Source organism: Equus caballus, chromosome 19 (assembly GCF_041296265.1).
Source record: "Equus caballus isolate H_3958 breed thoroughbred chromosome 19, TB-T2T, whole genome shotgun sequence".
Taxonomy (NCBI): Eukaryota; Metazoa; Chordata; class Mammalia; order Perissodactyla; family Equidae; genus Equus; species Equus caballus.
In genome coordinates, this window is record NC_091702.1 from 68718751 (window position 1) to 68790839 (window position 72089).

General features: G+C 37.2%; 2 long non-coding RNA genes across 2 annotated transcripts in view; both read left to right on the plus strand.

The window, feature by feature from the left end:
- Positions 1-3624, plus strand: part of LOC138919011 (uncharacterized) — a 4558-nt gene extending 934 nt beyond the window's left edge. Inside the window, exon 2 of the long non-coding RNA XR_011428899.1 lies at positions 2628-3624. This is a non-coding gene — a long non-coding RNA (uncharacterized lncRNA). The remainder of the gene's footprint in view (positions 1-2627) is intronic.
- A 20554-nt stretch (positions 3625-24178) lies between these two features.
- Positions 24179-45018, plus strand: LOC111769126 (uncharacterized). The gene is made up of 3 exons (XR_002801912.2): positions 24179-24506; positions 38574-40288; positions 44023-45018. It is a non-coding gene; the product is annotated as an uncharacterized lncRNA (long non-coding RNA).
- Positions 45019-72089: the final 27071 nt, after the last annotated feature.

A 72089-nucleotide genomic window follows, 5' to 3' on the forward strand; every position in this document is an offset into this window, starting at 1 on the left:
TAGGTACAGAGTTTATCTATTCATTAGTACACATTCTCTAAAATTTCTAGAGAAGTTTTGTAGCAAAAAAAAATGCTCTATCCACGTAACTGTGTGTTCGAAAATTGAAGTAGGAAAACAGGGTAAGTGTAGTTCAAAGGTCAATGATCAGGGAAGCAGATTTTTATTAAAATGTGAATGAATCATCTGTGCTATTAAACTGCTATATAATGAATTGGATTTGAAAGCAATTAGAAAGCTATGTACACCAATATGGGGATAATTCACATTTTAATATTGATGGCAAACATTTTTGCAGTAAAATGTGTATGAAAATGGAGAAAAGCCTATTAAAGATGTACGTAAAAGAAAAAGTTAATGATATTTGGAAAATAGCATGTCAGTTATGATTTTATTAGAAATATTTTCCTTCTAAACTTGAAAATTGGAATGGAAAATCAGATTACAAGACAAACTATTGCTTTCTGGCATTTTAAGTTATTTTGATGGTTTTAAAAAAAAGGAACTGTGTTAGACATATATATAATAATTTAACTAATGAATGAGAGAACCAAAGAATATGCACAATAAAGAATTGAAAAACCAACATAAGTTATAAATAACTTCTCTGGACATTATTAAAAAAATACTTCTCCAGAGCTAATGGCTATACTGGTTCAAATAATATACAAAGAATAATTACAATATGTCTTATTTTTCTGGATACGTTAATTAAAAAGGTAAGTTACTGTGAGCATGAAAACATAGATTCATTAAAAGATGGCAAGTTCCTGAGGAATAGATGAATATCTCATGGTAAAAACGAGATTGTTCAGATTTTTTTCTCCTCCCTAAAATAGTTTTGTACCTCCTTTCACAATTTTATGTTTAAATGTGATAGTATTAATTACAATAGTATTTATTCATCTACGTAGCTGCAAGCCCATGGTTCCCAGAGTATTGCGAGAATATTTTAAAGCAAAACTCTTATGTGACTGTTTAAAATGTATTTTGTGGAATCTAAATATAGTAGAGACTTGATATTAACACATAATCCAGTTTAAAAACACATAAATAATGCTGTTTTAGAGTCAAAATTTTACTTCATTACATGTTTTCATTGAAGTCATCATTCCATTCCACTTTCTCCACAGAATTTTATCCTAATCTGTTTTTATGCTTGAAATTCTTTTATGGATAACCCTCTCATTTCCCTGTGACAACCTTCACCTAAATCTCATAGAGTTGTATATTTTCTTCTTCTTTGTTGAGCTGGTTTTAGAATTATTTTGCACACAGTTTATCACAATAAATTAAATGAAATACACATTTTTAGGAATAATTAAGAGCTACAAAAATAAATTTTGATTGGAGATTCACTTCTAAGTAACTTATATGGGGTTTAAAGTTTTATGTTAAAATGTATTCAAATCAGGGGCTGGCCCCGTGGCCGAGTGGTTAAGTTCGCACGTTCCGCTGCAGGCGGCCCCGTGTTTCGTTGGTTCGAATCCTGGGCATGGACATGGCACAGCTCATCAAACCACGCTGAGGCAGCGTCCCACATGCCACAACTAGAGGGACCCACAACAAAGAATATACAACTATGTACCGGGGGGCTTTGGGGAGAAAAAGGAAAAAATGAAATCTTTGAAAAAAAGAAAAAAAAACATATTCAAATCAAACATATGGCTATAAAAGGAACTTTCTGTGTTTTTAAACTTAAGAACGTCATTCAGTGCTTTGAATGCCTTCTAGCCATACGCCAAGAAACACATCGTGACCTGTCATGAAAATTGCTCATGACAGTCTGTCACGGGACAGCTCAATCACACTGTTCCTTAATTGCATTGATAGCAACAAAATAAAATGAAATGAAAATGAAAAGGAGATTACCTGATCTGCTGATAGAGCTGTTATCTCATCATTAGAGTCATTCATTTTCTACTATTTTCTGTTTTTCACTCTGATCAGTGTCCTGGATCTTTTGTTTCTTTGTTTTCATTAATGTTAGCTTTTTTTTTCTTTAACGGTTTTGTTGAGATGTAAGTTACATGTCACAAAGTTCACCTATTTAAATCATACAATTCAATGGCCGTTAGTGGAATTACCGAGTTGAGCAGCCACCACCATGACCTGATTTTAGAACATTTTTATCACCTGAGTAATGAAAAAAATCACTTGCCATTCACAGGCCATCCTCGCACAATGCAGCGTAGTAAACTTCACTGTCGTGTAAGAAAACGTCTAACTGGGCTGTGATTCGTGCAGGCAGGGAGGAGAAACCGCCTATTTTCCAGGCCCTTCCCAGGCAGATATTGTCAAGAATAGAGTACACATAGGAATTAAAGAGATGGAAAAGGACTCCATACAACGCTTCATGAGCTGGTACCTTCTGGAAAGTCTTTATACGCACCCAGGAGTATGCTTGCACAGAAGGATGCCATGATGTAGTAAGGCATTAGTTATCTTTTGAAACCTATTCATCTATTGAGGAATAGATAATAAAGTCAGCATATAAAATTTCAGTAGGAAAATTTATAGATAGAAACCCATAAATTACAATAAACAGAATTTTGTTATGGGCATATAAACCAGTAGCCTGAATCTTTTGTTGAAATTATTATTATTTTTTGTTTGTTTGTTTTAAGGAAGATTAGCCCAGAGCTAACATGTTCTGCCAATCCTCCTCTTTTCACTGAAGAAGACTGGCCCTGAGCTAACATCCATGCCCATCTTCCTGCACTTTCTACGTGGGACGCCTACCACAGTATGGCTTTTGCCAAGCGGTGCCCTGTCTTCACCCGGGATCCGAACAGGCGAACCCCAGGCCGCTGAGAAGTGGAACGTGCACACTAACCCGCTGCATCACCGGCTGGCCCATGAAATTATTTATAAATACTTTGCGATAAAGCATGGCTGTCCTTTGCTGGATGGTTTGGCTTGTTTGCAGACTGCGAGAACATTTTCTTGCAATATCTTGCCACTGATAGATCTTTGGTTTTTTGAGGAAGATTAGCCCTGAGCTAACTACTGAGAATCCTCCTCTTTTGGCTGAGGAAGACTGGCCCTGAGGTAACATCCGTGCCCATCTTCCTCTACTTTATACGTGGGATGCCTACCACAGCATGGCTTTTGCAAAGCGGTGCTATGTCCGCGCCTAGGATCTGAACTGGTGAACCCCAGGCCGCCAAGAAGCAGAATTGGGAACTTAACCGCTGCGTCATCCGGCCGGCCCCTGATAGATGTTTAAAGTTCATGCATTCAGTCATTTTTCAGGGTGTTTCACCCTCTGTAAAGCTTAGTGTTACTCTTGGGTCAGCATAAGCACCTGACACTCTGGCTTGATATCTTGTGACTGTATCTATGCCACATGCTGATGGCAACTCATTGAGTGTTAGTTGACCTCTCAGGGCCACCATGGCCCGAAGAACTGCACCTGGTCATTTTGATGCATTAGAGGAAATAGTTAGCACGTTTATGTGCAATATATTTCCAAAATGTACGTTAGCATCAAATTTATTATTGCTACGTGACGTTTGCACAGACTCATCTGAGAAGAAAGCAAATCCATAATTCTTACCCCATGCCTACTTTAGAATTGTTTAGTCAATGAAATGATAGTAAAAGAACCTATTTAATTTGTTATTGTTGGCTTTCTATCTTTCACTCCAACATATGCTCTCTCTTTCCAACATCATGTAGTGTGGCTTCCCAAAAGGATAGTCTCAAAAAGCAATAGTTTTCTGTGGAGTTTCATAACGTCCACACATATGATCATTTCAGTAAATTTGGTGAAATATTTAATATCCATAATCAATATTGGAAAATCCCTTTATGTGAGTCTAATTCAATCTCCTTCCCAATGCTAGATTTAAAAATACATATATATCCCTAATTATTGGCATTCACCCTCTGTCGAAAGACATATATTATCAGAGAATACACTAATTTAAGAAGCAGCACTTTCCAATTTTTGGATAAATATTATTGTTACAAAAACCTTTCTTATTTTAGCTTAAAAACTACATTTGAGTAACTTCATTCTCTAGTCCTGTGTCCAACTCATAGGTGAATGTAGGTAACTCCTTGGAAGCTAAACTTTTACAGATGAAATAAAAAAAGCAAAATGAAAACAATAAAACTAAGACTTGCATTATCTCAAGTCACTAAGATTATTGAAATCAAATCATATGTTTAATCACAGCACTGTAATACCTATACAGACAAAATTTAATTTTAACCTATTTATGCACTTAGAAAGCATTTATCGGATGCCAATTTGTGCTGTCTTCTTTTTCTGTGAAATAGCTAGTGTAATAGGACCCTTGATAATGTTGTAAAAAGGTAGTGAAAAAGTAAAAGAGTATGGGAGAAAATAGAGAAATAAATAAACAGAAGGAAACACATCTTTTCTGTCTTTTTTCCCCACATCCCAGCTACATAGGTCATAAGCTACCTTAGACCAGCGAGATTTTCCTGTGGAAAATTAAAATGTTGAAATGACTACAAATCCAAATGTATGCAGTATAGGCTCAGTGGAAAATGTATGCTATTATGAAGAAATAAAGAAGAAACGTAATGAATTCATGATTTTATAAATGATCTTAAAATACTCTGAAGGAATAAGCATTGAAAATTAGAATGGTAATAACAGAAATAAGTCAGTAAGTTTTTAAGAATAAAATAAGGAATTAGGCAACAAAGAAAAAAAATTCTTTGCCACGATGACTAAACAGACAAAATGATGACCAACCAAAAAACACTCTAAATCAACAGAAGTGGAAGTTAAGATGTGAACCCAGTTCTTGTCCCCCTGAGGGGAGTAACGTGGCGGTGGAACACGGCGGTCACCTCAGTGCCTTGAAGGCGAGCTGCCTCCATCTCCTGTTAGGGTAGTGAGCCCCCTCGGGGGCAGAAGAGTGGGTCCTGGAAGACGATCATACTTGCTACTTCAGAAACAGATTATTTATAATTTCATGAGATGTATTTATAAATGAGAATGTGAGTATAGCTAAAACAAGAAGCCCAGGAAAGCACCATGTTAAATAGATCATAATTCAATGTGTAATAATTTATCAGAAATCCAGTAATGTTATACTTTAATAACAATTTGAAGGCTATTTTAGTTCCAAAGCTTCTAGCCAATGGAATATAAAATAGAGTTTAATAGAAATCCTAACTACAAAATTCTATTTTCATAAGTATTAAGGAATGTCTCCAAGGATTATAGCAAAATAACTTTGAGAAGAGACAAATACTGATTTTATAAAATAAACATTGAAAATCAGAAAATTTAAATTTACAAAAAAAGCATAAAAGTGAAAATATAGCAAAAATATATCTGCATTTTATGTGGCAGTTAGTAAATTACTCAGGCATGTGAATATACAAAGATTCTAACAGGTGAGTGGTGGAATACTGTGTTTGTAAAATGACCCACATGAAGACAGAGATATCACTCTATTCTGCCGTCTGCTCACATCTTCGGAGCAAACATGGCAGCAGACAAACATTCCACACTGTTGCTGAATAGATGGTCGGGTGCATCACTGAGGGGGCAGATTCTGAGACTAGCTCCCTCCAAATCTTTGACAACATTGGATCAGGGAAAGACGTTGCTGATTCTTTCAGGGTAAGGCCAGTATGCTGGTGAGTTTCTCCACTTGTGAGACTGTGTCTATTGCTTAGAAAATTACTCAAACATGATTTTCAAACTTGACAGTAACCCACCAGTAGGAAATACGTGCACATAAATAAATAACTAAAGTTTCATGAATAAAATAGACTTAACATAGACGTACACCCTGATATTTTATGTTCTGTTACATTCAAACATATTTGATTGCAAGTTGCAAAATCTGTTGTAGGCCCGGTGATGAGAAGAAGCCCACTTTAGAGCAATCCCCGGATATTGCAGTTGAGATCAAGAGAATCCATAACTTACCCTAGTTTATTCAGATCAGTAATATCAAAACTCAAGTTTTTTGAGGGGCTGGCCGCGTGGCCGAGTGGTTAAGTTCGCGCACTCCGCAGCAGGCGGCCCAGTGTTTCGTTGGTTCCAATCCTGGGCGCGGACATGGCACTGCTCATCAGACCACACTGAGGCAGCGTCCCACATGCCACAACTAGAAGGACCCACAACGAAGAATACGCAGCTATGTACCGGGGGGCTTTGGGGAGAAAATGGAAAAAATAAAATCTTTAAAAAAAAAAAAACAAGTTTTTTGAGACCTAGCAGAGCACCTTCCATAACTATATGCAAAGTCAATATTTATATTCAGGCTTCAAATAAGCAAATAAAGCTATAAATAAAAAATAAGAATCACCTTTGTTCCAAGCTCTTAAAACTTGAATACTTCATAAGTAACGGTAAATGTGTTTGCTCGATTTATTTACTAAACATAATGTGTTATTATGACTAAAGGAATATATTTCAAAATCCCTTTATATTTGTTCACATTTTGAGCAAGGCTGATAAATATTGTTCTACAAGGCAAAGGAGCTGAATTATAAGCAGGTTTTTAAAAAGGGAATTTACCTAACTTCTCTCTTTTCTTTCATCTTTTTCCCTGTCTTTCTCTCTCAAAAACATTAATTCACCACCTCTCCTTTACGCATCCATCCATATAGCCACACAAGCTTGGATCGAAAATGCCAAAAAAATTTCTGTAATATACCAATCAAAGATTTCTATTAAGAACTTCTGAGGAATTCAGAATTCTATATTGTCTCATAATATGAACTGATTATGTGTAGTTCCTCAACGTGAGAAACAAATTTTTAGATCACGTATTTGGATTAACAACTTCGTTTAATAAGACATTTTCAAAAAAGGTTATCCATGTACTTCATCTACTTATTTACGCCCACCTCCTTTTAAAACGAAATTAGGCCAGTAGGCATTTTCTTAGTATTTTAAAAGTTATCTTTCCCTCAAAAGGTTTCTATTATAATATTTGATAAAGATAGTTATAAATAAAGCATATAATATAATAAATTTATATTAATACACCTAACTATGTATAGGAAAGTATCATAATGACACTTTTCATGCAATGAAGTGTATTAAATCTATTTACTTAAAATTAAAAATATGGGAGATTCAGGGGCCAGCCCCATGGCGCAGCGGTTAAGTTCACCTGTTCCGCTTTGGTGGCCCGGGGTTCACCAGTTCGGATCCGGGTTCGGACTTACACACCGCTTGTCAAGCCGTGGTGTGGCAGGCGTCCCACATATAAAGTAGAGGAAGATGGGCACGGATGTTAGCTCAGGGTCAGTCTTCCTTAGCAAAAAGAGGAGCATTGGCAGCAGATGTTAGCTCAGGGCTAATCTTTCTCAAGAAAAAAAATATATATATATATATATATGGGAGATTCAATTAAACTTTCAGTTTCATTATACAAGTCTGTAACATAATAACTAGGCTATCAATATATGTTTTTCTGCTGTTCAGAGGATTCATTTACTCTCAATGTGCCTTAAGTTAGGTTTTAAATTCCAGGCCAGTTTCTAAGTCCTAAGTGCAGCTCTGTTACAAAAAATTTTAAAGTAGGAAATGAGACAATTTTACTATTGCATTAGTAACATGAAAGGAAATCTATTTAAAAGAAAATGAAGAATGGAAATTAATTACACTATTATCTGACATACACTATTATAAAACTATATAAGTAATTGTATCCATTATTTTACCATATTCTAAATAATATCAATTGCACAATATCTGTAATTTAGACATTTTAAAATATTATAAAATCATTTTAACAAAAGTCTAAGTTATTTAATATGCCTGTTTATCAGTGTAAAGTGTTTCTTTTTCTTTATATTATTTTTTAGAAGGAGAAAACCACTAAGTTGGTTTCAAATAATTTGTTTATATTCCTACAACTGTGCTTTCAGTAAACACTCTTTAGTAGTCTTCGTCAATTAACAGTAATGCCTAGGAGGCACAAAATTTATACAGATACTAATTAGACATGCATCTCAAAATGTTTGGCATTCAGATTTGCTGTAGCTCTCAAAAAACTTGTTGAAAATAAATCGAAATTCATAACTTGAAAATTAATGTGTCATGAGAATATTTTGTCTTTTTGGAAAAGAAAGATATTTATTCTCTCTCTCTGTCTCTCATGAATAATTTTAACAAAAGAAGTTTTTCATGGAAATATTTGTTTATTTAGGAAATGAAAGAAGCCTGTTTATAGATACCCATCTTTCCTCTTACTTTTATCATATGAAAGGAAAACTAAGAAATGGATTCAGAGCACACCTACATACAGGGATTAATTTTGGCAAAGGTGTGGTTTAAAACGCTACTTTCTCCTTGCTGCTTATTATACAAAAGCACATAGAGTCATATATAGGCAGTTTTATGCATGTCACAAAGCAGACTAGAACCTTAGAATTGACAGGGTACATTCTTATTATGTGAGGGTACTTTCTGTCTCCACGAAGAAGCGTTCTTTCTGGGCTTCATTGATGAGAAATCTCCTGAGATTAAATACTTGACGCCTGGTGTGTGATTGTGACCCATTCTGCTCTACATCATCTGTTTAATAAGATAGCAAACTGCAAAGAATTGAGAAATTGATTTTACCAAGTTCTAACTTAATGAAAAACAACCCGGTTTCAATCACACTGGAAGGTGAGAGATCGAATTGCTTATGACCTAGATATGGAACTCATGCAACTTCCTGTCTTTAGAGATAAGATGAAACTGGAGAGAGTGGTCTAACAAAACAAAACAAAACAAAACAGCGTGCTGACAGGGAAGACATCATTGAAACTTCCAATAGGGAAATTACATAAGACTCACATTATGTTGATTTTCTATGTCAGCAAAACAAAAGACAGTAAGCTTATTTGCATCTTTCTTTGATAAACAAGGAAAGATTCCTGGGTACCCCCAATTTTTCCTTTTTAAATCTCTCTTTCTCTAAGAAGCATGCAGAAACCTTGACTTATTAAAACCTGGTCAATGAAGAAGTTAATGACAAACAGACTCAAGGTTTTTGTCTCTCCTCAGTGGATGAAAGGAAGCTGCTTCCTCACACTGAGTCCAGGTCTGTTTCTCCTGAGGAAACATAATTTCTTCCTTTTATGATTCTGCCTAAGAAGTTTAAAACACTTTTATTTGCTCTATTTATATACAAATAGACTTTTAGTCACTAGTTATTCGCAAATAGGTGGATAGTAGTAGTTGGTTACGTAGCTAGAGTCAGCCATACTTCTTAGGGCTCACCGCATGCAAATTCTGAGACAAGTTCTTTGTTATTTGATGAAAACTCAAGGCCCTTGTCTTTCGGGTTCTGCAGATCCTTGATGAAAGGTTATCCGCCTGGGGGCAAAGGACTTCTCATGCTAAATTCCTAACCTGAGATTATATTCTTATTAAGAGCAGTGGTAGAATTTAACCTCCTTTAAACTCTTTTCTACCTATAATAATTACATTCTTTTCCTAGTTCTAGTTAGTTAAATATTTGAAAGAAAAATATCACCTTGTAAAAGAGATTGAAAGGGAGTTACTGGTATATTTTTAATATTGCGTTGTCTAGAAAGCCAGAGATTCTTTGATAATTATAGATATGCAAAAGCATTAGCATGAGAAAATATAAGTGCTTCAGTGATATACATATTGAGTTTTTTGTTTTGTTTTGTTTTTTAAACTTTGAGATTCAAAGAAGTAATTCCTGTTTGGAGGGGATTGTGTTTACTTTCCTTAGATGTCAATCAGAATTAGCAGTTGTAACAGTATAACACTGAAAAACCATGAATAAGTACACTTGGAGTAAAACCTGGACCATAACATAGACAACTGATTTGCTTTACAAAAGAAGTTAGTTAAATAACACATTTATTTACCACGCTTTTACTGAGTACCTTCTCTGTGTTAGGAAGTTGGATGGGAGCTGACAAATTGGAAACAAAATTAAGAAGAGAAAAATATACATTAGGAAAAGAATATTACAAATGATATCAAAGCTTCTTCCAAGGAGCTATGTCCATAGGTCATTAAACTTCTTATTTATTCTAATGAGCCTGTTACTGTCGCTCTAAGGACAGAAATAAGGCTATGTGTAGTTTGAGGTTTTCTTCAATACATTCCTTAACTTCAAAATCAATTGAAAAAGAGGTTTGGGGGCCAGTCCAGTGGCATAGCGGTTAGGTTCCCACACTCTGCTTCAGTAGCACAGGGTTCCACAGTCCAGATCCTGGGTGTGGACCCATGCACCACTCATCCAGCCATGCTGTGGCAGGCGTCCCACATACGAAATAGAGGAAAATGGACACTGATGTTAGCTCAGGGCCTATTTTCCTCAGCAAAAAAGAGGAGGATTGGCAGTGGATGTTGGTTCAGGGCTAACCTTCCTCAACAAAAAAAGAAAAAGAAAAGGAAATTTGGTTGGCATGTCTTTGGGATACAGAATCCAATATATCCAAGCAATTATTTTAGAGCTAATTGCTCCTTTATTTTTTCCCTAGTAAATGTGCAAAGGCACAAAAGTACTGAGACCAGGTTATGACCAAGAGGTAGTGGTTTTCAAATTAAAGCAGTATTTCTAGGATTTTGAAATCATAAATTAGAATTTTACTTTATAATTACATTTTGCCTATTATTAAACTTTTAACTAAAAGAAAAAAAAAACTACACAAAATACACCATGAAATGAAGGCTAACACTTTGTTAAACATTACAACACTGTCATTTTTGTGTAGAATTCAGAATAAAGTTTATCTGCATGTACTTTGTGTGTTATATAAATACGTCATTGATTTGAAAGATTGTTGCTCCGCACTGGCATTTGTCTACTTGCTTGTTTTAATTTAAGCCTAGCCACTTGCATTAAATCACGCAAATGACCCATTTCTACATGCCACATACTGAATTGCCTACTGGGTGAAGCAAGCAGATGTGCTGTTGAGAAACGGATGTTACAAAACAACAACCAAACTTCAGATATTGTAAGCAGTTTGGGGGTTGATTTTAAGAGACTGATTGTTATATAAATTATTAATAACGTAGAATGGTTTAAAATTCAGCAGGTTTAAAATTACATCTCTCTTATTCACGATTAAACTCTTAAGAAAACCATATTCTTCGCTATAATCTCAGCTATCAGAACCAGGGCAAGTAAAGAGGATTCTGTGACTTCTTGATAAGCCTAAAAACCAGTTACCATCTAAAAACACTTGTCTGTGCAGTTAATAACTGTTTACATCAGAATGTCATCAATATAAAATACAGAACTGGATTGGTTGCTGGCTTGACTATAGTTTCAACATAATTGCTAACTCCCGATGTAAAATCTATGTTCATCTTAGTAGCCTCATTTTTATTATTCATTTACTTTATTAATTTAAATTTATAAAAATAAATTAAATGTATAAAAAATTTAAGTAACATAATTATAAATATTAATAAAATATACCACAGTGTCCATTTGTTTTAGTCATTAATAGTAACAAAACTTAAATTACTATTTGAGACTTTAAATTTACTTTGAATATTAGGATTCTTCTATCTACAGATATTTATTTTATCTCTGTGTGAGATAAAATAAAAATTTACTGATTTCTTTATGAGCACATATAGTTTATTCAAAGTAGAATCAATGAAAAATGCAGTGCTGCCAGTGTCTCTAAATAAGTAAACCAATATAATGTGGGGTACACATTATGTTAAGGAAAGTAATGTATAATAGAATATTAAAACATTTTGGAATTAATTGGAATAAAAATGTTTTCTATATCTGTATATACATCTCTACTCCTTTAAATAATACCATGAATGAATCAAAATTCAGCAGGTTTAAAAATATATATTTTTTTTCTGAGGAAGATTCGTCCTGATCTAACATCTGCGCTCTATTTTGTACGTGGATCACCATCACAGCGTGGCTGACGAGTGCTGTGGGTCCGTGCTGGGGACCGAGCCCAGGCTGCTGAAGCAGAGGACGCCAAACTTAAACACTAGGAAACCTGGGGTGGCTCAAAAAAATTTTTTGATGCATACACAGTTCTGGATAAGGTTAATTTCTCTTAAAAAAAAAAAAGCCAGTATGCCAAGAATTAAAAAGTAAGAATTTTTCCAGATTCTATTTTAGTGCCCAGTATCACTACTCTAAATAAATGCTAGTCTTAACTAGTAACACAAATCATGGGTGGTCACACTACTTTCCAATCATGTTTTCAGTTTAGATACTAATTTAGAGTGGAATCTAGCTCATTAAAAATATAACAGAATTAACTAACTTGTCACATCGTGACCAAAAGTGTCCCATAGGGCTGTGACTAGTGACCCTCGAATACAGTTAAGGGTGGGCTAGTGGTTTATTTTTTTGACAGGAATAACCGACTCTGTGTGTGTAGAACAAGGGTTTTTAGCATTTTTCTTATCACAGAAGTATTACAAGATGACCATAGAGCTTTTTGAGAATACACCTATAATTACCACCCAGCCTTTGTCTTTGTATGCATATGTGTGAATATAGTAATAACTTTACTCCAGCCTTAACAAGTCACCTTTTATTTGGTTAACAATATGGTTAATAAGTATGTATTCTTATGTTATTTAATGTGCTTCTAAAACCATATGGTTTCACTGAATTGCATCTTATCATGTGTCGTAATATAACTTACTTTAAAAGTATAATTTTGGGGCTCGTTTTCATGATTCTTACAAACAATGTGATGAACACAAGGGAATACTTGAGCACAGTCATGGATATTGCTTAAGAATAGACTTTTAGAAGCAGCGTGCTGAAAGGAAGGATGTAAGGCATTTAAATGTTACTCATGCACGTGTCCACACATATTACATTTTATGAGCCACGTATGAGGTCAGCCTTTTCTCTAAACCCTGGAAAAAACTAGCTAATGGCCCCCTTTTTGAATAATTTCAGTTTGCTAAATTAACAAATTATCTTCATTTAAAATGTGTTTTCACTTTTCTTATGAGTTTATTCATTGCTTTATATGTAAGGTTGTTAAACATTTATGTTTCATATAAAATAATTTTTTAAAATTTTTCTAACTATGCTATCTCAACTATATTTTAGTTTGGTCATTTCTAAATTAAAATGCATTCTAAGTAGTAATTAATAACATTCTTAGAATTGACTTCCTCACAATGAAAATATAAATATTGGCTACGTTTTCTTCTAGGAATTGTTTGGTTTCATTTTTTAATATTTATAATTTTAATTCCCCTAGGATTTATTTTTATGTATAAGATAAGCATCAACCATATTTTTCCCAAATGGGTAGGCTTTTCTCAAATCAACATTTCATTGAAGCATATGCATTTTGTTAAATAATTTATCATGGTCTCGATTAATGAATACTTAGGAATTTTTCTGAACTTATCAATTATTGATTCTTTATTATTTTGAACCTCAGAATTACTTTGTTAATCAGGAGTTAGATTTAAAGTGTCTGAAATTTATTTATCAATTTGGGCTTAATAAGTAGTATCCAAGAATATTAAGTGTACTCCTATCTGCATATTATTGTTTTTATTCTTTTTTTCCAATATTTATGAAATGTCAGTGTACTCAATGTGATTCCATCATTATGGCACTTGCAATGTAGGAGACAATAAAAAAATACTTATGATGTTATGAAAGACAAAATTACCTATAGAAGTGAAAATGAAGCTGCTGAGATCACAAAATGTGTGTGGCAGGGTGCATTTTAGTTGGATGGGTGTCCTTGAAAAGACTTTCTAAGGATGCAAAATTTAGGGAAAACTTGAATGTGCACTGGAGCTGGCATGCAAAGAAAACAGTCGAGGTTACAGAATCCAAGGCAAAGAGAACAGCCTATGCCGAAGCCTGAAAACAGCTTGCTGAAAGAAAGGAAAGGCGGCCAGTGAATCTGAAGTTTAGCGGGGAGAGGGGTCAGGTACAAACTGATGTTGGAGATGCTTAAAGAAACTAGATAATAAAGGATCTATAAAACTATGGTAAAGTGTTTATGTTTTGTTTTTCATAACATTTGTAGGGGAGAAACAATTTCCCCCTCTTCCCTTATAGGTTCTTTGGCTGGTCTAGTAATTAAATTGACTTAAAACAGATTAACAGGAGAAAAATAAATTTAATTTTTTCTATACAGGAGCTCATAAAAATATGAAATTCAAAGAAATGACCAAAGCAGACAGCTTTTATATCTTTTAGACAAGGAAACAATAAATTTTTGAGGAATTGGCAAAACAAAGGGGTTTGGGCTTGGGGTAGCTAATTAGAGAAGAAGTAACAAGCTTTGTTTATACAGTTTTCTCAGCCCTGAATTCCCTCTCTCTGATGATTAAGATGCTTTCTACTTTCCTGATATAGGGAAAGTACATTCACAAGGGATATTTATTTCCTGTTTTCAGAGGGACCAAGGAGGGTCATGGTATCCTTCTTGCATTGGTTATTTCTCAAGTACCTTTAATTCAAAATATTCCATATGCCAAAGGGGCATATTAGGGTGGTATATTCTGTTTCCCTTCACATTCAGTTGAGATTTATAGCTGAATTTCTTGCATGTTTTGGATGACCCTTTGAAAAGGAACATTCTTCCACTGAATAACTTGCAGTGTTAACGCTAGTGTACAGGATCCTTACTGACTTTGGAGAATTAATTGTGAATGCGTCACCTCTTTGAATTTATTACATTATTAATAGCTTTGAAAATGACAATATGCTATCAATATGCATCTTTATTTTGTTCTTCACTTTAATGGCAATGTCTGTCATGTTTGATTATCATATTGATGTTGAGTATTGGTTTAAGACACATAGCCTTTACCATGTTAAGGATATAGATATTTTTTTCTTCCCTAATCAGAGTTTAGTGATGAATTTTACTAGAGTTTTTAATTTCTCAACTGATGAATTTTACAAAATGCATTTTTAGCATCTATTGAAATAATCATGTCTCCTTCTTTTGATTTATTGATGTCCTTAGTACATTTCAAGTAGTGAAAAATTATTCTTTTCCTGAAATAAAAAGTATGTAGTCATGTTTTATTATTCTTCAACTCATGAATTTAAATTTCATTTAAATTTAAATTTCTTAGGTGTATTTCCCTATAGAGTTTGTTCCATTTATGCTGACCTCTCAGCTTGAAATTCACCCCTTTATCTGTCATCTCCTCATCCTATTCTTCTTAGCCTCTTATTCACACTTTAATTCCTCACAACTTTCTTTATATTCTGGGAACACCTCTCCTCTGCCTCTCTCATTCACTAATACCAGTTGAAGAGAGGCAACTCTCTCATCTTCAACATCTCAATTACAGCTCTCAATTCTATTTGAGTTCTAGCTCCTTACCTTATTGATTTTGATTTTTCCTTCATAACGTGATATTTTTGTGCCAGCTACACTTTCTTGTGACTGTCCACTTCTGTTTCACAAAGGGCATATCTTATTACACTCTCCTGGAGATATAAAAGAGTTACCTGCCTTGTATCCAGGAAGTAGTCAAGATTGTTTTTTTCTTTAGCAAATAAATTGGACAACAACAACAGTGCATTATTCTTAGGTGTATGTTTTCTGATGCTTTTTTCTCTCTAGCTTTTCAGAATACATTTTCTGACTTTCAACTTGTTTGGTTGTTTTCTCCTTGCTTACCCTTGTTTCAAAGGAGATGTTTCCAGACTGGACTGTGATTAGTGACTTCATCAGAGCTGTCTCCTTAACCACAGACTTTCCATTTGTGCATGGATAAATTTCATTCCCAGAGTTGATGCTGAATCTCAAGATGGCGTGAGCAGCTCTCAAAATCCCCAGTTGTTAACCATTTTAGACCTAGTACAAAGCTTCTCTTCTAGACAGCATCTTCTCATAGCTTAGTAGACTGACTGCTAATGTTATGGAGTAAATGGGATATGAAAACCCCAAACTGCCAATATGAAAAGCTATTCAAAAATTCTACTGCCACTACCCCATTTATACGGGAATAACCATTCCAGAGCACTGCAATTTTGTCAGGCAGTCCTTCATCTTGTCCAGCTTTTGTCTTGTTTTCTTTTGCAAGAATGTTATTATTCTTTTCTTTGATGGTATTTTGCAAGGTACAGAGGGACTATAGTCGCCCAGCTTTCTTGATGATACAGTTCATGTGTTCCATGTTAGTAAATAGTTTCTTTTGCTGCTGATGCAATGAGCTTTCCATTATATGCATAGGATTACCATAAATTTAACCTTCAGGGGGTTTTTCTCAATGTGGCTCCATCTGTCTTATCGTAGCAGGTATTCTCCTAGATTCTAATGTAGTGTTCTACATCAATCTTCACTTTGGTTATAAACTTTCTCTTTTTATTTGTATCAGTGTAACTGAGCAAAAAAGGGCCCGTTCTGCTCACTGCATTCTGGCGCCAATCAGTTACAAAGAAGCTGGTGGCTGAGAAAGGAAAATTTCTACAATTATCCAGCATAATTGAAAGATGGCAGATTAGTGTCCTAAAGAACCATCTAAAAATCAGACAGAATCATGAGGCAGTTATGTAGGGGAAACGGGCAGGGATGGAGGGGGTTTAGGGATGTCAACTATGCAGTGTGACAAAATTTATCTCTTTTGTCTGTCATTCATGATGGGTACCAAAGCAAAATTTTTCTTTCTGGAGGTCATGATGGTCCTGGGGAACTCAGAGAACAAAGTAGTCTTATCATAGCTGGGAGATATATGTAAGCAAGACTCATAGAACTAGCAGATCATGGATTTTGTAAAAGTGAGAGATGCTTGATCATCTAGGCTATGTGCAGGCTAGAATGTATTCACAGAGACTAGTGGATCAGGGGCATAGTTACAATATTGCTTCCTTTCCCTGAGATGGCTTCCCTCATGCTAACTTAAGATCTAGCTGTTACCATTTCCCCACTGTCAGTTGTAACTTCATAATCATATGATGTACTCAGGAATAAGGCCATTGACGACTTCTGGCTACTTCCTGCCAATGACTGGGGTGGCAAAGGGGAAGAATCTGGAAGCTTAAAACCGACAGCGTGGATCTGAGCAAGCCTTTTAAATTGTCTCACCCTTTCTTAGAACCGAGGGTTAATTCTGACCTTCATTAAGGCTGTTTGGTTTCCTGGTTGTTTTGATGGGGACCAACAACATCTTCAGAAACCCCTGCAACAATATTTTCTACATTTCCAACAAAGGCAGAAAGGAAAGTGGTGGCACATGCCAGGACAGTGGTTCCAATGGGCATAGATAGTGAAGGTGAGAGAGAAGAGAAAAAGCAAGTCATGCCACCTGTGAATCATGTACATGTATGTTCATATTTGTTGACCAACTGGAAAATTTTATTTCCCTCATTGTCTGCTGTGGTCTGTACTTTATGATATACTTGACTAATTTGTTTTAGGGTCTGCATTAATTCTTCGTTAAAAAAAGCTAACTGCTCTTCTGGCCAAATAGTTTCTAGGACCTGTACTGCAGAGTCAGGTCCAAGTTCTACCTCTCATGTCAATTAGGATTTTATATCAGTGTTGTCCAATTTTAGTTTGCTGGGCTTCAGGAACAAGGGTGGTTTTAGTTTTCAATGATTCTAAATGAAAAGGATAGAAAAAGTTGAAAATGTTAATTTGGAAATCCATACCAGATAGTGAGGAAACTAGAAGCATTCAGGATCCAGTCCAGTTTACAGATAGAAAACAACAAACCTCAAAGACAAATAACAGAACAAAAATCCAACATTCACAAGTCTGTATTATGGTTTCTATTGAAATATAATTTTTCTCTCTAAATTCAATCTCATTTTTATCAAAGATAGCCAAATTAAGACTTATTGCCTTGCAAAATAAGTCTAGTTTGAATAAACTTGGCCCAATTATTCACATAAGTACAACAAGAATAGCAATTTATCATATAGGATCTTTGTAACTTTTTATAAGGAATCTCAGATTGAACCCTATAGGCCTCTTGAGGCCAGGCCAACTACTTGTTGTTAGTCTCTACTGGCAATATCTACAGATTTGGGTGAATTCCTCTCTTCTCAAGGTCCCCCAAATATCCTTGATGTTCCCTGCACCTGCCAGAGAATTGACATTCATTACTTACCTGGTAAGGTTGCTGGCAATCCTGTAAACAAGGTACCAGGCCAGTATTTCCAATTGGCTTTATTTCGTAAAGTCAATCTTTATTCCTCACAAGTTGTCTGGTCATATCTGAGTCTGCATGTTTCTCTCAATTATTGCATACCAGTCAAAGCCCTGGCAATACAAGCAGTGTTCCCAATTGTGTCCTGTTATAAGGAGAACAGATTCTTATTGAACTTATGCAAATAACTATATTGCCATAAACATAAGAACACTCACTCATCAAGAGTTTTTCTGAGGAAGATTAGCCCTGAGCTAACATCTACCACCAATCCTCCTTCTTTTTGCTGAGGAAGACTGGCCCTGAGGTAACAACCATACTCTATTTTATATGTAGGATCTCCCTCTATTTTATATGTAGGATGCCTGCCATGGCATGGCTTGATAAGTGGTGCATGTGTACATACGCAGGATCAGAACTGGCAAACCCTGGGCCACCAAAGTGGAACGTGTGAACTTAACTGCTGTGCCACTGGGCCAGCCCCAAGAGTTTTTAAATTCTGGAGAGATCAGATAGGAAGGAAAAGACAAATGTTTTGATTTTCCTTTCTAATTTCTATAACTCATAGTTCCTTAAGAGAAAACAGAAAAAGGTTTCCTTAAAACTGGAAAAATAAAACATTAAAAATCAATGATATTTCAAACAAAAAGTCATAAAAATTATAATCATCCTTATCAGTTTATTTAGTTTCATGTAACCAACTCTTGATCTTCTGTTAGCAGTTGTATGAGGCCATCCATTTATCATCTACAGTTCTGTAATTTTTTTACACAGCTCAGTTTCACAACCTGAAAGTTTATAAGAAATCTGCATTCTAGAGCAAGTGTCAGAGTCCTTTCCATGAATCTCTCTGAAGAGGAAATATATTTGCAAAAAGAGAGTAAAACATCACCTGGCTGCAAATAACAAAATGATCAAAATGGCAATTGACAAAGACACCTGGCGATTTCTGTGACATACAACACTTTGAGATAATGACTAGAATTATGACTGACAACCAGAACAGATTGTAATTTTGGAATGTCATATAATTTTTTAAATACTTATATTAATAATATTTACCCACACAATATAACATATGAAGTCTTATTATCATTTATTTGACAATACTTCCCATGTAATTTAACATACCAAATAAGTCTAATTAGTTTAACACCCTCCTGTTTATAGAAAGAGAGAACGATTCTTTGAGAAGTCCCAGGGCTGATCAGAAATTTTCAAGGTTTCCTTCTTAAGTGAAAAGAAAGACTTTATCCAGGTTCTGAACCTTAGGACAAGTTTGTTAAAAATATCAAAAAGTTTTAAAACACTTGGTCAAATAGGAAACAATGCTTAGTTATCCATTCAATCAAGGTGACAACAGAAGATGTCAAAGGCAAACTGAGAGTTAAAAGAGTCAAAAAACCTTAATAGAGAAACCTCAGTCTTTCTGAACATAGGAAATTATTTTAACAAAACATAAATCTTCTATCTTTAGGTAGACTTACTTAAAAATAAAGAAAAGCCTCTTGTAACCTCTTCATCAAGAGCAGACCAAAAGTTTAAGAAAATTACCTTTTGAAGACAGAAAGTCAAATTCCAACTTTCTACCATTTTACTTTTGATGTTGAAATTCATTCATTTTAATCTCAGCAAACTTGACCATTCACAAAACTCCTCGGGCTTTTATTTCCACAAACCTTCTGTCTCTTACTTTTTACATTCAGAATTTGTCCCATGCCTTCCTTTCTTTCCTAGTACTTTAGGACAAATTTATCTTTCTTAACACAACAAACAAAAATATCTCTATTCTTTATACCTTTTTTACTGAAAACATACTTCTACTTTCCCTGTATACAGACTTTCCAGAAATAGGTGCTTTCTCATAGAAAATTTCTCAGCATGCAAAAAACATGTTTATCAATAAATCTAAGCATCTTTCAGTTTCTTTGAGATAAGAGACCAGAGGCAGACAAATTTATGCTTAGTAATCAATTGCTAATATTTTATCTGATTCCCAAGAATTGTTTAGATTTCTCACAAAACGTCATGTGACATTAAAGCAGTTAGTGGGGCTGGCCCCGTGGCCGAGTGGTTAAGTTTGCGCGCTCCGCTGCAGGCGGCCCAGTGTTTCATTAGTTCGAATCCTGGGCGCGGACATGGCACTGCTCATCAGACCATGCTGAGGCAGCATCCCACATGCCACAACTAGAAGAACCCACAACGAAGAATACACAACTATGTACCGGGGGGCTTTGGGGAGAAAAAGGAAAAAATAAAATCTTTAAAAAAATAAATAAATAAAAAAAAAATAAAGCAGTTAGCAATCATCTTAAGTTTTTTTAGTATATGCATCATAACACATAATTGTTGTTAAAAAGTTCCCGCAAAACTTACCCTTTTCACATATATTCAGTTTACTTGTTCCCAATAATTATATTTAGATTGCCTACAAAAACCTCACAAGACATCAGACAAAATCAGCTATTATTTTATTTTTTGCTGAGAAACTTTGTAACAGAGATAGCATGCTTGAGTCATATCCAATGCTGACAACTCTGAAAACATATTTATTTTAATCAAAGAAACAAACAAACAAGCTTTCATTTACCAAAGATCATTTGATGTCATGTTAACCTGAAAGGCATCTGGGCTAGTTTCTATTACATTTAGAAATAAGTTATAAAAGTGTTTACTCCAAGCCAATTAAACAGAGCTCCTTTAGAAATTATATCTTCTGGAGGCAGAAAAATACTATAGAGACAGATAGACACAAACAGAGATCTTCAAAATTTTAACCAGGTCTCAGGAACAGAACTCAGAGGAATGGTTGGATCCAAACTATTTTCCTGGCAGGTGGACCTGCTCAGAGGGCCAAAAATATTTCCTAAAGATTCTTTTTGTTGTTGTCATAAGGATCATTTTTACAGCTCTTTTTGAAACAAGTTTGTCTTTTAGAAGTTTCTGCATATTAATCAAAGACTGCATCCCATCATGAGAGGTTTTGAATCCTCTCTTATCAGGGTGACCCTATAAGGTGGCCTCGTCTGAACCAGAGTTTCCCCAGAATGACCATTATAATTCCAAATTATCTTAAAAGTTTACTTACTTGCAGTTGCTTAACTTTAGATCAGGAATTTCAGGGCAGTTGAAGTGGGGAAGTTCAGCAAGAGAGGAGATTTGGTGTTGTTTCACCAGCATGTTTAGTTATTTTCTTTATAGGGCAGTGGATTATTCCTGATTTCATTTGGAAGCTTCAAAAGATTAAAATAGGCTTCCCATTGGTTGTTTAATTTTAGAGCTCACTTTTTCCAATTGCATATGTAAATACACCAGTTTGAGTAAACCAAAATTGTCCCATTTTGGCCATTTTCTCTCTAGAGTCTAAATAATGTTGTGGCCATGTGGTGTTATGAAAGAAAACTATCTTCTTCCTGGGCATGGGTTCACAGCTGAAGTCAGCCCATTTAGCCAAGAGGTATCCCAGAGGGCTTTTCTTGGGGTCAGATGGAGTCCCCCCCATTTCAGAATTACAAACATATAGACATTCGGACACAGATGGGTTTCCAAACAGAACAGACAAGTGCACCCAACAGATTCCAGGTAGTCCTACACTATGTCTCTTGTTAGTTGATGCCCAGACTCAGGTGGGTCTATCCCTCTGGGATTTCTCCTACAAGAGACAGGGAGTGCAAGACAGGCCTGACTGAAGTGGCTTACCCCACTCCAGATTGAGCTCATTGACTCACCAGAAGCAAAAACAAACAAACAAATCTAGAACCTGTTTCATTTCTTCAGCCACAGGGAAGCCTTGGAGGCAGTCACCAAGTAAGAGAACTCAGGGAACCGTGCCCGGGAGAAAGAAAGCCCCAGCAGCTACTGGGAGAGTCTCAAGACTTCTCCTGGAGTTGAACAGTCACCAGCAGAGGCGCGTCCCATCGGGGTCACCAGAAATTTATAACTGAGCAAAATGGGGTTCCTCCTGCTTGCCACAATCCGGTGCCTATCAATTGCACATGAGCTGGTGGTTGAGAAAGGAGAATTTATATGATTATCCAGCATGATAGAAAGATGGCAGACTAGTGTCCCGAAGAACCATCTTCGAATCAAGCAGAACCGTGAGGCAGTTATATAGGGGAGATAGGCACGGAAGGAGGGGCATTAGGGATGTCAACTATCTGGTGTGACGAACTTCAGGGCACCACATCATCTCTTTTTTCTGCCATTTGTGATGGGCACCAATGCAGAAATTTTCCTTTTGGAGATCACGATGTTCCTCAGAACTCAGAGAACAAAGTTGTCTTATCACAGTTGAGAGATATACGTAAGTGAGAGTCATAGAAACAGCAGATCATGTATTTAGCAAAAGCCATAGGTGCTTAATCATCTAGGCAACATGCAGGCCAGAACGTATCCACAGAGACTAGTGAGTCAGGTCATAGTTACAAGATTCTGCCTGAACCTAAGATGGCTTCCCTCACCGTAACTCAAGATCTAGCTGCTACAGAAGCAGAGGCATTAGAGGAAAGTCGGAAATGGTCGTGTTAGTACTACTGGCTCAAATCCAGGAGCTTTTTTCCTCAGTAATTAAACTTTCTGATAATTGTTAGTCTATTTTTCTATAGGATAAAGATTACAATTTATATTAATGAACATATATAAAACTCTGCTTGAGTGAGAATTGCTAAAGAATATTATCTCAAAAGATAAGCAGTAAGTGTTTCACTAACAGAACAATTAAGACAAGACCAAATTAGATATTCCAAGTTCTACAGTGGACCCCGGTGTGTGTAACTGAGGGTATTTAGGTAAATTGGGAGAATTTAGATTAGTGAGACTGCATATTATGTCATCAGATGAAACTAGTGAATAGTTCTTATTGTCATTTAGGGTTTGCTAAACACTGTGTGAATTCTAGTATGAAAAAAGACAAGGGTTTAAATTCCTTAGATAGTGCATAACTCGCAAAAATAGCAGTAATCATGAAATCTAACCATACTCTGCAGCTAGTTTTACACAACCCCTCTCGTTCAACATTGTAAGAGAGGTGTCGCTCCCAAAACATTTCTTCAAACTGCATTAATATGCTTTAAGTGCTAAACAGAATTTTTGCTATCAAACTGATCAATACTTGCCAATGGGAATATTTCTCCTGTTTTTTATTTTTCTCTTGTTTTTTCATTCTGCTTGTTTTTTCAGTGGAATTGGCTTTCTTTTCCTGTGTTTACTAACTATCCTCCTCCTTTATTTTATGAATTGCTTGCTATTATTTGGTCATTTTTCTAGTACTATGATGTGTAAAAACTGTTTTTATATTGAAAAGAAACAAACAAACGAAAAGCCTATCTATTCCTTGTCAAATCTGTTGTGCATACTGTTTCTTTTTTGTCTTTGACTCTGGTTATGGTATTTTATTCATATGGAAATTTTTATGCAGACGAATTAAAAAATCTTTTTCTCTGTGTTTCCGGGTTTTGCTTTCATGCTTAGAAAACCTTCCCTTATTCTAAGATAATAAACCACATCTTATATTTTTTTCAGTTATGACATCATTTTATTTTTATAACATTTAAATGTTGCTCCATCTGAACAGCAAGGCTAGTGAAGATGAAAAAGAAGGCTGTGCTGATTTTATTATCTAGAGTGGGCAATTTGAATTTTTGTACCATACTTCTGATATCTTTCATTGGTTTGTTTTCAGTATTTTTATTTGTTCACATGAAAATATTTATTTGAATTTTACTGTCTAAGATAAAACTCTGCAGTAAATGTAAAAATTGTTTGCCTGATTGTTATATTCCATTCAGCACTAAAGAATTATAGTGAAATTACAAAGCGCACCAACCCAGGAATTAGTAAACACACAGGTTCTAGTCCTACACCTGCTGTTTGCTAATTGTTGGCCCTTTGACCAGTCTTTCTTCTCCCCAACTTAGAGTCCCTGCTAGAAATGAGCAAGATCCAGACAGGACAATGGCTCTTTAAATCCATACTGTTTTATTGTACCTTAAAAAGCATCAATTAGTAGAAAACTGGCTTCTTGCCCAGCTTTATTGTTGGAGTGCAACCTCCCAGGGAAATTGACCTTGTCTTGCCACGTCTGATAACAGGAACCCATTTGTTTCAAACTCAGGACAAAATCAGCCACTCAGTCCTGGCATTATTGGTTTTTTGTCTGTTCTCATGAAGGACTTGCTTTCTGCCTCTGGTTTCTGGCATTCACATTGCATTAAGTTGCCAACTTCACTTTTAATAATATCTCCATTGCATGCTGAACTTGCCCAGGATTCTGGAAGCTCCTGAGAGACTGGAGGACATCTGGGTCTCACATGTTAGTCTGCTCTCACCCAAGACAACCGTGTTCCGCTTCTGCCCGCTGACCAAGCAGCGTCCTTTTGGAAAATTACTTTATGCTCTTCATTTCTCCAAACTTTCCTTGGATTTGTGTATCTATTCAAAGGTAAAACTGGGGACTGGATTAGATAATTTTCAAGCTTCCTTTGGTTCTGACAGAGTATGATTTTATAAAACTATATTTGAATCAGTGGCTCTAATCTTTTTTAAACATTCATAGACTTTTTCCCTAATGCAATTATGATTTCATTTTCTCTTTAAGGAACCTAGTTCATCTTGGGCATTCTTCTCTTAAAGAACCAAAAATGATGATTTTTAATCACAGGTCTTGCGTTCTAAATTGCACTGTCTTTATTTGTAATTTTACCCGATCCATGTAACTAAATTAAATCTGCAGGAATTCATCGAGTGAAAAAGCTCATTGCTGGCATCCTCGGGTATAAAACATAACTGAAAGGCACTGTTTAACTTTAAGGAGGTTATAATATGTTTAATACTCCAAAATTATATTATTCTCATTCTTTTATTTTATATATTGTTTCCAATTTTTTCTTCTATTTTATTCTATAGCGGTCCACCTATTCGTTTATCATTTTGCTGAAGATTTGCCTCACTCTATCTCTCTTTTTATAATAATCCAGTTAAGTATAAACTTCCTGTAGCTCAAAAGGAAGAGACATAATTACTTTGAAATGACCTAACTGACCTAATTCCAGGTGTCTTGTTCTTCTGTATCAAATTCCTCTGACACTGCTCATATTTGTTTTGTGACTTATGTTAGGACCCTAGCAAATAAGAAGCTAAAGAAATAGAAGAGGAAGAAGAAAGAGGAGGAGGAGGAGGAGAAACACCAGGAGATATTGTCAAATTCTAGAGTAGGAGAAAAGAAACATCACTTCATCTCCTTAAAATTTTTATTTTGTTCCTAAACTAAAGCCATCACAGAGTGTTACAAAAAGCATCTTTCTTTTACAGAATGACCTTGAGTATGTCACAAGGTTTTTCTTCCTCTTTTTCACAGTAAAAGAACTTCAAAGCTCCTTAAATTTCATAAGAAATTTAATTATATTTTGTCATCAATAATTTATGGTTCCAAATTACACTAAATTGGCAGCTGCTGATGTGAGGTGCGAATGAAATCAGGCCAATTCTAACCAAATCAGGCATAAAATTATATTTTAATAAACCTCGATTCCACTTCCTGTTACCCTTTTCTCTTTATCACACATGCCTGAGCTGCATATAATTTGTGTACACAGATGCTGAGTTTCATTGCTTTGGCAGTTTAGAAACCTGACTGTTGAAAAGAAGATGTTAGTGTAGACAGGCAGACACCACTGAAAGTGAACACACACACGATGGTGATGGGAAGCTGCTGGTTAAGAAACAGCTAAGGAGCCAAAGCAGAAGAGACCATGTAACGTGTACGTATTCAGCTTCTCTGTGCTCCTTTGTGGGGTTAAAAATTCAGCCAGCCTGCTAGCTTTTGCACTAATTACTTATATAACAGGAGGAACTAAGGAGACGCAATGGGGAATGTAGCCTTTAGGCGAAAGAAAGGTGGTAAAATAAAGTCAGCATATCTCCTTTTATAGAAAATGGGAATCTAAAACTTACTATCAGAGAACTGTAACACCATCTCTTAAAAATGTACCTGCCGGCTGGAAATCGTGAATAGCAAGCTAATGGTGGTGAAAAAACCCAAATCTCTTACCATTTCCTCAAAAAAAAACAAGTAAACAAAACTACATAAATTCATGCTTTTAGCATAACTAGAAGATAATGACCAAATTTCAATCACCTGTAAATAGAATAATAAACCCGACTCAGCAGAGTTCTCTCTTATCCTCTGCCCAAGCCTTTGACGGCAGAGAAGAGCGGTCCAGGGACACGGCAGAGACAGAGGACGGGGAAGGAGCTGCAGGATTAAGAGGAGGTGACCTCTTCAGGGCGAGCAGGTGCAGAGGGTCAAAAGGAGGGCACTCATTCATCCAAAAAAAGATAAACTTGGCAACAAGAAAAAACAAGAAGTATCATGAAGAATATCTAAAACTTAAAAGGGCCAGCACCCCGCCACACCACTGCTCCTGCCTCAAAAAGGCCATATTTTTGGACTAAAAATAATCCATTGATATTTCTTAATCTACTCAATTATTTCAAATGAAAATGCCGTTGTAAGAAAATGTGCAGAAAGTGCAAGGAAAATTTTCAAGAAATCCACTAGAATCATTACTAGGATAACTACTACTTCAAGCAAAGTCGTTAGAAAGCAAAATCCAAAAAAAATGTTTGAACTCTGCAAATTTGGGGCAATTGTTTATTTTCAAAGTATGAAGAAATAAATGCACCACGCCTTCCATCGGCCCCAGGGCATCTTCCTCGGTAGCTTTGAACCTCCCGCCTCATCTCAGCTCAAAACGGGCCCCACGCAACTGTTCCTGCCCCTCTGGGGGTTCCTGCCCCTGCTCCCGCTGCTGCCCAGGCAAAGACGGCAAAGCCACCTGCTGCAAGAAGCGCCCCTGCGAACGCTGCCCGGGGGCGCCCCACATGCCCAGAGCTGCGTCTGCGGGGCCTCGGCCCGCCCGCCGCTGCACTGATGTCAGGAGCCTGCGCCCGATGGAAACAGGGCAACGTGCACACACACATGCAAACACGCGCAGACCTGCTTTTCTCATATACTGCTCACCCGTGTGCAACATGCCCGGGTCTATGAAATATGTGAATTCTAATAAAAGCTGTTGATAAAAAAAGAAATAAATGCAAGTTTTTCTGAGAAGGAACGAAGGAGCTGTGCTTTGCTACCGTGGCGTGCGCATGCGGAGCGTTTGGTAAACCGTCCGAGCCATAAGCCACAGCAACGCAAAGGAACAAGCAATTTTCACTCATAGAAAACTCCATAAAAGGTAAGCAGAAAGTAGGAAAGAAAGCAATTCAACTTGCAGAGTAAAACTAAGCCAATTAGATAGACTTCACCAAGCATTTGAGGGATGTTAGCAAAAAATAGAAACAGAAATAGGGATAAACCATAAAAAGAAAAATGAGAGCAGACTGAACTCAGAAAATGGAAGAAAAAGACAAACGAATGTCTGAAGTGATAAATAAATTCTAAGTTTTCTATCACAAGACCTGAGAGAAAACTTAGTAACGGCAATGAAAGGAAAACAGTAAAACAACCCAAAAAATGATGTAAAGAAATAAAGAAAAAATGGTCAGAGAGCATGCTTGAAACGGAACACAGGAAAAAAGATCCAGCATATGTTTAACTGGATTCTCTGAAGAAGGCAACCAAATTGAAAGAACAGAACTAATATTGAAAACCAGGACCCAAATTTTTCCTAGAAATCAAAGAAACCCGGATCTACATATGGAATGGGCCAAGGAAGCACAGAGAGAACTGACCTGCCGAAATCTGTTTTTAGACATTTCATAGCAATTCTATTAAACTTCCTAGTTAAAGAAAATTTCCTCAGGGACTCCTGGCCAGAATAGCAAATAACTAAAAAGGATGAGAGAATTAGAGTGACATCAGACTTCACCAGTGATGGGGCGTTTTATGAGGCTTGTTCACAGAAAGACTGCATCACTGATTAAAATCTGGCTTAGCTGTCTTCCAAGTGTCGAAGCAAAAAGCAACGTCTTCACTCAGGTGATCAAGGAATGCTCTCCCCGAGTCCTTCTCAAGCAGCCTAGTGGAGGCAGCGCTCCATCCAACCAGGAAATGACTGGTGAGACTCCAGCAAGAACATGCACGGTAATTGAAGACCACAACAAGGAGGGGAAAGAGTAAAGAAAATTGTGTTGTATGCTGTACAATACGTCATATTTTGTGTGTTATATGTTATGATGAAGCAGAAGTAATATAGTTGAAATAGGAGAAGAGAGTAAAGAGAAATACTGAATAAGCTTATGAATTTCCAAATAGGTAAAAGGTTGTAGTTAAATATTATTTTAAATTGACAAATGGGATTGTAAAAGGTTAAATTAGGAAACAGAAACAAAGTGTATTTTAAAAGGTACAGATACAAAGGTAATTACTAGAACAAAAAATTAAGCCATCCTAAATTCAAAAAGAAATTTCAATAAATAAAAGAGCAAAAAAGTCACATCGATAAATGCAGAAGGTATAGCATAATACACTTAATAATTATACTATAAAAATATTATGACAAAGCCGATATTGAACAAAACATGTATTGTGCATAGTAATAAATCTAAATGGACCTAATTTGCCTATAAAAGAGAGAAAAAAGATAAATTTAGCTAACAAATCAAAACCTAACTGTAAGACACATAACTATAAGAATTGAATCTAAAAGACTAAATAGAAAAGTATGGAGAAATGTATTCTGAGAATTGGAAACAACAGGAAATACAGGGTTGTTACAACAGTAATAAAAAAATTAGAAGGGCTGCCCCTTGGCGTAGCAGTTAAGTTCACATGCTCCACTTAGGCGGCCCGGGGTTTGCCGGTTCAGGTCCTGGGTGCAGACCTACGCACTGCTTGTCGAGCCATGTTGTGGCAGACATCCGGCATATAAAGTGGAGGAAGATGGGCATGGATGTTAGCTCAGGGTCAGTCTTCCTCAGCAAAAACAGGAGGATTGGTGGCAGATGTTAGCTCAGGGCTGGTCATTCTCAAAAAAAGAAAAAAATTAGAATTTAAGTAAAAAGACACTAAAAGTGAGAAAAAACAATTTTAATGCTAAAATACAAAATTTGCTAAAGAAATATAGCATTTATGAATTTCAATGCACCAAATATTACAGCAATCACCTTATAAAGCAAAAAATCATGAGACAAGGAGATATAGATAGAAACACTATGAATAGCAGAAATTAATAGCATTCATAATATAGGACAGATACGGTAGGGGGAAATAATTAAAGATATATAATAACTGAAGGACATAATTGATAAAATAGATAATACAGATATATATATATATATATATATATATATAAAATTATACCATGAAAATAGAACACACCTTCTCCTGGAGTTTCCTGAAATTTTACCTATTAAGTCATAAAAGGGACAGCACCATGTTCCTTAGGCACAAATGACCCAGACAAAACTGCCGGATCACAGTGAAGGACAGCTGGAACTTATCAACATAAAGGCCACTTTGTCCTGAATTGTTAAAACTTTCCATCAGACAGTTCTTGGACTAACCTGGAACTACACGCTGAAAACTGAGACATTCTTAGAAACAGACAAAACATATAGGGTTCATTTAAAGCAGCAAACAGGGGCACAGAGTCATAGTTCTAAATGCTTTTATTAATAAAAATGAACATAAAATAAATGAACTAGATTTCTAGTTAAAAAAAAACTAGAAAAGTAAACCAATAGTAAGTAAGGTGAGGGATTTATAAAGGTGAAAACAGGAATAAATGACATGGAAAAATAAAATAATTATGCTTTTTGTGTGAAAAATTTACTAAGTGGCAATAATTGATTTTAAAAAAGCAAGGAAAAAAATTTAAAAAAGCAAGGAAAAACACAAATTTACAAAATAGGAACAACAGTGTGAAAATAGTTGTTTAAACAGGAGAAAAAGGGAAAAATTATGAGTGTTCTCATAACTTTCTGCAAATAAATGCATTTCTGGGGAAATAGGATTTACCAAAGCCATCCTCTTTAAAGATAAAAAGCTCAAATTTGCGGATGTCTGCAGAAAACAACAACAACAGTAGAAGTAGAAGAGAAAGTAAAGGAAGCCCACCGGCATCAGTCAGGCCAAATTAGTTTCAAAGGGAAAAATCTACAAAACCTTCCTAAACCAAATAGTTGCAATGTTCCGTAAACTGCTCCAGAGTATTGAACATAAAGGAACACTTCCTAATTTTTATGAAGCATTACCTTGATAACTAAGCCTAATAAAAACAGTGCTGGAAAGAGAAAAGAATATTAATCATGAAATATCAATGCAAATTATTAAATTAAATGTAAGCTAATAAATCTAAAATACTATTATTAAAATGATGTACCATGACCAATTAGAATTTATTCAAGGAATGTAAGATTTGTTTAATATTAGGAAATCATGAGTATAATCCTCTGTATTCATAGATAGAAAACTTTTGACAAAATTTAAGTCGTATTCCTGCAAAAGAAGCTTCAAGAAAATAGAAATATATGTGTATCATGATAAGACATATCTTCTAAATCTATTTTAATAGAATCTATTCTAAATCTATCCTAACCCTCACAGCCGTCATCTTACATGATGTGCAGATAGTAATGCCCTTTCAGTAAGATGGGAACAAGGCCAGGATGCTGCTATTGCCTGTAAGAATCAACACCTTCTGCAGGATTTGCCAATACAATGAGAGAAAGAATATCGATTAGAATAATGAGAATTGTAAAACAGGAAATAAATGGCCTCTATTTGCATGAGAAAAGTCCATATAGCCTATGAATTCGTGTTAAATCCTAAAAACTCAATATCAAAAGCTGACTAAAATAATAAAATAATTTTAAAAGGTAGCATGTTATAAAACTAATATATGGACATCAATAGCTTTTATATACACAATCAATAACTAGTTAAAGGATGTAATATAAAAAAACTTATTACATCAGCCAAAAAGAAAATAAATTTCTTAGAATTAACATAGTAAAAATAAATAAGACAACTTATATGCAAATATACCTAAAAACTACTGAAAATCCACAGTGAGATTTGAGCAAATGGAAAGATAGCCTTGGTTCTTGGATAAGAAGAAAAAGTTCATAGAAATGTTAATCCTCCTTGATTTAACATAAAAATCCAATAAAATAATGATAAAAATACAAAGTTTTTAAACTTAGACAAGTTAATATTAAACTTCATGACACAAAATAAGCATGCAAGAAAGCCAGAAAAAAAAAGTGTGAAAAAATAAGCTACCAAAGGATTTCCCATACAGAAAGCTCTGTATTTTACACTGAGACTTGAAAATATTGAGATTGAGGGAATGGACTAGAGAGATCCAGAAAGAGATTCAAGTATATACCAAAATTTGGGAAATGACAAAGATGTCACCTGAAATCATGGGGGCAAACTGGTTAGCTATTTGGAAAATATAAAATTAGATTCATACCTCACCTCCTGCCAAGAGTAAATTTCAAGTAATCAGAGACACACAAACAATGAGTGATAAAGAGAGAGGGAGAGAGATAAGAGAGGCATTCAACTTCCAGAAGAAAGCAGGAATGGATTCATTTATCACTGAATATAGGGAAATGTTTCTAAAAGTGACTCAAAATAAAGATGTGATAAAAGAAATAATTGATAAAAATGAGTACATAAAGATAATTTTAAAAGCTATTCCATGAGAAAACAACATAATCAAAAATCAAAAGATAGCTGACCTACTGGAGAAAATATTTGCAATAAATACCACAGATGAAGGGCTAGTATCGCTGACATATAAAGAACTCCTAAATTTTTTAGGAAAAAATGGTCTACAAGACCATAGGAAAGATGGGGAAAAGGCAAGAACAGACACGACAAATAAAGAGGTAAAAATGGTTCTTCAGCATATGACGAGATGTACCAACTCATCATAATTGGAGAAATGACATAAGCCCTACACTGAAACATTTTATGTATATATGTGAAAACCTATTCTGTTGACAAGGCTTGAGAAAACAGACATTCTCATCTATTGCTGATGGGAATGCAAATTTACACAACCCTCTTGGAGAGGAATTTGTGAATATGTAAAAAAAACTATGTATGTATTTACATTTTGACTATCATTCCAATTTTAGGAATTTATCCTGAAAACGTGCCTTCAATAATATGAAAATAGATATTGTCAATAATATGAAAATAGAAAATCATCACAGTATTATTTGTAATTGCAAAATGTTACAAACAACCTAAGCACCCGTACACGAATAGTGGTTGAGTAAACTCTGGTATGTCCATATATTGTAGAAGTATTCACCTATAAAAGACATGTTTGAACTGATCTGTTTGAATGTATAGTATATTAGATATTTTTAGAAGTAAAATAAAATACACATATATTTGCTCACTTGTGTAAAACAAACACAGGACAGATACACCAGACAGTACTAAGGTTAGTTATTAACGGGGATGGGTTAGAATGGATGGATAGTTGACATAGCTCAGAATGTATGGAGAAAGGGCACATTTATGAGTATGACTTCTTGCTTAGTTTTGACTTTTAGAACATAGTTTTTCACATGATCAAAACTTAGATAAAATCCAGAAGGATCACAAAAAAAATGGTATTAAAAAAAGAAACAAGTCAGCCTAGCTAATTTCAAATGACTGAAATAACCACACTGAAGGAACGAAAAAAGAAAAAAACCTAATCCTACTAACTCCTGAACACATTATTTTGTCTATATACCCTCAGGCTAAAGGCAAAAAAGCTGTAGATAACTATTGAACTCCAGATTTTCTGGTTTTGACACTAATATCACTTAGGAATTCTGAAGTTACTTAATGTGTCTTCAAAGAAAGAGTTGTGGATACTGCCTTACTGACAAGAACTGTTCACAGAACCTTGGAGTATAAGGTGGGTGATTTCAATTTACCCTTTGAGGATTCTCTTGGCCTTTGGACATCAATCTCTTCTCAGGCAGTGAAAGCTGTTGTCACGTTTATCCACATGGGACAGCACTGCCTAGTGAAATGCCCACAGGGAGCAGATCAACCTCCCCGGGAGCAAAAGTACATACAAGCTTGGAAGCAAATGATCAGGTTATTTTCACTCATCCAGTGATAACACTTGTTGTACCCTGATGTCTGTTTCCAGATTCAGAAGAATGACTAAATTTGCAAATTGCATTTCATAGCATTTTACATTTCAAAACACGTATGGTAGCTTAATCTATGCAAGAACAAATAAGTCAAATTAGGTAATATCAATTTTAGTAATATGCATCAGAGTCCGAACTTCAGTACAATCAACAGGCAAATGTATTTTGCAAGTTAAAGTGCTGGTGTTAGTTTTTTTGGATGATGATCTCTCACAAGGAGTAATTGAATAAATTAAGCTTAATGCATCTGAAACACTATGCTAATTATATTCATTTAAATAAATGTCTTTATGATGAGACTTTCATAAAAATATTTATAAGATTAAAATAATCGCCAAAATGCTGTGACTGTCGATGAACCCGGAGTCCACCTTATGCAGTGTTTATGTTCAAAGACATGTAAAACTAAGGCTTGGAACACTTCACCGGACAGAAGGCTCAGTAGATGAGTTAAAATACGGGAGCAGGGCAGCGCTGGGGGTTGAGGGCATAGAGGTGGAATCATTGTAATGCCACATACACGTTCAGGTAGTCATAAAGCCATATCTTGACACAAATCATACAATTTTCTGGTACAAAATTTGCAGATATTACTTATACTCCAATCTCTTTGCTTAAAAATGGGTCTTTGTAAAGGTATACTTACGCGCTAAACTGTTTCCCCAAATAAATGGCAAATACCCCAGTCATACTTAGAATGTATTTGCTGCAGGTCATGAATTTTTAGGGTGTCTCTTCATTGGGATTCTTATGAAGAGTTCAGATATTAATGCAGTCATAGCTCTTAATTTATAACAAATATTCCAGTCTGGGCCAAGATTTATTTGCTGTTGCTTTCCATCTTTGTTCCAGGAGATTTCGATAAGTCAGGAGATTTCTTCTACAGCTGGCATTGCACTTCAGTCGTGTCAGCAATATTCCTGTCCCTCACTACAGGGGGCCTCGCATTTAAAAAGCATCACTCTGGTTTCTTGGGCAGCCACTTTTCCTCCCCAAAACCTACATTTCATTATATCTGGTGGGACCAACCACATTTCCTCTTTTAAAGAGTGTCTACACAATAGACCACTCTTTCCACGGTATTTATCCACTTGTACCATAAAGCAAGTTTATCCCATATATAGAGTAAATTCACTCCAACGCTCCAGGATTCTGATAGTTTCCATTTCCTGGAGAAACTTATAAGAGGAAGTTAAAAGAAAAAATACAGTCCCTGCCACTACATCGGGTCTACCTTCTAAACTCCCCGTTCTAGATTCCCGTCCCCTTTGAAGAGCATGGAATTGACTTAGGTGGTGCAGTAAACAGACCCTCATCTCTGAGTGGTCTGCTTCTCTGCTGGCCCTGGGTCACCATGCTTTTCAGAGGCTCAGGTTGCCGCACTTGTTAGACTGAAGGAGGAGAACACCAGGAGAGGTCCTAGGAGATGGTCCAAAAGCCAGGTTTCCTCCCCATTCATAACAGGACCTTCCCTCTTTCTACGAGTAGCGTCCTTTGCCCCTACCAGATAGATTTCCTTTCCTTTCCTGCCGGTCTCTTGGCACATGGATCTCTTTCTATTTCCCCTGGTGAAAGTGTTATCCCTCTGTCAATACGATTTCTAGACCCACGTAACCTAAAGTTGTGGGAACAGGAGGCACAAGGTCCCCAAGGTCATTAGGAGTGAGAGTAAGTAGAGCCATTCCTGTCTCAACTTCTTTTTTTTTTAAAAGATTTTATTTTTTCCTTTTTCTCCCCAAAGCCCCCGGTACATAGTTGTATATTCTTCGTTGTGGGTCCTCCTAGTTGTGGCATGTGGGACGCTGCCTCAGCGTGGTTTGATGAGCAGTGCCATGTCCACACCCAGGATTCGAACCAATGAAACACTGGGCTGCCTGCAGTGGAGCGGGCAAACTTAACCACTCGACTACGGGGCCAGCCCCTCCTGCCTCAACTTTTGTACTCAGACTCACCTGTTTGGTTCAAGGAGGAAAAGGTGATCATAGAAACTTTATTGGTTTTCAATATTAGTATCTTTTAGTTTTGAAATAGCAAGAAGAAAAATGGTTGTAATAGTCATTATGGGCCAGGGACTGTTCCTAATCTTTTTACCTATAAGATCCTCTTTGACACTCAAAAATACCTCTGAGTATGCCTACCTCCATTTCTTGGTGAAGTAACCTGGCTAAATTCCCATGCGTAATAGTCAAAGGTGATATTTGAACAGTCTAGCTCCTGAGATCAAGAACCAAACCACTATATTGTACTATTTCTTAACATACACTTTTTAACACTATTGTATTAACCAAGAATGTCTGCTCTATTGTGGTTATATTGGCATTATATAAACCTCAAATATACCCTTAATGGAATTGGTAATATTTTAAATAGTTAAAGCTTGTATTTTGGAATATCAGTTGGCAATATTCCCATTTTTATGAATATTTACAACACTAGATATACTTTATAAAAATAATTAATTTACTATTGTTTGGTTAGGATAGAGAAGTCATTTTTATGTGTCCTCCCCAGATTTTGAAAATCCATCAAATACATGAACAGAAAAACTAAATTAGGCATTATTTAGAGACTTGGTTCACAAACTGTAATGTACAAGAGATAATATGGTGGAACTAATTTAAAAGAAAAGCCTAATCCCTATTCTATGTAAATTTAATTCATGAAGTTTACAGTGCTCAAATCTCAATGTTCTTAGAACCAACTGTGAGCATTGTGAAGACGCCTGTGCGGGACCAGAGGCTCTGAGTCCGCTGCTCTGGGAGCAGGCGGGGCAGGCAGTGCTTTTAAGTGGTTCCCAGGTGATCGACGTGCAGCCGGCGTGGAGAACCCCTGGGGTGTGACATCCAGACCTCCGAAGTTTTAACATATCTCATGTGGTTAGATTGTAAATGTTTCATTGAAGCAATGAATGAAATATTGAGTTAAACTGAATATGGAAAGGTGCAGTGTAGGTAATTTGAATGCTTTTGCATAGGAGCAGAAGCTGTATGATCCTATGCTAGTTCAGGCTTTTTTTAAAACTTAAAAAATATTTTTTTTAAAGATTGGCACCTGAGCTAGCATCCATTGCTAATCTTTTTTTTTCTTCTTCTTCTCCCCAAAGCTCCTCAGTACATAGTTGTATATTCTGGTTGTGAGTGCCTCTGGTTGTGCTATGTGGGATGCCGCCTCAGCATGGCCTGACGAGCAGTGCCATGTCCGTGCCCAGGATCCCAACCAGGGAAACCCCGGGCCACCAAAGTGGAGCACACAAACTTAACCACTCGGCCATGGGGTGGCCCCCTAGTTGAGCCTTTAAGTTACTAACCACCACCTGGGTAGCTCTCCTTTAAGATGGAAATAGTAAACTCAATACTGCCGAGGGAAATATGATTAACACAAAGCAATCATAGGATGCTAAATACATTGGTGAGGTGAAAATAGTTAAACGATATGAATAAACTATGCAAATGAATGCAACAATTGCATATACCAATTAAGTCAATATACCTGAAATTGGTGAGAATTATGACACAATAATTATAAGAAGCATTCTCCTAAGAGTATATATTTGTGTTAACTATTATTAGTTGCCTGTTCCAATTTGGGAAATTAACAAGAGGCTTCAATTTTTGGTAACCTTACAATTGCCCATATCTGCTGACCTGTTTATATAGCTCTATCCAAGACTCTTACTTCTTGGGTTGACCAGAGGCTCTGAAAATCAAAGGTCCATAGGCAGTTGGAATTGGTTCGGAGAAAGTTAGAAACACTGCCTAGGTGAAGTGCGGGAACCATCTGTGTTGTTCCATTTACAGCTCAGAAGACAGAGGTTCAGACTGAATACAAAGGATCTGGAAACAGAGCAAGAACTGAGCTGGATTCTGTGAGATCAACACTAGCTGAGTTCATCTCAAACTTTACATTCAAAGTTATCTTTTGTTGAGTCTTTTAATTTTCTTCTCTAAAGAAATTTCTACCCAAGGCCAATTTTTCTTTTCTTTCGTTTTTTTTGTGAGGAAGATTGGCCCTGAGCTAACATCTATTGCCAATCTTTTCTTTTTGCTGAGGAAGATTGTTGCTGAGTTAACATCTGTGCCCATCTCCCTCTATTTGTATGTGGGATGCCACCACAGCATGGCTTGATGAGCAGTACTAGGTCCACACCCAGGATCTGAACTGGAGAGCCCCAGGCCTCTGAAGCGGAGCATGCAAACTTAACCACTATGCCACTGGGCCGGCCCCCCAAAATTTTGACATTTTCTTCTTCACACCATCTCTCTCAGGCAAAGAAAACCTTTTCTATAACATAAATAGAAAGTCTTAAAACAGTAATTTTTAAAGTTCAAAACCGAAATAAGTTTAAGTAATGTTTAATCTTTCTGAATTTGTTTTCTAATTTGCAAAACAAAATACCTACCTCATATAATTATTTTGAGATTTCAATTAGGCAATATATTTTAAGTGCCTAGGAGAGTGTCTGAAATGTATGCATTTATTATGTATTCAATACATAGGAGCTATTATTAATTTTCTTATTATTGATATTAATTATTCACCATATAGCTATTTGGTTGGTGAAAAAGGATTTAAGCATTAATATATCAAAATTTTCTATCTGTATGTTAGAGGCTTTGCCAGCTACCCAAGTTACTGGTAAGTTTAGAATTTTAAATGTTTCAGATGCCTTTAAAATTAACTTTATATTTGTAATTCAGATACTACTATAAATTGTTGCTCAATTTGGCTCAACTCTTGCTCACTAATCTGAAACAAAACAACTTTAGAAAAAGTAACTTTAAAAGAGGTGGCATCTTAATATTCCTTAAGATTTAGGCTAGTTTTAAAGTATTAAAAGTAGTTTTCACTTTTTTAAAAAGTAATTATTTCTAGAAAGTTCCTGTAGATTCAGATTATAAGACTGCACTATAATTACGGCTCAGATGGTACTGTTATTCTTAGCTTGTATTTTCATTTGTATGTAACTTCATGACAAGTACCTTTTCAGGCTAGAATTTCTCACACTTTTCAAGCAAAAAATAGAATTTTCTTCTGTAGATTGAATAAGCAAGAATTCACCAACTGCTAGGATAAAAAGAGTGTTTTAAAAATGCTGTAAAAAAGTTTTCTTTATTTGTTTTTTCCTGACGTTTAACAATTCTTTTCAACTTATATTGGTTTTACATTTTTACTTTTATGCATACTTTAAACTTTTCGTAATCCACTATGAAAGTTATATGCTGAATTAAAAAATACTTTAGGAGGGAATTCAGTGATTTTTTAAACAAAAAATAGAGAGGCTCTTATATGATATCAGTATCTTTAAAGAAGAATATGTAAAGCAAACGATTTATAGAATTTCTTTTGCAAACCATTCTGAAATTCTATCCTCCGTTGAATTTTATGGTTGTAGATGTCATCTGGACGATTGTTCTCTGGAGAATCAGTTTCTTTGTGGCAAGACTGCACAAGGAGTTGATGATGGTTGTAGAGTCAGCAAAAGCCCAGAACTATGGCATTTGGATAAAAGCAGAAGTTTTGGCAAACAGACTATGAACACAGAATTGAGAGATGGAAAGTTGCGCCTCAGGACGTCCAGTCACTCTATGAACACCAGGAACCCAGACTTGATTGGCAGCCACCAGGCACCCAGTATTCCTGACTGCCAAGCACCAGTTCTGCGTGTGGAGTGTGGGGAACACCATGCTGAATAGTGAGGCTGGGTCTGCTGATGTGCTTTCTGCCTTTGTCAGCATTGCTGTAGCATCTGTGAACAGACCTTCTAGATTCTGTCTTGCAAAAACTGCCCTATATTTAGCAGTTGCTATTTGTAGATTCTTCTGGTATTTATTGTTCTACACGTTTGTCTGCAGTGAAGCATTTGCTCAGAATTCAGACCATCTTTGATTTCTTATAAGCTTTATCAGTCAGTCTAAACGCTGCCTCCCCTGTTTTACATAGCCATGTGGCCAGAAGGAAACGGTGATGACTTGATCCTGACCATCTCATCAAGTTCTGATCACCTTGTCAGATCTTCATTACCTAGTACTGGTCCACCTCACAATATAATTATAACAATGACTTTTTACTTACTGTGTTTGACACGTCTCTATCTGGGATTTGTAATCAGACAGTCCTTTGTCCACAGCGTGCAGTGGGCAGAATGACCTCCATCTCTATTCCCAGAGATGTCCACATGCTAATTCCCAGAACCTTGAATATGTAACTTTACATGATGAGGAATATGGGAGGCAGCAGATGGAATTAATTCTGCTAATCAGCTGACTTTGAGATGGAGATATTATCCTGAATTATCTGGGTAATCACTTAGTTGGTCCAATGGATTCTCAAGAGGGAGGTGAGCGAGTCAATGTCAGAGTGACGCAGCATGAGACTCAACAGGCCACTGCTGGTTCTGAGGGTGGAAGGAGAGCCAGAGAGCTTCTAGAAGCTGGGCAAGGCAAGGGCATGGGTTCTCCCCCTACAAATTGCAGAGGAAACATCTGCTGAAGCCTTGATTTTAGACCAGTGAGATGCATTTTGGACTGCTGACTTGGGGAACTGTCAGAAAATAATTATTTGTTATATTCAATCACAAAGTTTATGAAAATTTGTTACAGCAGCAATAGGAAACTAGTACAACTCATCTCTGCCATGTCTATCAATGTGCATAATGGGAGCAAGGGCAAAGATTGTAGGAGAACATACAACTTCCTTAAAATGATAATTTGATAGATTATCAAAGACTTGATAAGAATTGCATATAGACTGAGAAGGAATTGATGGCCGATTTTTGGAAAGGAGGCAAGGTACAAATTGAGTCTGAACTGAAAGAATAAAATAATAAATACAACATTTGAGATCATGAATGGGTGAAAGTAGAAGAAAAAATGCATTCCTGCAATTGAGCATTTTCTGCTGGTACCTTACATCTTATGTTGTTTACCCACCTGATCCCTAAAGAACAACACTTTCCCAAAGCACCACATATTCTAAGAGAGGACGCCATTACTGAAGTCAAGAGAGCATGTGTTCAGCTAGCTCATATTAATTATTGAATTGATTGATGCTTTAGCAACACAGCTTCACTGCTCGAGTGTATCTGGGTACCACAACTCTGATCATCAGGTAAGAGTATCTCTCCCCTGAAACTGAGCTTAAATTTACTTCCTCAGATCACTTCAAACTTTCCCTTTAATACGTCATTTCTGTTTTGAGGTAGCAAATTTGATGCGGAAGGTAGAACCGAGGTGTTATGGGCTGAATTGTGTCCATCCCAAAATTCATATGTTGAAGTCCTAACCCTCAGTTACCTCAGAAAGTGACTGTATTTGGAGACGGGGTCTTTCAAGAGGTAATTAAGTCAAAATGAGGTCATCGCGTAGGCCCTAATCCCGTGTGACCAGTCTTCTTATAAGAAGAGGAAATTTGGACAGACACATGCAGGGTGAAAACTATGTGAAGACACAGGGAGAAGACAGCCGTCCACAAGACAAGGTGCATGGCCTGAAACAGATGCTTCCCTCAGGGCCTGAGAACAAGCCAGTCCTCTGACCCATTCACCTCAGCGTCCAGCCCTCAAAACTGTGAGGAGAAACGTCTGTGGTCCTTTAAAATGACAATCTAATACACCAGCAAACTAATACAACAGCTCAAATGGATTTCATTCAAATATCAGTGGCTGACTTTTTACTTCCTTTGTAGCATCTTTTTAGTGTTTATTGTTCAGAGTAACTAGAAACAGATAGTCACATTAATGGACTTTGTTAGAACTGGTATCTGGCTGAACAGGCAGACCGCAGGGCTGCAGTCACCAAGAAGTTACAAGGGTGCCAGATCAGTGACAGAAACACAAACAAAAGCAAAACCGAGGCTGAGGAGCAGCACCCACGTGTTTCTATGAAATCACCCAGAAAGGGGACTGCTGTGGGCCTCAGGGAAGCTGTGTCTTCCAGAACCTTCTGGACAAACTTTATGGAGGAGGAAAGCAGTAGCTTGGAAATATAAAAGAAGGCGGGTGTGGACCGCCGGCCTGAAAGAGGAAGCCTAAGTCTGGAACCAATGGGAAAGCGAGAGTTAGCCTAGGAAAAAAGAAAGTGGCGGCTCAGCAGCCCCTCATGAGGGAAATTTCTGTTAAGTATTTGATTTTTTAAATAGTTTTATTCTTGATAGCTCTAATAGGCAGCCACTGCACAACTGTGCAACCAAAAGGTGCTCTACTCAGCGCACGTGGTAGCACTTTGGCTTCTGTACGTTCAGAACAGGCACAACCAAGTGCCGACTGACCTGTTTTAGCTCACTTCTGCTCCTGACGGTTGTCCACAGTGCACTCTCCAGTGTTTCTTTTTTAAAGGTATGCCTTTTTTGGTGAGGAAGACTGGTCCTGAGCTAACATCTGTTGCCAATCTTCCTCTTTTTTCCTTTTTCTCCCCAAAGCCCCAGTACCTAGTTGGGTATCCTAGTTGTAAGTCATTCTAGCTCTTCCATTTGGGATGCCACCACAGCATGGCCGGGTGAGCGATGTGTGGGTCCATGCCCAGGATCCGAACTGGAGAACCCCAGGCCACTGAAGCAGAGCACATGAACTTAACCACTAAGCCGTGGGTCCAGCCCCCACTTACTGTTGTTAACATCACAGCACATTCATTTTCCATGATGCTATTAAAGGTCGTGTTCGCTGAAATCAATACTCATTTTTAGGATGCTCTTGGCCTCCTCTCCCCACTAAGAGTTACTTTGTAAGGTAAGGTCAAAGATCCTCATGCTGGGAGAATATTTAAGTATAACTTGTTCCTTCAAAAAATAGGATATGTAATAATATTATTAACAAATTAACATAGTAATTTATAGAAGTCAAACTGAAGCAAAGGAAATAAAAATAAAAAGCAAAATCCTTTCTTCATTTACTAAATTTAATTCTATTCCCACACGTTAATTAGTTTAAGAAATTTCTAACCACATACAATCTTCTATATTTTATACAGTCCTTTTTGCTTTTAGACAAATCATAGGATGCAACTGTTCTGAAATTTTTATTTATGAAGATGTCTTGTGCATCTTTTCACTTTAATACTCACAGACCAACTTTATCTTTTAATGACTGTTGACTTTTAGTTTATTGATCTAGCAGATTTTTTTAGACACCTTTTGGTAGGCTATTTCCAGTTATTTTCTGTCACTAAATGTCATGTAGTGCATATCTTTTTACCGACATCTTCATTCAGTTTTCAAGTCTGTTTGTAGAGTAAATTTGGAGAAAAATGTTAGTCTGTTGCTTAAACTATATCCAGACTCTATTCCTTCTGAACACCTGCACTGCTTCCAGCTCTCCCAGCACCACCCTCTGGCCTAGAGCATGGCATAGCCCCTGATGGCCCTCGGATTCCACCCTTGCTCCCCTGCAATCCAGCCTCAATCCAATGGTCAAGACATCACCCTCTGCTCGAAATCTTGGGAAGTCGGACCACTCTGCTCAGGAGGATTCATCAACAGAGGATTCACCCCTCCACTTCCTCCACAGCAACTTTCTTGCTGTTTCTCCATCAGGTCAGGCCACAGGGCCTTTGTTTTAGCTCTTTCTTCTGCAAAGATTCTGTTTCTGTGAAATTATGCAAGGTCACTTCCTGCCCTCTCTAAGTCTATTTTCAAATGCCAAGGTCTTAGTCCTACTCTAACTGACCACATGAAAAATTTCTGGCTCTTCAATCTACACTCCTGCTCCTCATTCCTCAATTGTTTTGTATTTTTAAAAAAATGTTTACACAGTGCTTGTCACCTTCTAGCCATATACAATCTTGTGTCACTTAACAATAGGGATATGTTGTAAGAAATGCATCCTTGGGTGATTTCATCATTGTGCAAACATCCTAAAGTGTACTTACACAAACCTACCGTTTGTGGTACAGCCTACTGCACACCCAGGCTCGATGGTACAAATCTTACGGGACCACTGTCGTATATGTGGTCTGTCATTGACCATAACACCATTATGTGGGATGACTGCGCTTTATAATTTACTTGTTTGTTATATCTTCATGTCTCTCCTCCTACTGGACTGTAAGATCTGTTACAACAGGAACTGTTATCTGTTGTGTTTACTGATGGATCCCAAGCGCCAAAAACAGCCTAGCGATTTAAGCACTTAATAAATATACAGTGAATAATTAATGGGTCAAGTTTATGTTCATTTTAAATGATCATGTTGCACATTTGTTCCCTAAAAAGGCTCTAAAGGTACAGTTCTTTCCACATACTCAGAAAGTTGTATATTATTAAATATGTTAATCTCTCTCTAGGAGAAAATTGAGAGAGAGAGAGGCGGACCACACTCAGTATGGAGGTCAGCAGCGATGTCCTGTAGTGCCCACATTACACATGAGCTTGCCACCAGGCAAACTGCCTTCCTATGAAATATCAGAAAATCAGTGCACTGGAGACGGAGCGTACTAAGCAGCTCGAGCCGCCGTAATAAAGCACCACAGACCGGATGGCTCAGACTGCAGACAGTGATTTTCTTAAAATTCTGCAGGTGGGAAGTCCAAAATCAAGGTGTGGTTGGCCTAGGTCTCTTCTGAGGCCCCTCTCCTTGGCTTGTGGATGGCCGTCTTCTCGCTGTGTCACTATATGGTCTTCTGTCTGTAAATGTCTGTGTCCACATTTCCTCTTCTTACGAGAACAGTCATATTGGATTAGAGCCCACCCTAATGACCTCAGTTTAACCAAATTACCTCTTCAAAGGCCCTAATTCAAAATACAGCCACATTCTGAGCTGCTGGGTGTTCCTACCTCAACATCTGAATTTGGGGGGAAGCACATTCAGCCCATAGCACTGACCCATGAAATTATTCGTCTTCCTCCTCCAGGGTGGCCATGAGGGTCTTCCTCTCAAGAGTGACACAGCCTTTGTAGCAGGCAGAGGTCTAAGGTGACCAACAATGACCCACAGCGCGTACAAGCCCCTCTCTTGTGTGTGGACTTGTGACTTGCTTCTCGACAGCGGAACATGGCAAAGATGATGGGATCGCAGCCCCTGGATTAGTTTACACTGTGGCGAAGGTGATGGGAGAGACACTTCCACAGTTGTGTTATGCTGTATGACACTAAGACTCTCTCTTTCACAGACTGGAGCAAGAGATTTTCCCATCAGCCCGAAGAAGAGAAGCCCATGAATTCTGCAGCTTCAGGGAAAAACCTCATTCAGCAACCTAAGGGATCGTGGAAGCAGGTCTTTCCCTGGTTGAATGTCCATATGAGAACCCCACCCAGCTGGAACCTTGACTTCTGCCTTGGGAACGAGGAGCAGAGAACCCAGACTGTGCACGCTGTGCCTGGACTTCTAACTTACAGAAGCTGTGAGATGATAAATGGGTGTGGTTTTAAAACGCTAGTTTTGTGGTCATTTGTTATGCAGGAAAGAAAACAAATACACTCTTTGTGAGAAGTTAAGAGAGGTGAGTGAAGACTTGATTGGCCCTAGAGCTTATGTGTCTGCTGGCTGCCTCTTAGTGGATCATCAAACCTTTTTTATTTTGCCTTATTATTATCTCTCAAATTAGTGTTATCTCATCCTGCCCCAGAGCATACGTGATATCGCAATTTTTGGCACCCTGAGTGATTTTCTAATTGATCTCACTACTTAATGATTCCCTTTGTCAACCTTTCTCACCCAAACCGCCCCCTGGGATCATTTCCTGTGGTTACAGTTTGAGGGCTGTGGCTGCTCTATGGAAGAATTTACATATTCTTTTCTCCAAAATTCCATCCTAACACCATTTTACACCTTGCTTTCTTGTTACCCTAAAGAAAGAGGAAAAAAAGAAAGGAAAAATGTTAAAAAAAAAAAAAAAAAAAAAAAGAACTCCAAGCTTGGAGAACTTTGAAGATAGTTTTGCCTTCTTAAAAATCCCTGCAAAAATTTTTGCTTGAAATTCCAATGTTTAAGATATTATTGACAAGTGTTTTCTCTTTCTGGAATTTTCTTTTAAAATAAGTTACTTTGTGGAAGGATGTTAATTGTTAATGGGCTAGTGAAAATTATGGGTCGGGTTGGAGTTAGAACTGGGGTGAAGTTGGGATATGAAATTACAAGCAAATCTGCCCAAGGAGAGGGATGTGAGTGGGAAAGTGGGAAAGAGAGAGCAGAGGAAGAGTCTGAGACCACTGAATAAAAGCCTTCACATCCTTTACCATATTTCAGAGTTTTTATTAAAGAGAATCACCAGCGTCAGTTTTATATGTTCTATTAATTTGGCGACTGGGACCTTTCTTCCTTGCTCTTCAGTGGGTTCTGTACCCCCAAATCATGCCACGTTCTTAGAGCTCTCCATGATTGTGGGAACACCAAGTTAAAAAGCTGGGTAAGAGTCTCAAAGGAATTGTTTTAAAATGCTTCTTTATTTAAACGAGTTGTGGGTGGAAGGTGAAGGTGAGATTTCAGTCTCCGTGCTGCCTGTCAAACACGGGCTGTGCTGCTAACCTAGAGGAGCTGGGGATGCTGACTTGCTCTTTGCAAAATTTTTGAGCAAAATGGTAAGATGGTATAGGGAGTGTTGACTGATGCCTTATCCATAATAAAACTGAACCCAATCCCTGCGGAGTTGTGTTATCTTAGTACGTGTGTGTCCTCCATTGATGCTTCCAAGCTGCCCGGGGATTTCAGGCTTATAAACTTATCATTATTTCAATATTCTTCTGGATTTCAGATGCTGGAGATCCTGTGGAATGCTGTTTTTATTCTATCTATCTATATCAAAATAAACCCATCTTGTTTACTGACTGATAATATGAAACTTTGTACTTATATCTTCAATACACAATGTCTAAGAATTTGATCGGTATGCTGGTAAGTGATTCCTTCATTGATTACTCATTTTTAATTTTCCATGGCACTCATTCATTCCTCAGGACTATCAGGTACTAGGTCAAATATAGTTTTTACCGGCTTTCAAAATTCAAGAGTCTGCATTTAATTTCCATAATGAATACACAAACAAATATTATGTACCTATGTGTCTTTGGGCAACAACGTTAATTCAACTTACTTTAATTTGGATGATATAAGGTTGCAAAAATATCTGCAGCTACATAAACAATGTATGTTAAATTTGTAACATATAGAAAGAATTTCAATATGATGACTTTGACTTTGGAAATAAAGCAAGTAGAAAATAAACTTTGTACCCCTAAACAAACATGTCCTTATTTTCAAACATTTTAATGTTATTGCCTGTTTTTTAAAACGTTTGTTAATAGAAAATAATACATTTTTTAAATGTTCCATTATGAGCCATAAAGGATCAGAAGAATAGTGAAAAGATACTTAGGCTCTAAGTAGATATAAAAATATTTATTTCCATTGTAAGTGACCAAAACATTATTAAAATACCACATATTCAGTTAGAAATGTGCTTTGTTCTGATCACATTAAGCTCTTATTTAATTTTATTTGTGCAATTTATTTTGTATTCAATCTTCTATTGTATCATACTGACTAACAAAACTTTATGGAAATACCATGAAGTAAATGGAGATATATCTTTACATTACATTTATTTACAATTATGCTTTCAAAACTAATCATTCTGTTACCAATTATTCTGTAATGTACTATCTATGAAAAATGTCTGGGAGTATATAAAGTCATCAAGTTCAAAAGTGCATCATGATTCACCAAGGAGGAACTTATGTGTGAATAAATTTTGTGATATTATGACACAGGACCTGGTATAAGGGCATTAATGCCCATAGACTTTAGGATCCCAGACCTCGTCTTTACGTGTTGGTGAGAACATTTCTGTACATGTTGTCAGGAGGTTATCTGCCTTGGGGTAAGATAATCCTTGCTGTCTGCTTTCCTCTCAAGTTCTAGACAAAAGTGACTGGATATTAGACCAAAGCTACCCTAATTCAGTTAAATAAGCTAAATCAAAATTGTAACATAGATATAACAGTGCATCATGTGGAGAAGGAAAGAAGATAACATTAAAATTTCAAAATAAAAAGATTTTAAAAGTTTTCCTATATTTGACTTTTGAGGTCTTTTGGCGAAACGTTCAATCACTTATGCTTCTAAATGGATTTTTTAAATTTTACAACTTGTTCAGTTGCTATAAAACCCATTTCCTGCAGATTCCAAAGGCTTGTCACCATTTTAAGGAGCATTCCTGCAACTTGCCTCTCCAGTTAGCTTTCATTATGGGAATGTCTAAATTCAAGGGCAGAAACTTGTTTCATTCTCTGAGGTTTCACAGACAACATCTTCATTAAAACTCTTAGATTTGTGATTATTCCTGGTAACAGAAAAATGTAAAACCCTATTTCAAATGTTCTCTCTTCTGATCACAACATTAATTAGAGGCTCAGACCTTGGTTTGTAAGGCAGTTGTAGCATCTGTTTCTGCCCTGAAGTGGAGTTCATCTGCATGTGTCTGATTTCTTCACCCTATAATCATCATGTCTTGACTTCCATGTCCAATAGGCGTGACCAAGAAGCAGGAAGCAAACTGCCACCTCAGCAGGCTCTCATCACACTGCACCCTCTTCCTTCACTTTCCAGGCCCAGCGTCACCAGGAGCTAAAGCAAATATATTTGGAGATTTGTTTTGTTTTGTTTTGTTTTTTGAATTTTAATTAGTTTGTTTATGGGTTATATCTACAGCATGTGCAATGCAGGTATTTTCCATTCTACTAAACTCTTTTTAAAATGAGAAAATGTTAATTAAGTATTGTCATTCATTAAAATTTACAGGTCATGAAGGAGATAGTGCCAAAAATCTTATTTGTCTAATGTTACAAGTTTATCAGGAATTGTGCCTCTATTGATTTGATTCATATGTAAATTGCCTTAAAGTAGAATTAACCTGTCACTCCTGTAATTATTAATTATGCAATTATTTTATAGGTAAGAGGTAAGAAAGAAAAAGAATGTTAGGTATATTAATGCCAGACATCATTTATAATATTATTTACTATACAAGTAATTATGGTTTTGATTTCCATTTATTTTACTGTAATACCATATTAGCAAAATATATAATTAAATTTATTAATCATTTATTACATAAAGGAGAAATGCATGGAACAGCTAAATTAAGGAAACCACACATCATGGCAGTGTTAATTTTGTAATATGATGATAACTTCTGATGTCAAGAGCATGGTCTCTTCCTTCCCATGCAGCTCATTTATAGCTTTGTTCATGACTCCTTATCTACTTTAGGTACTCTCTTATTTGTTTAAAGAAAAAAAGGATTCAAAGATTTCAAATAATCCATGTGAAGTCACACTGCCTCCCCTTTAAAGTACTCACTGTCTTTATAGATGCAATGAATTGTAATTAGAGAGGTTTTTTTTTTTAAAAGATTTTATTTTTCCTTTTTCTCCCAAAGCCTCACAGTACATAGCTGTGTACTTTTAGTTGTGGGTCCTTCTAGTTGTGCTATATGGGACGCCGTCTCAGCATGGCTTGATAAGCGGTGCCATGTCTGCACCCAGGATCCGAACTGGTGAAACCCTGGGCCACCGAAGCACAGAGCATGAACTTCACCACTCGGCCGCAGGGCCAGCCCCAGTTGGAGATATTTTTGATGACCTCTAGCAGTCATACCCTGAACTACCACATTAGTCGTGGCATGTATAACAGATATTTATTATTTTATTGGATATCATAGAACATCCATGCACTAGTCCACAAAGCGCCCCCCTGATGAAGGTGAAAGAGTGTGGGGTGCTCACGCAGACTTGGTTGCATCTGGGGATCTCTCAGTTACTAGCTGGATGTTACTTAATCTGAGCCTCAGCTTTCACCAATGGAATAAGAGCTTTGAAAAATTTTTCTGAAAATTAGATAAAATATGAAAAGCATAGGGACTTTTTTATAGTTAGAGAATAATAACATGTAGCTTCTCAATATATTAGGATAAAAGAGACCTCAAGGGTGCAACAGTTAAAATTTAGCTGGGACTATATTAGGATATAAAACTCGGAATTCAACTCTCTCTATATAACAATTATACTCAGCTTGTTTTTGTAATAAAATGTATGCATATAATATGTAAATAAACACAAACATAACAAAGGAAGTAAATTTTAATTAACTCTGAAGTTGAAGGTGTATTGTCTAAATTAGTTTGCACTAACAGATTCTGAATATATTTGAGGTGTAGATATTCTCCTTAAAATTAAACACGTTTTATTTCTAGATACATTTATCATGTGAAGATGCTGCCTAATTTGTTTTAATATAATTCTCCCAGATTATAATTCCATTACCTGTATGCTAATTTGGAAATGAATAAGGTCTTACATCAAAAACTCATCTTTAAAGATTTGTTGATAAATTGGTATGCGACGGATACAGAGGACAGATTGGTGCTTACCAGAAGGGAAGAGTGCAGGGGAGGACAAAGGAATAAAGGGCACAGTGTGCAGTGACACATGGCAATTGGACTTTGGGTGGTGAACACAATGGAGTCTTCACAGAACTTGAAATATAATGATGCACACCTGAAATTTATATAATGTGATAAACCAATGTTACCTCAGTAAAAAAGAAAAAAATTAACATGTGAAATTATACTTCAAATGATTTAGATTACTCAATTCTATACTTGTTTGCAACAGTAATACAATAAATATGATCTTAAACTCTCAAAGCGATGCAGTGAATAGTTGTGGCACAACCAAGCTTTACTTAAACTTTAACTTCCTGAGGTCTATTAATTGTGGGTATATTATACAGTCCGTAGACATCATTGGACAGGTAATTACCGTGTTGATTAATTTTCCTGGTCTGCCTCTGTGGTCGGTGCAACCAGCAGAGAAGTGTAGACTGTGACTAAAAGGAAATACTCTCCCCCATTTATTCTATGGAGAAAATATAACGTATCGCAGGATAATATTGCTTATTCCCAGAGGAGCAAACACTTTCTTTTCCAGGGTGCTATTACTTAATTTTACTTTTTGATTACTCACCTTGAAAGAGGGCCCCCTGCACCAACTGTGGCTCAGGGCATCTTCCTGGAGATACACTTGGCCTCCTCAGAAGGACAGAAACCGTGCTGCTCCCCAAGACCAACTCTCCTGAACCCTCACTGACTAATTTAAGGCCGAAGCACAGGGAAACGCACCACTTCTGCTTTCAATTTTCAGATACTTATAATTGGAGACTCCATGCTTAAGAAGGTCATGCAAGTTTAAATATCACATGGTTCAAAGAGGTGTTAGTGCAGCTAAATCACAGAGGACTAAAACGCTTATTGGAGCTCCTGTTTGATTTTATTCTGCAAGCCAATGACTTAATTAGCACCAGCTGCAAGAAAAGCATTACATACTTCATTCAGTAAATAATTTAGTGACCCCAACAGTTTATATTTACTTATCAAACTAATCACCTTGATATTTAGAATTCAAACTATATTGCTCCACATTTTGAACAGCAAAAAGTATTTGGTTGAATAAATGCATAGTATGAATTGTGGACATATGTATTCTAATGAAGCAATGAAATATTTTACTATATGCAAAAATCTAAAGAATAATCCCATAGTTGATAACATGAATGTGACTTTTTCTTATATAAATCTATTTTTAAATTTTCCCTGCAATTAAAATTTAATCTGTTATTGTAATAATACTAATAAAAGTATTTTTATTTACTCTAAACTAATCTAATAGAAAAAGGAAGTGAGAAGGTATTATTTAGAGCTCAGTTCTATGAATTTAAGGGCAATAATAATCTTAGTACATAAAAAGAAGTATAAATATTCTTAATTATTGTTGGTAATAGCGGGCTTTACTTACATCCTAAGAGAGGCAGCATGGAATAGTGAATAGATCCTGTGAATGGCAGTTATGAAGACTAATACTTAGTGTGAACCTATCACTAAATTTTCCCAGTTTATCCACAAACTAATGGCTCTGAACAAAATAATGTTGAAAGTCTTCTCTGGCTCTAGAATTCTATAATTTTGAGGTTTCCTCATTCAAAAAACACAACCAGTTATGGGGCTGGTTCAGTGGCATAGCGGTTAAGTTCACAGGCTCCGTTTCAGGGCCTGTGGGTTGCAGTTCAGGTCCCAGGCACGGATCTAGCACTGCTCATCAAGCCACGCTGTGGCCGCATCCCACATAAAATAGAGGAAGATGGGCACAGATATTAGCTCAGCGACAATCTTCCTCACAAAAAACAAAAAAACAACCAATTATTTGTTATCAACATAAAACATGCAGACAGAGATTATTCTAATAAGTGATGGTTTAGTCTAGATGCCATATCTTTCGATCGTGGGTGCTGATAATGGCCATTAAGAGACAGTAAGTGTGTCAATATAAAATTATCTTCCTGGTTGGCTTTACCTGTGTACTATTTCTTTTTAAATGCTTTTATATAGTATGAATTATAATGTGCACTTATAAATAATTAAATGTTTATCAAATTTTTCTTTGCCAACGTCTATAGTGTAGAAGCATTTAATATCAATTTTATAACATTAATTATGAATGAAGGCACCAGATTGTCTACTAAACATTTATATTGCAATTATCTTGCATGGATGGGTACATTGTAATTAGTTAAAAATTTACTGTCAGAAGTTAATTGTGCTTATATGTGAAGTGCAGAACCTAAAACCCCGTTTGAATAATGTGGCAGCTTAAAAATGGTTGCTGTTATGTTGGGCAGATGCACTGTTAAGTGTCTGGAATAGAGGATTCCTTGCCATACTATCAGGTCTATGTATCAGACATCTTAACTTGATTCTAAACTTGAAGACAAATCTGGGCACAGCGAAGAGACTCATGGGGTAAGCATCATGTCAAAAAGAAAAAAAATGACAGCACAAAAGCAAAAACCTCGAGGTGAAGAGAACTGAGGCAAGGGCTGGAAGTGTTTGAAATGGGAATTGTTCATATTGAGTCCAGAAACAGATCAGTCTCAATCGCATCGTCCTTCCGCCAATTTTCATCAAATTCATAACTGAGACTTAGGACAAAAGAGTTGACAGTAGTTTTTTATCATAAAATATTGCAGGAAAAGTGAAGACATATTCACTAGCATTCGTTCCAAAATCTAGGCAGCTTCAGTGTTTACTTATGGTGGAAATGTGTGTCCTTCACACAGACAGACATGTGGACAGACCAGTCCAGTGTGGAGCGCTGGCTGCCCATCTTTGACTTGCAGGATCCATGTTATCAGTTTTGGTAGGCACAAGCAGAAGCTGTAGGCAATTTGATTGATGAAACCTTATGACGTATATTGTTTTTGGTATTTGGTTTTTCAACAGCAGAAGCAATAGGGATTATCTTCAAAGAAAGACGTATTAGGAAGAGCTGGACTCACAAAGGAGGCATAGTGATGGATCAAATTTCAAGAAGGAACCTCAATCTCTTTAAAGGGCAAGCCGGTTTACATGGGGGATCGGAGGCCACACCAGGGATACTAGTCTGTGACAGCAGTGGAACAATTTTTAAGTCTGGGCTAATGTGACTTTTGGGAGAAACAACTGATTAAGTACGGTAACAGATCAGCCCAAGACTAAATAGAAATGATTTGAAAAATTGAATAAAAATAGTTTTTACTCAAATAGCTAGGAAATTCAGGAAAGTGTCTGTGTGTGTGTGTGTGTGTGAGAGAGAGAGAGAGAGAGAGAGAGAGAGAGAGACCCCACATGGGGATAATCATTGTATTACCTCTAACAGGGGATTTTCACATTTAGGTGTTGCAAAGTCCTTTTGGGGGTTTAGGTCTGTATTTCACTAAACAAGAGTGTGATATGAAATTTTATCATGTTTACGTTTACAAGTTCAACCACATTTTCAAATTCAGTTATATACAATTTGCTTGATTAGGGCATTAGAATAAAAATACATCTTTACTGTTCCCAAATACCGTGAAGGAAGGTCTCTGAGGAATGGAGACGGTTCTCATGGGATAAGTGAGATAAGCAGACTTGCCCACGTTGCCAGGAATGGCAGATGCTTTGTGTTTTCTCCACAGTAGCCCCAAATCGATAACAGCACAATAAGTGTTTGCTTATATCCTCAGATGATAGTGTACAAATTAATCCTGAGAGATACGGTACAAATAAACCACATGTGCCCTTAGGTTTCCTGATGCACCATTTGAAAAGGTTAGCAGATTAAATCAAGGAATTCCTTCTCTCTTTTTCTGCCAGTTTGGTTTAATTTTTTCTAAAAATCTCCAGGTAGAAAAAATACACTAGGTTCTCCTGTAGAGAGAATTAAATGTAAGATTGAGTTATGCACATTCTGATATGCTTGCTTATCCAAATGGGAGAATTGAACCATGCTTCTTGGTTGGTTTCATCTGTCAATGATCTCAGAGGAATTTTACCACAGGTTAGCTAGATTAGAATTTTTGAGAGAAAATAGACCTCCATTAGCCTCTAGCGCTTGCCTTCTGCTTTTGTCCTGCTTTATCTCCTCTATATGCCTGCTCCACTGTGTCTTCTTTTTCTAGAAATATTTTTGAATGAAATAAAACATAAAAATTGCATGTGTGAGCAAGACTAAACAAATTCAAATTACCCACTGGAGGTGGGTATTGGTGTTATTGGGTCAATGTAGGTGAGAATAATCTTCAGAAACGGTATTTTATTGTTTGTTTCAAGAAACTATTCATTGTCTTCTTTTCTGTACGTTTAATCAAGGCAATTAATGATCTTCATTTTCATTATTGATTTTGTACTCCAGAAAGTTCAAAGCAAATTTTTTTCATGAGGAAGATTAGCCCTGAGGTAACATCTGCTGCCAATCCTCCTCTTTTTGCTGAGGAAGACTGGCCCTGAGCTAACATCCATGCCCATCTTCCTCTACTTTATATGTGGGATGCCTGCCACAGCAAGGCTGATGAGCAATGCATAGGTCTGCGCCCAGGATCCAAACCCATGAACCCAGGTCCACAGAAGCCGAGTGCACAAACTTAACCACTGTGCCACCAGGCCAGCCCCAAGCAAGCGTATTTTGAAATGGCAAAAACACATTAAATTCCCAAATAACAATTCAAGTCAGATGAGGAGTATATGAACATACATAAAGAAATTTGCAGACATTTGTGTAACCCTAAAAGACGAGTCAGATGACATTAAACAGGGTAGAGATGAACTTTTTGTGAGACTCCTTAGAATATTTGTTTTGTTTTTTAAATGCCCTGCAGGCAAATTTAATTCTTGACATTTCTGGGAGGACCTTACTAAAGCTGAGTATACATGACCACTTTATGAAACAGTACAAACCTGCAAATCAGTATTTTAATGGGTCAGTCAGTAGATGAAAGCTTGAGACACCAGGAATTTGGGTTATGTCAGGAATGGCAACGCTATCTTTGATTTGGGGAGAGGACTAGGAACGAGGGCAAATAGTAGTCTGCTAACTAGGCTGAAATATTTTCTTGGTATAAAATAAGTTTTGCATGAGAATTGAAATGCAATTGTATCTAGCCAACTAAAATAATTCATGCCTGGTTTGCGTATAAATTCGTTTTTAAAGAGTCTTTTGTTTAAAAAAACTTGTTTTATTAATATATACAGAAATTCTTTGTAATCCGTCTAGTGTTATATATTTTTCCGTAAGAACCATTTCCTTATCTCTAAATCTTAAAAGAGGAGTAATGTTTCATAAAACATTATGTTGCCGTAGATTCAAAGCATAGGCCTTGTGTGTGTGTTTGTGTGTGTATGTGTGTACAAATAGAAATGTCACCGCCACACATAATTTATTTGCTTGAGCTGAGATGTGTATATTTTCAAATGGTATTTATTTTTAAATAGCTAAATCTCATCATATTATATTGTATTGAGCATTTAAATCTAAAGTATTTCGAAGAAAATAATTTTTCGTATGAAGGTTCAAATGTTTGTACAGTTCTCTCTACATTCATGTTGATGATGTCTTGCACCAGGTTTACAAAATCTAGCTAAAGGCTTAATGTATACAAAATTAAATAAGATTCCATATGAAAACTTATGAAATAATTTCAGCAACGTAGTGACTATATTTCAGCCATATCAGAAAAAAATAATTTACTCAGATAGTACATTTCCTATACCTTTAAGTAGATCCTTTTTTTCTGAGTGAAGGAAAAGATGCTGATAAGTATGTTATGAAACTTGTTATATTGTTGAAATAGCCATGACCCTAAAATGTGAACTGAGATTAGTTTTAATAATACCTCGGGTTTATTAGAATTATTTCGCTTTACGTTTACCAATCTTTTGATGGGAAATGCTCCCTGGGGAACACTGGAATGGCTCTGCTGGAGCTTTCAGGTGTGGGCTCCCCCAGGAAACAGCAAAAACCTTCTGTTTTGTTGAGGAGGCAATCATGCAGCCTAGAAAGAGATCTGTTTAGCTCCCACATCTGAGTAATCTTGTGGATGACTCAACCTAATAGAACTCTCAAAAGCTGATATATAAAACCAGAATGCTAAGTGACTTTTAAAATCAAACAATAAAAGCCAAGAGAGTCTGATTTTCATATCACCTGACAAACGTAATTTTTTTCTCTGTGAGTGAGCTACATGGGGTTTGAAGGCTGCTTGGTGGTAAATCAAAATCTGTAGCCTGATGTATGGTTTAGATCAGCAGGTCTCAAATCAGAACCTGGAGACTTGCTGGGAAATTAAATTCTCAGACTCCACCAATCCAGGTGGATCAAAATCAATTAGAAACTGAATCAGAATGGAACCAGGAACTCTGGTTCCCTTCCAGGAGCCTGTTTTTTAACAAGCACTCCAGATTATTCTAATGCATGCTAAAGTTCAGAGACCCAGATTAGGGAACAAATACCACCAGACCAGTGTAGGTCTAAGGATCCATCTTCAGGGTTGCGGTGTAAATAATAATGGGGGTGGCTATGACTCATCGCTGGTCCGTCTTTGACACTGTGGTTGGAGACCAGGCAAAGGTAGCCTCTGTGTTTTGTCATTAAATGTATTAACAGATTCACTCTATTTGCAGTGAAGACTTGACATCATAGCATCTATTTTGCATGTTTAGGTGACCAAATGCCTCTAGTTATACCATTAGGTCTTGGTTTATAGATGACTCAGGCTAATTTGTTTTCCCTCTGTCCAATGGCTTACGTGAGCGCGTCATGGTAATCTCCTTGTTCTCTCTCTCTCTCATTTCCTACAGTTTTGGGCTATTGAGAACCCGAAGATCTATAGTTAATGAACTCTCATTTTTGCAAAAACATATTAATATGAAGAGGAAATTCTCCTCCTTTTGAAGAGGAAATCAACTTCAAGAGAAGTTGCCAACACGCCATTGCCACGAGATTATAGCTTTTAGTGCCTCTGAAGTAGGTGTTTCTGTTGAGTTTCAGCCTTGCTGGGTAAACCACGAAAGCCACCCTTCTTCCACGAGTAACTGGATGCGTTAAGGTATTATTTAAGTTATTATTTGTGTGATTATTTCACATTCATTTAAATGATGGAAATACTTTCCATATGTCATCACTTTAATCTTTGCATATAAGATAATAAATGGTGCTTTTGTCCAAAGCATTTAAAAGTACTTTATTTATGTAAATATGTTTGTCTTATAATAGAGCCTATTCTTATAGAGAAGAAAGTTTGCGACATTTGTGGGAGTTGAACTTTCATCAAACATATTTTACTAATTTATCCAGTATTGATACGAAAGTGGCAAAAGGAGAAGAGATGGTTTGACAGTCTGATTTTATAACTTTGACAGCACCTGTTTCACAGTTCTTAATTTGGCATTGGCAGTATAGTGAGAACTTTGAAAAAAACTAATTACTAAAAATCTATAATTAGAAAGTGTAATGTTATCAAATAGGTTTTATGTAATTACGAAGGCCAATTACATTTTAACATTTAGCCAAAATCAGTTTTTTTAAGCCATTTTCTTGGTGAAATTAAAATGGACCTGTTAATCAATTTAGACATATCTGTTCTTGAACACACACCTCGCTGCATATGTAGCATTCGAGTCTGTGGATTCAGGTCTCTGACTCTTAAAAAAAAGTCTGCAGTATTTTAAAGGGATGTCCAGGAAAATAAAGGGTTTATTCTTGGCAGATGATAGCGGGTTTCCCCTTTGAAGAAAGGTAGATTGTACTTTGAGCCCCTCCTTTGGGATGTTTGTTTGAAATGTTAATTACAATAAGTGGTTTAGCAAGGATTAGGACAAGAGCCGAACACCGCTGACAGCGAGCTGCTTCTCCTGGGAATCCTTCTGTTTCAGCGACCGCTGAGGTGTAGAAAGTGGACGCGGTTACTGCGTCCTTGCCGGCAAAACGTCGCAAAGACCACACATTTCTGAATGGACCTTAATATCTACTGTTGAACCAGAAACACTGGATTTTTAAAATGATTCATGTTTGAGAAAGTTCAAAAACTTAATAAGTGAAAGAGTACATTATACTAATGCCTTTTAATTCACGATGTGTTTGTGTATCCTGCAATTTCTTCACATGAGCAGTCTCACTACGTCGTAGAGTATCTTTCCTAAAACGCATCTGCAGAGACAATACTTTCTTAGTTGCTGAAATTCAAATGCACAAACTCTAAAAGCGATTCTAAATATTTACTTATTCATTAATTCATTTAAGAATTATTAAGACGGGGGCTGGCCCCGTTGGCCGAGTGGTTAGGTTCACGCGCTCCGCTGCAGGCGGCCCAGTGTTTCGTCGGTTCGAATCCTGGGCGCGGACATGACACCGCTCATCAAACCACTCTGAGGCAGCGTCCCACATGCCACAACTAGAAGGACCCACAACAGAGAATACACAACCATGTACCGGGGGGCTTTGGGGAGAAAAAGGAAAAAATAAAATCTTTAAAAAAAAAAAAAAAAGAATTATTAAGACGTTAATATGGGCCATGCATTAAAAAGTTCCTATGTGGACCCTGAACTTGTGGGGTTTATACCTCAGCAAAGGCACAGATATTTTCACAATATGGTGTGATATAGCTTGAATGGAACAAGGAGAGCGGTGCCGTGTGTGTCCACAGAGGTATTACTGACTCCTGGAAACAGGGAGAGTGGGGATGTGTGTGTACACAGAGGTATTCCTAACTACTGGAAACAGTGAGATTTGTGCTGTGTGTGTACATAATCGTATTTCTAACTCTACTGGGGAGGCGTCAAGAAAGATTTTCTGAAAGAGGTGGCGTGGTGAGTGAAATATGGGATCTGAGTAAGAATTAGTTAGGGAAGGGAGCTGGGGCATGGGGAAGAGTCATCTTGAAAAGGTCAGCTCTGTCAAGTCTGTGTCAGAGAGAATATATATCATGCTCCAGGAATTATAAACATTGCATTTGGCTAAAATTATTATTATAAACACTGCATTTGGCTAAAACATTCTGTCCCTTTACTGCTTTGAGACCCATCCATGCTGCTGTGTTTACATTGGTTTGTGTCATTTTCTGTTTTTTTTTTTTTTTTGAGGAAGATTACCCCTAAGCTAACATCTGCTGCCAATCCTCCTCTTTTTTTTGCTGAGGAAGACTGGCCCTGAGCTAACATCTGTGCCCATCTTCCTCTATATGTGGGATGCCTGCCACAGCATGGCTTGACAAGCAGTGTGTAGGTCTGCACCTGGGATCGGAACCAGCAAACCCTGGGCTGCCAAAGAGGAGTGTGTGAACCTAACCACTGTGCCACTGGGCTAGTTCTGGTTTATCTCTCTTTTTTTTTATTACTGAACATCTTTCACTGAATGGATGTGAAAATACTATATTATCTTAAGATTATTTTCTTTTTTATTATCATCTTTCTCTCTATCTCTGTATTTAACATTTGGACTTCATCTTTATATACATATATATATATATATTTTTTTTTTTGGTGAGGAAGACTGGCTCTAAGGTAACATCTGTTGCCAATCTTCCTCTTTTTTTTCTCCCCAAAACCCCTTACATAGTTCTATATCCTAGTTGCAAGTCATTCTAGTTTTTCTACGTGGGGTGCTGCCACAGCATGGCCTGATGAGTGGTATGTAGGTCTGTTCCCAGGAGCCAAACCGTTGAACCCTGGGCCACAAAAGTGAAGCTCATAAACTTAGTCACTCAGCCATGGGGCCGGCCTCATTCGTTTTATGTATTAATCATAGATAGACTACTTATGCTTTACTCTTAACGCCAAGATGTCTCATCAAGCAGAATATCATAGTAGATTGGAAATTCTGAAGACAAAATAAAACCAAATTTTGGCAAAATTTACTAATTCCTTTTATTTAGCCTGATAAAATTTTCTTTCACATTAGTTACCCACCACCTTTTAGGCTAGTTTTGTGGAGGAATCTGAAATCGGCGCCATATGTGAAATGTTTTTTCTTTGGAGAGAAAAGTGAGCATCTATGTAATAACAACGTACAACTTTGAGACGAGCTCAGGAAGAATCTGCATTTTTTTGCATCTTGAGATAAAGAAAATCTCCCAAATTATTGGAACCCATGCTAGATTTTGTCTCACAAAGTTACCTGGCACACAGTGAACTTGATCTAAAAGGAAATTCAGGGGGTACGGATAGAGGGTGGATGGGGTGTGAAAGAAAGAATGAACTGACTCTTACAGCCAGTGTTGAGATTTCACAGCGTGTGCTAGTGCTATTCAGGGAGGTGGAGAAACAGAAAGATGGGCAGTTCAGGTGGAGATGATTAACACTGCTGTGGAAATACTACGTTTTAAACAGCCGCTGAATGCTTACCGGGGCCACCACGCTGACTATAGTTGGGTAAAGGGGGTCAGAAGGTACAAAATTCCAGTTATAAAATAAATGAGTCTTGAGAATGTAAACTACAGCATGGAGACTGTAGTTAATAACACTGTGTTGCATGTTTAAAAGTTGCTAGAGAGTAGATCTTGAACGTCTTCATTTATTCTTATTGACTATCTTTGTAGGGTGAGAAGACAGTTTTCAGGGGCTTCCACGGGGTCTTTTTACAATATCATTTTTTCACCCATGGGTCAGACAATCAACATAAGTCGTCTGCCAGTTTTTAATTATTCCTACTCCCTCTATACATACTGGAACTGGGGAAGTAAATACCAAGTTTCGGCAGCCCCACTGGATCTGCGGTGAGATGACCTGGGCAAAACCTCCATTTAATAACTGACTCTTGAAGTCCTCACCCAGGCCAGAGCACAATAATGTTTTCTGGATCTCCAGAGTTTAGGGTCATTCAAAGACAACATCCAATAATTCACAATACATTTGCATACTAGCTGTGTCCCGATATGGAGTAACTCTGGAAAATGGAAATAGGAAGCTCTGAGAGGGCAGAGAAAAGGGTCAAGCTGCTCCTTTGACCCACTGCAGGGCAGGTCATCACATTGAAGCAGGAGGAGGCTCTGGCGCTGTGGACTTGCTGAACTATTTGAGAACAACTTGCAGATATCATGACGTATAAAACCACATGCACTTCAGTTTATATCTCTAAGAACAAGAACATTCTCCTAGACAGTCAATATGAAATTTTCAAATTCAGGATATGTGCTATTAGTACAATACTATTATTTAATGAAAAGCCCATAGTTAAGTTTTACCAGGTGTCCTGGAAGAGCCTTTTTTAGAGCCTAGATCCAATCCCAGAATCATAGATTACATCTATTTGTCGCATCTTTAGTTTCCTTTAATCCTCAGCCTTTCTTTATCTTTTTTGACATTGGAATTGTTAAAGACTACAGACCAATTGCACTACTGTAGAATATGGGACATTGAAAAATGTCCATGATTTGCTTGTGCGAGACTGCTTTCTCATGAACAGCCGTGCTGTGACCAGTTAGAATGGCCAATCCTTTACTCCCGCTTCCCCTGTGCTTTCAGTCTTCAGACTTGATTCCCTACAGCAAGGCAGGAGGCTCTGACTTGCCAACATCAAAAGACAGAGGCAGTCACTGAGTCCAGGTATCAATTAGCCTACCTCACGGATCCTTCAAACCTGTGCCTGAAGATTGAGCTAAAATATGAAATTGATCCTCAGTTGAGGGCACCCATGTCAACAGATTTCACCCCATCAGGCCTTCTATTCTGCTGGCCTGTGCCTGCCACCCCTAGAATCCATGCCTAATGGCATATGCTTCCCAGAATTCTGCCAACAGGGTTGGTAACACTTGCTGCAATGGGTCAGTAACCCTTTCAGTCCATAGGCTGTCTCTTCCGGAAAGTGTCTTTGTGCTTCTCTATCTGGATTCATTGGGCGCTAATTCTCGCTATGGGCCTGGAGTCAATGAGAGGTGGTGGAGGTCAGTCCTGGGGAGAATCCTCATCAGCCTGTAAGAAAACTGCTTGAGGCCCAGGCGTTGAAGGTCTTATGCAGAGGAATCAGGTTTCTTCAGAAAGTTGAAGTTCATACTCACACTTCTCATTCCAGTGAAACAGCACCCATTTCTTCTGTGCCTCCACCAGTCCCATAACTGCCTCTGCCTTTTATTGGGCTCCTGATGTTAGGTTTATCTGGGCATTAATGGCATCCTCCTGGCACAGATTCAGCAGATCTGAAATTATTCCTCAAAGGAAAATCCAACCACTGAATGCTATGAGTTATGTCTGAAATGTTGAATTTATTTTATTTGGGAAGAATTCATAATTACTCGTCTTTTTATTAATAGTTCAACATTTGAAGAATTTGAAAGCAAATAATGTTATTCATTGTCTATTCAAGAGGGATTTTGTGTTTGTTTTTTAGAATACATAATCAGTGCACATTCCTCCTTAGAGGTCCAAACCGAGAAAGTTACCAACTGGTATAATTGCTGTCATTTGCCCAGTGTATTTTACTTTTTATTATCTAATTTATTACCGTTTCTTTAGATCTAATCCCATGCTTTTTATGGGAGCATGGAGAGCGAAGTACATCAGCGATCTCCACCTCCAGGCAGCCCCAGAAGATGAATTACACCTGGATTACGTCTTCTTGACAGCACTCACCTTAGCAGAAGGGAGCCACGGTCCCTGTGAAACGTGGTAACTTCTGTGGAGTCAGCCTGCTCATGCTGGTGTCTAGCTTCTCTATTTCCAGTGTAAAAAGTTAACTCTGTGAACATGTAATTGGATGACTATTTCATGTTTAGATAAGTAAGGAGTAAAAAACACTAGTACAACTTGGTAACTAAAACCACTCAAACAACAAAGAGATGTACATACTTTGAAGGATTTGGGTTTTAAAATTCTTTGAATCTTGATTCAAATGATTTGATTTGACATATTATGGTAGAAAGGATTTTCTAAAGGCAAATAATTTTTTTTTTTAAGATTTTACTTTTTCCTTTTTCTCCCCAAAGCCCCCCAGAACACAGTTGTACATTTTCAGTTGTGGGTCCTTCTAGCTGTGGAAGGCAAATAATTTTCATGTGACATTAGAATATTCTTTTTCTACTCTGACAAAATTAAATTATAATAATCAATATGATTAGCCAATAAGTATCTTGACTAATTATTAAGCAATTAAAAGGGTGTGATTCATTTTTTGTATTAGATAAATTAACATTAAAATTTAGAATTGATGCATTTAAGATAGGGTCATTGTTACAACAGAAAATAGCCACGGCATATAACTAAGTATATCTAATTATTAGAAGATTTATAACGTGTTTTCATAGAAAATGGGAATTTATTTTCTTTTCCTTAAAAATACAGTTGTGTGGTCCCTGTATACTTATTGCAATAGTACATATTTATGAATCCACTAAACTCTTTATTATTAATGCTAAAGTTTTGAAAAGTGAAAAAGGAAACACCATTAGAATGGAAGGGGATGCTAAAAAAAACTGGAATGTTGCTACCTGCCTTTATGAACAAAAACTACATTACAAAATGCTATTATATTTTGAAGCACATAAATACTTATTTACTTACTGTTTTGATTCCAAAATGAGAGCAATTAACTTTGACACAGGCATAATTTCTAAACATTACTACCATTGTATTTATACAATGATTGCATTAATGTATGAATGTTTTTAATAAGATTCTATTGTATGCGAACACTTCAGAGGTACTCCAAAATCTGCTCTGTACTGCGTGAACTAGGCTGAATTCGATCTCATTCAGGAATTAAGTCAGAAGCAGCAAAGATCTAAGATGTTGCCCTACGTGCACAGTTGCATATTTCTATAAACAGAGACACAGATGCAATGACAGATAGAGATACAGATATGGATACAGATACGGATGTGGATACGGACAGATGCTGGCATAAATGGCCAGTCGCAGGGTCAGAGAGCAGACGGTCCTCGGGGCAGTAATGCAGGCAGGGGAGCCCTGCAGCACGGACCTGGGGGAAGCCTAGCATGCGACCGGGGTGTGGTGATATGATGAGAGACTCATGAATAAGCCTGTACTTACGGCAAGATTTTTTGTAGGAGATGCATGCAGAAAACTAAATTTCTGAGCTTATATACAAGAAGGACAGCAGTCCCCCATTCCCCTCCTGAGAGAGGAACATAATTCTAATCTTCTCAAGGTACACAAATTATCTCTTCTAAAAACAGGAGTCAGATCCTGGGTCTTAATCCTTTGAAATTTAAATTAATTTCTCCAGGGCAAAGATAAGGTAAGTGTCTCCAGTTTACAACCCAAGGCTTATCCCTTTTGAAATGAAAACACATAGCAAGATAAGTGTCCAAATTCCTCTGGAGCCTGGGGCCCCTCTGTCACCCTCTCTGCTAACCCAGGTCCCTAACCTGGAATGCAACCATTTAGTTGTTGGGAAGATAAGAGGTTTATCATCCTTGGATGGGATAAGAAGAAGAAAAATGGCTGCAGAAAAGCGAATGTTTCTGAGGGAAGTAAAGCCGAATGTTCTCTATCCCCACAGCATGTCTCAGGAGGCCAGGACTTTTCAGGAATGCTGAAAAATGCAGGGAAGATTTATCTCCCCACATCAAGTACTTTTTATGTTTTGTGTAATAGCCGTATTTGTATTGATCTGTGAATTCATGAGCATGCAAAATGCATAAAATGTCTCAAGTCAAACATAATCTCTAATGACGTTCCCAGGATTAGCTTGACAGCATATTTGCGTTGAGAACCGCTACGGTGAGCTATTTGGAACCCAGCTTTGTTCAGTCCAGATCCATTTCCTTCAGTAGTGACGGAGAGATGTCACGCTAACTCCTGACTGGCTATAATCTACCATGACGGTTTACTTCTCCCATTGTTTTGAATTTTGTTTTTGAGGGAAAAAATGCCCATAGTGTTTTATTATGACAATTTATATACATTATTCAGATTGATTGCTAGGAATGAGATATTGTCATTTAGAAGAAAAAAGGGAGGGAAGGACAGAAGGAAGAAAGGACAGAAGGAAGAAAGGACAGAAGGAAGTGTAGGGGAGGAAGACGTTTCCTCTACCCACTCTGGGTCCTTCTGGCCAGATAATGAATTAAATTCACATGAGACAGAATAACAGGAGAAAATTAAACAAAGCCTTATAACACGCATACATGGGAGATGCTCAGGCAACCTGAGCAACTCGCCAAAATGGCTGAAGCCTCCCCATTAAATTTCATCTTCAGCTAAAGACAAAGGAAGATGCTGGGGGTGGGGGAAGTCAGTTACAGGAGGTTACCAGACAAGTACAGTAAACAGGAGTAAGATTATTATGTAGATTTAAGTCCTTGCCTTCCCCATTGATTAAGAGTTTCTAGAGATAAGGTCATTCTCCCTTCCTCCTGGTACAGAGGGAGACACCTTTACAGATGGAGATTTCCCTTACAAATGTAAATGTCTCTTAACAAAGGGTAAGTAAATTCTGCTTTTCAGTTTCTTTTCTGTCTGCAGCAAGTAACCAGCCCAAAATAATCCTCATGCCAAAGAGACATATCTTGGGGTGGCCAATTCCAGTCGCCCGCAGAAGGAAGGAGGGAAGAAAGGGAGAAAAAGTCTGCGACAGCTGACAGCTGGCAAGTGAGAGCTAAGAGTAACAGCAAGGCTATTGAATTCTCAGATAAACAGAAACAATCTCGACAACAATTACGGAGGGGCGCTCTATGATAGGACAAAGACCAGGCCAGGACATACAGAGATTCCTGAAGAAATACACAGCAATCTCCCTGGCTAATATGAACAACTGCTGCTTCTTTACCAATGTCAGTTCTACCCTATTCTGCTCCCCAACTTCCACGTAAAATATTAATATTAAGTTGTGAGTTACCTGAGCTTCCTGAGAGGATTGACTTACGAACAGACCTGGTTTTACTAGACTTTCCCTCAAAATGCCTCCAAACGAGTTCAAATACTATAGCAAGACCCTCCCATCTCCCTCTTACTGAGATGCCCCAAGGATCCCTGTGGTGCATGTTCTCCCTGCAAGCTAATAAACCTGACTTTAAGCATAGATGTGTTTCTGCTGCTCTTCGTCTGGGGGGCAAAGCATGAAATCCCAGGGAGAAGACACAGCAAAATTAAAGGTTCCGACATGGACTCGTGCACGGAGTGTTTCAGGAAAAGGAGGACGCCTGTGCGACTGAGACGGAGAGGATGATGGAGAAAGCAGTGAGGGATGAGACCAGAGAGCTAAGCAGGGACGAACACACATTAGAGATAGAGCCTTGAAATAATCATAAGGACTTTGAAATTTACTTTGAGTGAGATGGGAAGCAATTTGAGGGTTTTGAGTAAACAGTGGTTTCTTTATAAGTTTAAACAAGATCACTCAAACTGCTGCCTTCAGAGCAGCGTGAGAGACGGCAGGTAAATAACCAGGGAGCTCAGCCGGGACGCTGCCTGCTGACGCCAGTGGGCCGGGCCAGGTTGTAACAGTTGTGATGGAGACATATTGGAAGTGTAGCCAATAAATTTGTATCTGTTTTTGCTTCCCATTTCTAAAACCAACAAATGTTAATTACTTGTTCTCATTTCTTTGTAAAGGGAATTTTGGGAGGGAAATCATATATTTTAATATATTTCTGAACATATTGTTGCATTAACAGAAATGAGGATAAAATGCTTCAAAGTGTTAAATATTCTGAACAATTTAATAAAGTACCCTTATCAACTAGTAATAGTTTCATCTTTTAAAACCTTTGTGAACATTAGTCAAGACTTTTAGCTTTGATATTGACATCTTGAAATTCGACTTTATAAGAAAAAATTAAAACGATTAGTAAGTGTTTAGAATTGATCGCATATCTACCTATTCAATAACTTTGTCCTCCAAAAATGTAGATTTTTAAAAAAATTTGAAACTGCTTTCTTCTTTCACTTAGCAAAACAGTCAGACTTTCAAAGAATCTCTTTTCTTCTTATCGGATAAAGTCAAAATGCTTAGCATATCCTGTAAGATCCTTGATCGTCAGGCTCCCACCTCCTCTCCTGTCTCGCCCTTGCTAATAATGCCTGACTGCTCCCCACACACCATCACCCACCATGCCCTATAGGCTTCTTCTCTGCATTTTTCTCCTTTGCAAAAAGTTCCTGCCCCCTTACAAGTTTATGTCAAGAATGTACTATTTTCTTTGCTTAGAATAAAGATTGCAGAAACATTTTTCAGAGAAACGTTATTGTTGAAGTGTAACACATCTATCCTATAGTTCTCAGGGCCTGTGTGACTGACTCTGATCATGTCATAGGAATTACTAGCACTCTGGAAGCTTCCTTTGGCCACTTGTCAGTCTGTCTCCCTCACCTCATCAAAGGTAGCCACTATCCTGATAGTAGTTTCCATGGATATAAATATATGCTTGCTGTCTATTTAACTCCAGTAAGATGATAAGCCATTGGAGAACAACTGTCTGATCAAAAAGAATCGAACTACAAAAATATAGGTGTCCTTGTTCTCCTCAGAAAATAACCAACCACTGTGAGCTACTGTCACTTTTTATTTCTTCCAACAATGCCGCATAAATCCTAGATGCAGCCCTTCTCCGAGAATTCTTCCCTCCTTACGGGTGAAAGTCAGGTTGTGCATTGTTACCCTCTTGGTGGTGTTTAGAATAGAGCATTCTGGTCTGACTCTATTCAGGGGACGACTATGTCCTTGACAACGGGTGTTATTGTTCAGCTAAAACAGGTTTCTTGTCATTCTGAAAGTGTCTTTTTAATTTACTAGTCGGCTTAAGAGGAATACATCTGGTGAAGGTTTTATTCCTGTTTTGTATGTGACTTTACTTCATTGTCAGTTTTGTGACAAAAGCTTGCTCTTTAACTTTATCCAACCAGACAGCCACATCTCCTGGAGGACAAGGTCGAGTGAAAGCTTGTTCTGAATTGTGCCCTGAAGGTCAGTCGGTCTCAAATGTAGGTCAACAAGTGGTTCCATTTGAAACATTCAAAAGTCCTTAATAAAATGTCTAGCCATCAAATTCTAGAAATAGAACATCAAACAGAAAATATTTTGATTTTGTATTTGAATTCAATATCTATCTAATACTTTCAATTTGGTTGTATATCATAGGTCGTTTTTCTATGTTTATTCAGGTGTATTAATATAAAGGACTGGTCAGCAAAAAGAGAAAAACTAAAACATCCATTAATTTTTGAATCATCTGTGATTTTTCATCTGGGAGTATTCTTTTATTTGACAAATTTGTTATTTATCTCATGACTTCTATGTTCTGGATGTTTTGCTAGAGGTTGTTGATTCCTGGTAAAAACTATTTCTTGCATCTGTGAAGTTTGTCTGCAAGAAATAAAAACACATAAATACAAGTCATAATAAGTGCAATGAAAGGACATTACAGATGCTATTAGAAACTATGGTATTGAAACATCCTATTTGTTCTCTATATGTTGCTTTATTATATGTTAAAATAAAAATTAAGCTGAGATTCTAAACCTCTGTGAAAGACTTATGAGATAAAAATCCAAATGAAGAAGGAAGAGAGGCAGTGAAAAACAAAATAAGAACATTAGATGAAAAAGACATATTTTCTATATTCTACTCCTAGAATTAACACGCACCAGACAGGAGAATCTGAAGAAGTTACTTCTGAGCTGAGATCCAATTTCTCGATTTGTAAAACAGAAATATATAACATTCCTTTGAAATACATAAGAGAGTTGAGGATAATCAAAAGAAATAATGTATACACAACTACTCTGTATCTATAAGGCCTTAAGCAAAGAGAAGAAGATAACTTATAAGTTTGTCTTCAAACATGCATGTTCACAATACAAGTATCACGAGCTCCATTCACTTGAAAAAAAGATTCTCCCTCTTCCAGGAAATCTTAATTTTCACATAAAATGCTTTCAGACTCCCCAATTGCAAACTAAAATATCACCAACATCACTGTCAGTTGTACACTTTTATTCTGATACACAAAAGTTTTTTTCAGTTTTCATTTTAACTCAGATATTCCCTGCAACCGATAATGTACAAAGCCCAGTGATATTATTACTGCTGACTGAGTTGTCAGATAAATGGCATGTCAGTTTTCATTTGTGTTTCTGAATGCCTGGCAAAGAGTGACAGCTGCACAGAGCTTATAATTTGATGTCACATTATCTCAATGAATGGAGCCATTTCCATATGAAAATACATTTGAAATTAAACCTTGAAGATCCAGATAATATTTTTACTGATTTAAAATGAGACTAAGTGTTACAGGGATACATTTCATAATTCTGACACCATGTTTGAAAAAACAGGAAATGGGCAATGAAAGCAGTTCTGAGGGAGCGAGAGCACTGCCTTTTTCCTGTGTTAGAGCATTAGATGTATAAACAGGTTTGAACTACACTCCAGTCTAAATGATATTCTGGGTCCACACATGTTTTTCATTTTGGTATTTCCATGATTAAATTCCTTTTAAGATTGGTCAAAAATTACTTTTAAAATACTTAATTCTATTTTATTTTGTTTCAGACTGTTTTTTCTGTTATTGACACAGGCATGCTCCAGAATGCTGTTTATTTCCTCCTGAGATTTTATTCAAGTGTTTCTTGAAGCTGGCACCGTGCAGTGATGCTACCATGGCTTGTATAAACGTATCTGGAAAAAATGCAGATTGCAATGTAAAACAAAAGAAAGTTATAGCTGATTGTGCTGGACGGGCGGCGATGGTGAGTGGCAGTTCTTCGGAAGTGGAGCATAGGTTTGGTAGAGATGGAGGGGCAGGAGCCTGAAGCAAGCGTCTGCTCCTATCAAGGAAGGAAGGAAATTTCAAAACCTCTGCTAGTTCTTTCTCGCTGTTAAATGCTTTACGGGCTGACATAGTTGGCCTTTTCATGACCACAACCTGAATTTGTTTTTGGGTAAGGAAATACAGATGTTGAGCTGGGTGCAGGGCGGCAAGTTGGTGTTCCCCATAAAATGAATAAAATTCTCAATTTCAAGGGTGAAGGCTTGCAGCCCCGTGGAAAGACGGTGAGAGGGAGGAGAGGTCTGAACAGGGCTGAGTAAGAAGGTTGCATTTTGCCAAGCATGGGTTAGTTTTTAAAGTGTTTTGGGAGTGGGCTGAGGAGCAGCAAAGCCCTTCTGAGAGCAGATGAGTGATGCGGCGGTGGCTTATGATCTGTGCTTCTGTGCAAGTCCTCCACTAACACACATCTCCACCCAAATTTCGCTGCGAAAAAACCTCCTGACGCTGGATGTTTTATAGAAAGCCAGAGAACGGGTTCAGTGGTTGTTCCATATTTACTAGCTAACTTACAAATGTAAAGATATTCGTACCAGCCCCAGGAGACAAGACAGGGGCGATGAAGAATTCAGAGACAGGTAACATCAACACAAGAGGTAACTAGAACTGCAATTAAGCCTCTGAGATCCCCAGACGTTGCAGGCAAGGCTGGATTTCCACTCTTTTTGGGGGTGGATAATCAAATTGTGTTGTCTTGATATGAAGGAGTTCTTCAAAATCTCCAAAGTATCCGGAGACATCTGAGCTGCTTCATTTATATAAGTCAGATGGTGTCACCAGTAATCTGTGGCAGAGATGATTCAGAGACAGCCACGTGACCAGGGGCTGCCTTCTCTTCTCTGACTATGTTCTGTACTTTCTTCTAAAAGATATCTCTTAGGATAAATTTAAGAGTATAGATTAACCACGACTTATATCTTCATATTAAATTCGTGTGACTATGTATTTTGAAGCAAGAATTTCAAAAGCAAAACGTTCCAAAGACGCAAGCTTCCTATATAATGAGAAGCTCTCTAACCAAAACTTTGCTATAAACTATTTTCTAATAAAACACTCTTGTGTTAAAATATCTCGGACCCTTGGCTTTGACTTTAAATGACATTTCTGGATATTATCCTACGTGGTCTAGAAAGTCAGGGGAGCTGACAACCAGAGATGGGCAATGATTAATGACTTATTAAACACAACTGCTTATATGGCTGATTATTTTCTGATTTCCTTGGGGCTGTGTTCACTACAAACAGACAAGAGTCAAAATCCTTTTGTAATTGGAGTCATACTAATGAAATGAACCCAAATCTCTGAATAACATGGACAGTGTGTTATGTTTCATTTCTTTCTCTTCTGTAATTGCCATTTCCTCTATAATTCTTCCACTCAGCAATGTGGAGGGGCCAGCCCAGTGGTGAAGCAGTTAAGTTCACATGTTCTGCTTTGGCTGCCTGGGGTTTGCTGGTTCAGATCCCGGGTGTGGACCTACCCACTGATTGACAAGCCATGCTGTGGCAGGCATCCCACATATAAAGTAGAGGAAGGTGGGCACAGATGTTAGCTCAGGGCCAGTCTTCCTCAGCAAAAAGAGGAGGATTGGCGGCAGATGTTATCTCAGGACTAATCTTCCTCAAAAAAATTAATTAATTTTAAAAAACGGAAAAAAATCAATGTGGAGAGGACTGATTCTATGTCTTAAAGATAACAATGAGCCAAACAAATAAGAGTTTCTGCCTTATGGAGCTTACATTCTCCTGGAGCAAACAGACAGGAAACATAATCAATAGCGAAATCTGAGTTGAGAAGGGCTGCACAGATCCGAGCGGGTTAAAGAGATTGTTGCAGTTTCCAGTGAGTGGGCTGTGTAAGTGTCACCAAAAAGGTTAATATCTAAAACACAGATCTGATCCTATCAATCTTTTACTTAAAATGTGAGCTCAGTAACTCCTAATACTTATATATTTATATTCTACTATGTAATAATGTGCATCTATCCTTCTCTCTCACCTTCTGGATGGAGAGAAGATCAACACTACAAGTTATGTCCCAGACAGTAGTCCCCGTCATCCGTGGGCGATATGTTTCAAGACCCCCAGTGAATGCTTGAAACCAGGGATAATGCCAAACTTTCTACATATTGTTTTTCTGATACACACCTACCTAGGATAAAGTTTAATTTATAAATTAGGCACAGTAAGAGATGAACAATAATAACTAATAATAAAATAGAGCAATTACGACAATGTACTGTAATAAGAGTTACTGCAGATTTTAGCAAACTCAGCTTATGATTTTTTTCTTTCCTTATTAAGTTGACAACTTTCACCTTTGCACTTAAAAGAAGCACTTTACGGATTCTCTTGGGCATCTCCGAATTGCCAGCATTACTGTTCTTGTGCTTTGGGCTCATTATTAAGTGCAATAAGGGTGACTTGAACACAAGCACTGTGATACCATGACAGTCAATCTGTAACCCAGAGGCGTCTAAGAGACTAAGGGGCAGGTGGCGGGTAGCGTGGATCCGCTCGACAAGGGGGTGAGCTCCCTCAGGAGCAGGACAGAGCAGAATGGCGTGAGATTTAAAACTTATGAATTGCTTATTTCTGGAATTTTCCATTTAATACTTCCAGACAGAAGTTGACTGAGGATAACTCAAACCGTGGATAAGGGGGACTGCTGTATATCTGTTACGTTGAGAGTTCCTCATTGCACACAACATTTGAGCTGGCTTAAGCAAAAAGTGATGTGTTAAAGGACGTGGGGAGTTCACAGTCATCTGGAGGACCAAGAAACTCTCTCCAGGCTGATCTCCTGGGAATAATTTCATACCCCCCATAACAGAACTGAGCTGCCAGCATTGTGATGATGCTG